Genomic DNA, 72,089 nt, shown 5'->3' with positions numbered 1-72,089 from the left:
AAACATCAGAGGGATGAACAGGTGCATCTTGGTTCAAAATATATTTTGCATTTAATCTATGTATTTTTAAAAAATATTTTTACTTTTTAAACCCTTACCTTCTGTCCTAGATTTAATACTGTGTTTTGGTTCTGAGGCAGAAAAGTGGTAAGGACTAGGTAATGGAGATTAAGTTACTTGCCCTGGGTCATGCAGCTTGGAAGGGGCTAAGGCCATATTAGAATCCAGGATTTTCTCCTCTTTAGGCCTGGCCCTCTCCTCTATCCATAGAGCCACCAAACTGCCCCAATCTATGTTTTTTTTAAATAGTCAATTTATTTTAAGTTCATAAATCTGTGTATAACCATTGTATGTATGTGAGAGTATGTATACATTTACATACACACATAAATAAACAAACAAATAAATACATACATATACACATATATATGTAAAAAGAGAGAGGGGGCAGTGACAGAGAAAGAGAGTTACATTTGACTACATAATTGAATCTAAATAATTCCATTGATAAATTAAAAAGTCATATATGTACCTATCCAAGAATTAAACCTTCCATTTAAAATTCAATAACAAGATTAGAAAACATTTCTTATGGCTCCCTTTTGCATCTCTGATTAAACAAAGATACTCCTTAATTTTATATTTGAAGGCCTTTGGCAATCTGGTGCCAACTTAGCTTTCTAACGTGATGTTATATTACTTATACACTACCTGACACCACACCAAGACTGGACTATTATCTTTCGCCTAGAAAGGATATCTTCTATCATAGTTCCTCACTGCACAGGCTGTGCTCTATTTCTAGAAGCAGTTTTTCCTCTTTAACTTCCTTGTCATGTGAGCAACAAGATTACTGATTTTCTCCCAACAGGGTGACCTCCCAAATCTTAACAAAACAAAAATCGTGGACTAAAGATAAAGCAATGGTTTTGTGTCTTTAGCTGTCTCTGTGGTATAGGATACCCAAATCCAAAAGAAGTTTAAAAAATCCAAACTCAGCAACAATCTTGTTTTATGAAACTCTAAATGTACCTTTGGCCTATGGGAACTTACCTTTTAAGAATGCCCAGATTGACCCTTGTCCCAGATTGAAAAAAAGCCATCAAGCACTCATTAAGCTCCCTGAATAGAAGTGATAGTGATACTGGAGCCTTAAGTACCATTTTTGGTTTCTTGGTTTCTTCACAGTATTTGGGCTTCTCCCAACTACCAAAGCCTCAGGCTACATTTTTTCCCAAGCTCCTACTGTAACTAGTCAGTTGTTTCTCTGGTTACATTCCCTAAAGTGGAGATTCTCATTTGTGGTGCATTTTCCCAGAAACAATTAGGACAATGGAGAAGTGATTAAAGACTTGTTCATATGTAACTGCTTTGGTGATTCTATATTTTTCCAGGTTAACACCAGAAATGTGTCGCCCTCACTTTCCTCTTCTATGCTCTCTCAGTACCCCTTTCCTTTCCTCCCACACTAGTGGCTGAACTAGCAGCCCCAAGAATACAACAATAGAGGCATACATCTATTATTTAAAAAAGAAATGAGAGAGAATTTATGTCCTGAAGAGAAAAAAAATGATTAAAAGAATAAAAAAACTTGATTCTACAATGGTAAGACTCACCAAAGAAATAAAAGAGAACAATATATTTGGAATGCAAATGTACAAAACTTAAACAAAAGAAGCAGTTAAATGCTCCACATAATTAGAAACTTATTGCAGGAGAGCCCCCACCATGAGGCAATGTCCTCTGACATCTGAAGTTATAGGTATTGTTCTGGAGGTGAAGCACAATGCAAAAGTACATGGGTGGGAGGAAGAATCCTAGAATGGACACCTTGAAAGCTTTGTTTTCATGAAGAACATAAAGAAAAGAAAGGGAGCAGGTAATTATAAGGATCATGAATTAGAGCCTGAATATCTAGAGTAAATAGAAAGGGAAGATGCATAATGAAGAGGAAGAGAGAAATCATTGGAAATGTGCACAAAAAATAAAATTTTAAACTGTCAAACAGGATTAGTTGAAGGGAATGAAAGAAAGGGGGAATATCAAATTTTAAAAAGCAGTCAGATTTGAAGGGAAGAGAGACAGTAGGTATGGGCCACCTTAAAAAAAGATTATGTAACTAAAAGACAATGATAGTCATACCCCAGTATATATACGTAGTCAAAGAACATGAACAAACAATTTTTAAAAGAACTTCAGAGTATTCATAACCACATAAAATACTCCAAATCATTAATGATAAGAGAAATGCAAATCAAAACAATACAGAAGTTTCATCTCACATCCAACAAATTAGCAAAAAAAAATGACAAAAATGTCTACAGTAAATATTGAAGGGGTTGTAGAAAGATGGGCACAATAATACATTGTGATGGATCTGTGAAATCGCACAAACCATTTTGGAAAGCATCTAGGAATTATACAAACAAAATGACAAGAAAATGCATTTAAATCAGTAAATTCACTATTGAGATTACATTCCAAGGAAGTAGTGATTTAAAAAACCACACATTAACCTCAGCACTTTTTGTGAGAGCTAAGAATTGGAAACAATGTAGATGCCTATCAACTGGAGAAGGACTATACAAATTTTGGCACATGAATACAATGGTAAAATACCATGAATAAATACTAATACCATGCTAAAAAAATTATGTGAAATGAATATAGAGAATTATAGAAAGATCCATTTGAACTGATGCATTATTAAATAAACAGAACCAAAAATACAACATATGCAGTAACTGCACTAAAGTAAATGGAAATAACAATTACACAACAAAAAAACCAGTAGTAAATGTAATAAAATTATAAATATTAAATGAGATGTAAATGAAGAGATAACAGAAAATACTTCCAATCTGACATTTCATAGAAGTGGGAGTTCTACAGGTGTTGCACATTGGAAATATTTTTGGACTTTTTCAATGTAATGACCAATTGTGTTGACTTATTTTCCTCTTCAAAAACTATCATTTTTCATATCGGATTGCCCTCTGGGAGTGACTTAGAAATGGATACTTGGGATATTATAGTGGTGTAAGAAACAGAAAATATGAATGATAAACATTTTAAAAAACAATTTATCTTGCTTATTCCTTTAGCTTCTTTCAAGGCACCTCCTATACTAGGTCTTTTCCTAATTTGTGTTCTATAAAAGCAAAGAACATCAGAAAAAAATGAATTTGTGTTGTGTGTTAATGCACAGGAAGGATGTTTCAGTAAGTTGTATACAAATAATTACTAAACTTAATGAAAATTTTGTTAGATTATGTTAGAATCTAATTTTGAGAAGTAAATATTAAAACTATCATCATATTCTCTGTACTATCATCACTATGTGTTATACACTTGCATGTCATTCTTTGTGTCTTTATTCTAACCATTTTCTAGATAGATTTGTTGGTACAACAACTACCTTGAACTTATCTTTGAACCTTGAAATAGTTATATGAGTAATTGGTTCCATTTCTAATTAATTTCATCAGCATATTTTCCCATGAATAATATGCTCTATAAATCCACTTATGTTATTCAAACATTTAAAAGGATTCCACCATTTTGAATTTCTCTTATTCTACTCATAATGTAATTACTGTGATTATAGGAATAGGGATTGGCCCTATTCTTTCGCTGAGTTAAGAAGCTCCTGAAAAAGAACTTCCTCTATCAATGCATGTCAGTAGCTTTTCTACAACTTCTAATGTCAGTGAAAAGACCTAAAGCACTGAAAAGGTTAATCAACTTATTCAGTTTCACCAGCTATTATTCATTAGAAGCAGAATTTGAAACCAAGTTCTCTTGGCTACAAGGAATATTTTCAAGGTACTAGGCCTCCTGCTTCACAGTGTGACTATCATTAATACCAGTTAGTATTCTTATCACTTAGTGGTATAAATAATTAAATTTCTGATCTTATTTGGAAATGTCTTATCATATACATATATATATATATATGCAGCTGTTTTGCTATTTTGATCTGTCTTATCTCTATGAAAATGACTCAGAGATAATTTACAATCCTTCTTCACTTTAGTAGGTTACATGATATTCTTTTGCTTTACAACAACTAGCATTATACATTCCCTATAATATATATTAAATAAATTGTTGTTGAATTTAAATTAACCACCAGGAAAAAATGAGAGCCCCTACTTTCAGATACTTCAGAATCTGAAGGACATTAAATATATATGGAAATAAATACAAGATGAGATAATATCATTCATATAAATGCTTACACACACCAAAAAAAATACTAAATGTGATGAGGTGAGAAACAATAATTTCCAGCTGGGGGAATTTATGAACTATCAGGGAAGCATCATTTTGGAGCTAGAAATGACATTCTAGATCTTCTAGCCTAATTCTCTCATTTTTAAAATAAGGAAATTGAGACCAGTAAAGATTGTGACCCTTTCTCAGGGTCACTTATGTAGTTAATTAAGTGGTCAAAATAACATTTGGAACCCAGCCCTCTGATTACAATTCCATCATATGGCATTTTTGCTTTACTTTGAAGCACTACTAGGATTTGTATAGGTAAAGTTATATGAGTAAGGCACTCTAAACAGAATAAAGAAATCAACATAGGAGCAAAGAGAAATACAAAATATTTGGAGAACAATCAGTAATCCTGATATGTTTAGAGTACTAGGTTCTAGGGAAGTGATTGGAGAAAAGAACAGAAAAAAGTTTGAGGATATATAATGTAGTACTACCTATTTTCCAAGGAGTTCATACTTCATTCAGTAGACAATGAATAGAGGGAAAAATTCCATTATTAATCCTTCCTATTTATCATTCTAATTTGAAATGAAACCAGTTTCACTAAGAGGGCATGTTCCTATATTTCCAGTCAATGACTATTCATTATTCTAACACCTCATTTTCATACCTAATCAAACTCTTCATTTTTGTAAGTATTTCTGAGGTAATTTTCTTGACTCTTCTGTCTTCAAGTAAATAAATTTATTATAAGTTCTATGTATGTGACTCTTAAGGAACATACACACACACACACACACACACACACACACACACACACACACACACACACACACCCTCCTCCCCAAGAAGTCCTTTTAAGCTTGGTACGGCAAAAGATTTCAAGAGATTTTTATGCCATTTTCTTTTGCTCCTTCCTAAGTGGAGGAAAGGTAGAAAAATCATCACAATTTTTTTATAATAACATGGTGAAAAATAAAAATTTCTTCTTCAAGTTAAATCTTATCTATTCCTCAAACACAACTATTCAATTAAGGTATGTATCCTGTGCAATCAACTTTTTATGTCTTCAGTATTCATGATTATAAAAATAAAGCAAGTATAATATCTTACATATTTTTCTTTTTTTAACATGTGTAATCTACTCAAAATACCTGGAGAAAAAAAAATAAGAAACGTGCTATTAATCTTTAAATCTATTCCTGAAAGATTAAAAAAACATAATTAAGGTTGTTAGCATTCCTGAAATTGACTTAGCAGAACAGATTCAACAAGATCAACCACTTTGTCAATTATTAAACAATTGATTATTTTAAATATATTTATTGATGCAGAACATTGCTATAATTAACCATCATGTGCATGCGTTCTCTGTACCTTAGTGTGGGTACATGGATATTTATGTCTGTGTGTGTGTGTTATATTTTGACCATATATTATTTATTTACTAGCACTGAAGAAGGACTCAACAACAGATCTCTGAATGTTACAATACATTCCTTGGAAGGTCATGTTCCTTTTCTTGAATTCAATTTCTTCATTTGTAAAACAAGTAAGTCAAATTAATATTATCGAAGGTCCCTTAGGGCATAGTATAGGATATTGAATATCAAGTTACGTAAAAGTTCCTAAAATTAGCAAAAAACAAACCCTACAATTTATGGAACTGAGAAAAGAGAATTATTATTTTTTGCTATAGTTTTTTCCCCTAACATCCTGGCAGATATTTGAACCCAGTAATTCTTTTCCCTTTCAGGATGCAGGAATCACATTGTCACTGGTACTCCTCACAATTAGAGAAACTACATAACAGAATTCACTGTCTAGAGAATAGTGTTGAATATTTTTTTTAAGCTGACTAAAATACTTATACTATTCCTTTGAGTGATGAAAAAAATTAGAGCCAGTAAATATCAAGCTCCCTAGGGAATAACTGCTTCTCCTAGTGCTTAGGTATGTGGGAGGGGGGTGTACAAAAGGGGGTATATATATGTGTATTTGTCCTATAGATAATAAAGAAAGTGATTCTTTTGGAAATAAATATTAATGAATTTTAGACTAGGCCTTGTTTGTTTGATTTCATTACCATAATGAAGAGCAATAAGCAGCATGTGCTTTTGTGTTAAATTTGATAAGGTCACCTATGAGATTAGTTAAGAGGATTCATTTCAGGCACTATAAAATGGAGCATTGCACTTCAAATTCATATCATTGTCTGAAGGGAAAGGTTTGTTTCTTTAATATTATACAAGTGTGATTATTAAAAAAAAGCAATTTCCTTCTAGTGGCTCTAATGGATGCCTCCTCCCCCATTTTAATTGTGTTTGCTACACCTGAACAATATTGTGGATCAGTCATCATTCCTGTAAAAAGGGGAAAGACAAAAGTAGACCAAGGAGGTCATAGAATGGGAGAATTTCAAAGACCAATGAAATAACTTATTGTTCTTTAGTCTTCTGACCATTCATGACCCCATTTAGAGTTCTCTTGGCAAAGATAATGGAGTGGTTTGACTTTTGCTCCTCCAGATCATTTTAAAGTTGTAGAATTGAGGCAAAACAGAATTAAGTGACTTGCCCAGAGTCATACAATTAGGAAGTTTCCCAGGCTACATTTGAACTCAGGAAGATTTCGTTACTCTAGACACTGTGTGACTTAGTTTCCCTGATATGATTATGTTATAAAGTCATCATAATATACCTGTTTTGATATTAATGATCATCTATTCTAATATTTTTTCCAGCTAGATTTTCCGTAGGGTGGCAAAAAAGGAAATGTAAATATCTAAGTGAATAGACAATCCATTTACTTTTTTTTTTTTTTTTTTTTTGGTGAGTAGACCAGAATTAGTGAATTTAACTACTATGAGAAACCAACAAGGATTAACATGAATTTATCATATTTGCCAAAAAAAATCATTTACATTTATTCTAAAATCAATTACTGGGTTAAATGCATTGTGCAAAGATGGTAAAGTAGGGTGTGAAGCTTATTCACCCTCCTAATACACCCCACAAACAATAAAAAAAAAACCTCCACAGAATCAATGTTAAAAGTGGCATAAACAGACCGAAGTCAGAAGTGAAGATGAACAGTCAGGAACAATTAGGAAGGAAGGTTTCTCAACTTCCTTGTCTCAGTCCCACTGCTATAGCCCCTAGATGTAGGACCAGCAAACTCACCTTGCTTGCTGAGTCTCAGAACTTGTGTCCTAGACAATACCACTGGAATCAGCAGGTGAAGGGCCATGGGAGCAGCTGTGTTGGCTGTAGCTTTGGCTCCACAGACCCCTACTGGCCCACAGATGAGGAATTGAAATCATGGATTCTGCAGGCATTGGGCCCTCAAGTCTTAAAACTAACAAATGAGGGACTTTGGAGGCCCTGAGTAACAGAAACTGGAAGGACACCTGCTCTGTTGTAGGATGCAGCAGTATGGGAGGACAGTGGGTGGGTGGGGAACATGCACTGGTGAATGTGATTGCTGATGTACTGGGGCCACATCAACTGTGGTCACCCTCAGGAATCCCTGGTTGCTTCCACAGGGGAAGATAAACCTTTTCCTTGCAGTTGCAATGGCAGACCTATCTGGGGGTTCTGTTTGGAACACTTGACATCAGTCATGAAATGAGGCTTAATCTAGGGAGCCACTATTACATCAGACCTTGGACTATAAAAACTGGAATAACTAAGTAGAGTTCAGGTAAAAAATGAGAAGATTTGAGAAAGAGGAAAAAAAGGAAATGGGTCAATGTGCATAGAAAGAAAAGAATATTCTTTGACAATTTATTTTTCAGCTACATGTACCTTCCCCCAATGAAATATTAATTACTTGGCTAGAAATATTAAGGACCTAAGACTGTGGGAAATAAGGGTTCAAGGAGTAATGCATTGTCAGTTTTTCAAGTCAAAGAAAGCCCTTATCTGATGATAATGAAGAAAATCTATGACCAGATCAACTTTTTCATTAGATAGATAGATAGACAGACAGATAGATAGACAGATAGATAGATAGTTAGATGTAGAAAAAGTATTAGACTTTAAAAGGTCATGTCTAACCATATCACTCCCCTACTCAACAAAATTCAATATGTAAAATTGTCCTTTTATTGTTCAAAGCCCTTCATTATATCATCTACCTCTCTCCCCTTGCAGTCTGCTTATACTTTATACCTGGCACATAATAGGCATGTAATAAATGCTTATTGACTGACCAAAAATAGTCACTTGGCACAATTCAAGATTTAGCAAACCTCAATTCAATCCAACAAATATTTAATGTGTGCCTACTATTTGTTAAGTAAGCACTGTGTTCAAACTGTATACATTTGTGGGGAAAGTCTGATAATAGATTTTAATCTATGAAAAGTATATTTGACTTTTTGAAGAAAGCAAAGTGATTGGATCTACTTAAAATGGTTTCAGCCATGTTAGGTCATTAGAACAAACATAACATAAACCAAATGATCTTATTGTTTGTTGTTATTTTCAGTCATGTTCAATTCTTTATGAATCTTTATGAGAATACTGATTGGTTTGCCATTTCCTTCTCCAAATAATTTTATAGATTAGGAATTGAGAAAAACAGGGTTAAGTAACTAGCCCAAAGTCACACAGTTAGTAAATCTAAATCTGAGGCTTGCTTTGAACTCAAGACTTCTTTGATTCCAGGCCAGCCACTCTATCCATTCTACCATTTAGCTTCACTGTTGTTATTGTGATGATGGAAAAACTAAAGTTATAAAATAGTATTAGTTAATTTCCCAATTAAATTGTGAATTTTTTATGAATTAATGGAAATAGGTATAATGATACTTTATCTCTGCATGGTGCTTTTCAAATTATAGATTAATCAATAAACTACCACTTAAGTACATAAGTATAAAATATTTTCACATGAATTTTATTATAATTAATACTCATAAATTATTTGGGAGCACTCTTGGAATACAAGATAAAGAATTGGCCTCAAGTTAAAGTTGATGTAGGTTTAAGTGCCCCCTTTAATAAATTGGGGCTGTGTGAATCTAAACAAATCACTTTACCTTTCTTGTATCTCAAGGAACTCTCTAACATCTAATTTGTCAAACGTTTGTTGATCTCATCACATTTCTAGCCTTCAATAAAAATATGAACTCTTTTGGGGCAAATAGTACAAATATATTATCCCTACATTTTATAAAGAGAAAATTCTTCTCCAGAGAAAGTAAGTCCTTCCCTAAGAAAGAAGCTAATAAGAGACAAGGCTAGAACTTTCATTTATAACTATAAATTATTTAATAAAATATAATATTTAAAAATATTATTCTATCTCTAATTCCAAATTGCACTATTCCACTATATCCTCTATATGACAGAATGTTATGTATTATGACATTATTTTGCAATTTGGTACTATGTAGGCTGATGAAAATTCTCGTCCTATCAGGCCAGGAAGACCTTTATATATATATATATATATATATATATGCTTGTAACCCCCCCCCAAATTATGTATGAGAACTAGGTACAAGGCAGGGAGGAGTGTATGAAAAAATTAAGAATGAGAAATGAAGATCTTAATGTCATCCCCTTCTTCAGAATGTATTCGTGCCAAGATTATATTCTTTCAGAGCTTATGTTTAAAATGTTCCTAGAGTTAAAGCTTTGAAAATATGTTTAGCTCAAAGAATCTGTATGACCTTTCTAAAAAAATTTCCTCTGAAAACCCAGTAGGAAAAAGAAGTGAATTATGTTTCTATACTCAGAAATAAAAATGTTCCACAGGACTAGCAAACCTGATTCTAAATGCCCATCAAGTTCATATTTATTGAAGTTTATTTTTAATGTACAAGGAGAATCAAGAATCCCAAATTTCTTCCTGATTGAACAAGTGTCTTTATTTCAGTAGGTCAAATATCCTTAAAGGTAAAAATTGCCTCATGAATTCAGCCTGTGATACAATACCATTTTGGTTTTAGATGGTATTTTCTAAGATACCTAAATGATGCAAAATTTTAGTTAATCATATCTTGATTACATTCTCTTTTATTTTGTGCTCAAGTCATGTTTTTCCAGTGCTCAAATATAAGGAAGCGAAAAAAAGTTATCAATTTTAATTTACAATATATTTTTGTAGATAATAAAGAATCATAAGTAGTAGGCAGATTGTTTTCCCTTTCTCCTCCCTCCAGATATGACTATGTTAGAAACTCTGCTACACAGCCAAGCATGAAGATTTTTTAAAGTACTTTGAGGGACAAATAGCACTTAAGATGAGAAGAAAATGGTTGTGAATCACAAATATTTTAAGATCTATTGCTGTCATGCCAGATCACCTCTATAAACAGCTTTCTCCTTGTTTTCTCCAGAAGTGTTTTCTGTATAAATTGCATATTGTCAGATTTAGATAATATTTCATGCTCTAAAAGCCTTTGACAGATCTTGCAGCTGCGATAAATAACAATCAGAAGATGTCGCTAAAAATATCTACTACAATTGACAGTGTTTAGCTAATAAAATACAACTTGCATAGCCATCCTCTCTATTTACTAGTTTGGGAGTTAAACAACCTGAATACTGTTTTTTTCCCCCTAGAGCATCCATTCTTGTTACAGGTCTTTTCCAAAATGGTTACTTTTTCTCCATAGGTGCTGGGCATAGTGGGCAACTTTGTGCCTTGTTACAGTTTCAGCAGTCTTAGCTTTCAGAGCTGGAAGATATATCATAAAACAAATCTTCCTCCTACATACCCCCCCATAGACACACACCTCACCTCTGCTTTATTCTCACTTTGCTGCCTTGGAGAGCAAATCTTAAATGCAAATTGTCCAGAGGGGCTTCACAGACTCTGTCCCAGCATGAAGTGGATCCCTGGAAACCACCTATTAGGATTTGAAGGAAGTCGTCCACATAGAGAACCAAAGCAAATTAATACCAGCTTAGTCTATTTAGAATAGCTAAGGGGAATTGAAAAAAAAATCAGATGGGAAGAAAAAAAAGGCATTTGGAAATTTAAGAAGTAAAGATAGCAAACAATGGATACAGGCACTATAAGTTCTGAACCCCAAATCAGGGCACATGCTCTGATAAAGGGTATTCTTTTTGCAGTCTCATTAAAAGTGCACTCTCTTTTCTCAGACTTAGGACTGTCCCAGAAAATCCAGGAACTTCATGCTTTTATCAATTTTTTATTTAGCTTGTCCACAACAAGCCACCTATTTATCTTCTCACCTGTCAGTATGTTTCTCCAGACCTAGCAATTTCCTTTCATCATATTGCCTATACTTTCAAGAATGATATACAATTCATCCTGTGTCCTTCATCAATGGAAAGGGCTCACAATATGCCTATGGCCACACAGGCTTCTATTCTTCAGAGCTGCTTGGCTTTTCTCATTCAAACACAATGAGCAGTGTGGCTTATGTCACAGACACAAATTATTATGGTAAGCATGACTAATATCATGCTGGAATAGCCAACTAATACTAATTAATGCACTCTGAGAAGAGCCCTATTAAAACATCTCTGGCGGGGGGTTGGGGAAATCAGGTTGTTTATAACATATTAGTTGAAATGAAAGAGGCAGTTGACATTTGTTTTGTTTTTCTGCTAATGGAGGAAAGCAATGGCATGCATCTCTGTTTAATAAGAATAAGAAAGCTGCATTTAGACACAGATATGTCTACAGTTTAAGAAATGTTTAACATTGCACAATTATTTCTTTATAACTTTGTTATCCGTTATCGAGACAGGAGGATCTAAAAAAGCTGCCTAAATTTTCCATTCTACTCCCCTGTTCAACCTTACCACAATCAATGCCCAAGATAAACACCGTTTCTCCTCAGACTCATGGAAAGCACCAACTTGCTGCAGGCATTTAACTAGGAATTCTTTGACTGAGAGCCAAAAAGAATTTGGGGGTAGGAAACAGAGGAATGTGTCAGCAACCTAGAAGACAATCTGAACCAAGATGCATTCATATCAGGAGTGAATATGACATATTCCTCAGGGAAGACTGACTATGCTCCTGCACCAATTCTGGAAGAAAGTCAACCAAAGAAAAGAGACACCATGGCAACAAAACTCTGCCAATCCAGGACTGTTGTAGGGGGACCAGTTCCTGTTGTACAATGCAGGCTGATGAAGTATTTTCAGAAGCAATGCATGGACGTGGTGATCACCAAACAGTAGCAGAAAGGAAGCATTTCCCCTATTTTATCCCCTTCATATGTAGACAACCTTGGATTAAACCTCTGTTGTTGGTCTTTTATTACACCTCTGGCACTCCCACTCCCACTCCTGTGACACACTTAGTGGTTACATTTTCTGTGGTTTATAAATTGAAAATCAAAGAAAGGAGGGTCACTTAATCTAAGTGCAGTCCATATATACAAGGATAATTAGGACTCTTTTAAGCCCTTCAAGGACCTCAGGGGTGACCTCAAGTGCTATCTGTTCAGTGTAAGTGATTAATTTTTATATAAACTGCTCATTGATCAAGTTGTTTGGTCTAAAAATTTTCATTTCAAATAGATATCAAGCAACTTTTCTTTCCTAAGGAAGGATTAATCTTTTCTCAAGGAATTCAGATTCTCTGAAAAATAAAAAGAATGCAAGACTAGACAAATTATATGAACATTTCCTAGAGGCAAACAGAAATAGCCAGAACTAATAATACTAGTAAAAAAAGACTATGTCCCTTGATGCTGACCTACTAGGTGATGTTGACCTATTAGTTCTCTTAATCTATACAAAGATTTTTTCAAAGTCCTTTTAGATGAATAACAGGTTCGTTTTTTCTTCTGCTTCAATGGTCCTAGAGTTAGAAAAGGTCAATTATGTAACCTTTGGGAATATTTCCTATTCTCTAAGCAACAGTTCTTCCTGGCATCAGGCATATAACTATTTTATTATTTCATTCAGGACCTACCCTCTTACATTTATTTGAGAAACTTGAATATAGTGATCATTACGTTTTCCTCTCCTAAGGAACTTTCTTGTGTAGTAAACATTCAGCTCCCTCCCCCCAAAAATGGATTGTCTTATGACTTAATGTCACTTACAAAACTTTGAATCAATGCAGGATTAGATAATGGTATTAGTAGGGTAGGTAACTTCCTCCCCTTGAATGTGCTCGTTTTGTTGCTGTAGTCCAATCATCTTCTAACAATTAAATATATGTGTGTATATTTTTCATTTGTTATGAATTATCCTTTTTCATTTTTAATACTGCATTCATGAACTTCCTATTGTAGTTTTTTCTTTTGCTTTCTATAAAAAATACTTCAGCTCTTCTAGAGATCAACAAGATTTTGTAAGTTCTCTTTTGAGATCTTTAAGCACTGCAATTTTTTTAAAGAAATGCAAAGGGAAAGAAAAGGGGGAAGGATGGAGGTGGGAAAGAGCCAGACTCATACTGTGATGAGAATATTCCAGCCTTGTTCTCAAAAAGTCTATTCTTATGTCTTTATCTGAAGTCAATGAAGCATTCATCTTTCCATTTTCCAGACCCCAGAATCTCATGTCTCCATATAGGTGGCTATTAACTCCTAAAGCACTTTAGGAAAAAGAAGGAACAAGAATATCATTAGGTTTGTTCATTCTCTGAATTTATAACTTGTCAACTCCTCTAAGCCATTCTCCACTAAACACAAGAAAAAAAGTAAATAGGATAGAATTCACTTAAAGATTTTTGCTGAATAATTCATATCTTAAAATGTTTTACTCATAATAGATGTATCAGCAGACAATACTGTTGGCTAGAATAGGCCCTTCAAGCAACACTGGCCAAAAGTCCTTGAAACTAGGCAGCAATTATGACAATATACTCCTATCTCCTGTCTCCAACTACATCTAGAAACATTCACAGTGTAGGGAACCATCTAACTCCCTAACTCTCACTTTGGTTCAATTGAATTCATCCCCTGGTGTCAGAATTATGGTTATGTAAAAACTCATAGTTATAGTGGTATAAACAGATATCTTCTTGCATAACTACTTTCCTTACTACCACCATCACCAGGTATTTCTATAAAATACAGAGTCTTACCTAATAGTTCTGAAAGTTAAAAATACAATAAAATACTTCCTGATCAAGCACCATTAAAGTAAGTTCAGATAAATTCTGAAGACAGTTTCAGGTAGGGGAATGAGACGTCTCATGGAAAGACCCTGGGATATTGGGAGCCAAAGACTTGAAAATACATTGAGAGTTGATGTTGTGAAGATATCTCATGAAGGAAAGAGGGAAGCAGAGTAGATTCTGATAGCACTGGGTAGGTTACTATTTTTGGCTAATTATTCTTGTCATCTGTTGTTAAGTTCAGTTGTTTAAAAATGTTGATATTGTGTATTACAGATGTCAAGCTCAGGCCAACTCCCATGGGAATCCCAAATCAGATAAAATATAATTAGGAAATATTTAATAAAGTCAATTTTTAAAAATCAATGAAACATAGAAGGATAATATTAGTTTGCAGTTTCCCACAAACCTGTTGCCTTCAGGTATGCATTTCCATTTGAATTTGATATCTGATCCATGTTGCCTGTGATCTATAAATTACAGCACCATGGATCCAAACCTAGTTCTTGTGCTACTAAAGTAAATTGAATTAAACTATATGCCCATATGTTAGCTAATACTATATTAAGCCCATCTAGTTTTAGACAATAACATGTTCATTATATGTGTGTGTTGCACATTATCCTAAAATGCAGGAAAACATAACTTGGTTTTTTCAGTACCAGGAGGTAAATAAATATAAATAAATATAAGAAAGCATATAGTTCCTTGGGTTAAATAGAGAATTCTCATGAGCTGAGAACCAAACACTCTTTTCCAACTCTTTCTCCTTAGGGAGTAGTCAGGAGATTTAATTGTTGAACAAGAAAAAGCTTTTTGTTACTTGTCCTGATAAGAGGTGAAAAATTATCATGACAACAGATCACAATGTTAAAAACTTAATTAGTAAATAATTAGCTCAGCAGTGCACAGATGTATAACCCAACCACTATCCTATTTCGGGGAAAGGTTCATAGTAGCTGTTCTTTACTATCTTAGATTTGCATTTTGATCAAGCAAAGTTCCCAAATGGAAGAATGGAGCATAGGATTATATATAACACATTAGAGGCTATCTAGTCCAGACTTCCCATTTTTCAGTTAAGAAAACTGAGACACAGGAACATAAAGTCAGCCAAGGTTACATGTAGCATCCAACATAATTAGAACTTAAACCCATATTATCACATATATTTGGTCAAAATGATTAATTCCTTTGAGAAAAGCATCATTGTATAGGCACTAGGAAACTAAGAAGCAAAGAGAAGCTGAACCCTACCATGAAGCATGGGAAAGAGCCAAAGGAAAAAAGAGAATATAGTTCTTACCCTAAGGACCTATGATAGTTAAGACTATGTTTAAATAGAGAATGACGAGTGAAAAAACAAAAAAGTAGATGGATCAGATAACAATTAAAGCCTGATGGATATAACAAACTTGGAGATATGAATCAGGGAACGATGTCAAGAAAGGATTTTTAACTAATCTCAAGTAATATGAGAAGGAGAACATCCATCCTTTTAAATAGTAGAACTTATATATAACTGAAGTATATTAAGAAAAATAATGGAAATCATCTCTTGATGTATGTAGCCTTACACAAATTGCAAAGGCAAAACAGACTTTTTAGAATGGACATGATAAAAAATAGTGGATAAACAGAAGGAAATAAAAATGGAGGGAAATGCATAGATAGTAATCAAAATTTGAGAACATGAATGGGGCAAATTCACACATAAAGTGGAAGCAGATTGAATGGATTGGAAAATAGAAGTCAACAATTTGTTTTGTTTTATAAGAAAGTCACTTGAAATAGAAAGATCAAAAAAACATAGTTAAAATAAGGGTCTAGATCAGAATCTATTGTGCTTCAGCTGAAATAAAAAAGGTCATGGTAGCAAAAACGATCTCTAAAACACAAAGATATAGAGTTAACTCAGTAGTATATTTTGCTAAGAGGTATCCATCACAGGAAGTGAATTAATAGGAATAATAAACATATATACATGAAATGGCATAGTATCCAAAATTTTCAAATTAAAATTAACTAAAATGGGGGAAATTATTGTAACAAGTATCTCTTACAAAGGCTGCATTTCTCAAACATAGAGAACTGAGTCAAATTAATAATAATACAAAGCATTCTCCAGTTGACAAATGGTCAAAAGGATATGAACAACTAATTCTCAAATAGGGAAATTGAACCTATTTTTAGTAATATGATAAATACCCAAATAGCAATTATTTAGAGAAATGGAAATTCTAATAAATTGGAGGTACCACCAAACACCTATCAAACAGGCTTATATTTATCAGGATAGTCATTAAATCTTGGTAAGAAATTCTTCTATTTGATTACAGAAGCCTGAAGTATAATTAAATATGCTCCATAAGTGCTTCTGGTAAAAGATTTTTAACAATGAATTTCTTTCCTTTTTTTTAAACCCTTACCTTCCATCTTGGAATCAATACTGTGTATTGGTTCTAAGGCAAAAGAGCAGTAAGAGCTAGGCAATGGGGGTTAAGTGACTTACCCAGGGTCATATAGCTAGGAAGTACCTGAGGTCACATTTGAACCCAGGACCTCCCATCTCTTGGCCTGGCTATCAATCCACTGAGCCATCCAGCTGCTCCCTAATGCATTTCTAATTATTACAACCATCAGTCAAAAACATTCATTAAATGCTAATAATGTGCCAGAAACTTCACTATGTGTTAAGGTTACAATAACAAGCATGAAATAATCACTCCCATTAGGAAGTTTACATTCTATTAAGAGAGACAATGTACATTTACAAATATAGAGAGGACAAAGACAATGTAAATATAGAAAGTATTTTAGGGAGAAATGGCATTTACAGTTAATCTTGAAGGAATAAGGGATCCTTATATATAGTTGTGAGAAAGGAATTTATTTGTGTGCATGGTGGACAGTTACTGCAAAGGCGTGGAGGCAAGAGATGGAATATTGTATGTGAGCCACAGAAAATAAATTGGTTTGACTAGACTGTAGAGTGCAGGAAGGCAAGATAATCCTGGAAAGATAAGTTGAGTTCACATTACTTAAAAGATTAAAAACAAATAATGTTTTTTTAAATATCCCAGGTATGATCTAGACTAGTGATTCCGAAAGTGGGCACCACCACTCCCTGGTGGGTGCTGCAGTGATCCAAGGAGGCAGTGATGGCCACAATTGCATTTATCTTTCCTTAATTGTTATTAACATTTTTTTAAATTTTCAAGAGTGCTAAGTAATATTTTTTCTGGAAAGGGGGCGGTAGGCCAAAAAAGTTTGGGAACCACTGATCTAGACTTCAGATTTCTATTTTAAAGGCACTGTGTTTGAAAGAAAAGGATTTGAGATGGAATTCAGATTATTCAGCTAATTGCTACCTATGTGATCATGGGCAAATCAGTTCAGGTATCTAGGCTTTAATTTTCTCATTTGTAAAATGACTAGTTGGACTACAAAATCACTAAGGTGGGCCACCTAACTTTAAATCAATGTGTTCTTTAATTGAGAATTTTTTTAATGTTGTATGTCTTTCTAATCAATGTATTTTAAAAGTTTTCTGAAATGAAAAGTCATTTTTAATAACTGAAGAAATTTTTTTCACATACTGACTGGTTATATATTTATTTTTAATTTGTTAACATTGATTTTCACAAGGAGAATTTACCAAACTAATATGGTTCATTCATTATATTAGGAAATAGATAATTAAATGACTGGACTTAAAAGCATCATAATTACATTGTCTATATGTAATGCTTTTTTTTGTTTTTTATTGATCCCCCAATGATGAACTGCCTCAATTTTCATTGGAAAGGTAGTAAAACTCTTAAAATACTAATGAAGCAATTTGACATGTCTAAAGCAAGTGATAGTATTTGATTCATCTAAATCATGGCCTTTTGGCATATAAAAGCAGTGATCTATGTACAGTTGACTCTACCTATAATTTAATATTCTGCTTTATGTATTAGTTCTACAATTCATAGCCTTCCCCACACAGCTGCCAAAGTGTGTTTCATGGCTATATTCCCACACACATTAATTTCCTGGTGGCTAACCAGAGAGTCAGAAAGAACATGAAGCTACTTCCAACTAGGGAAAAGAACTGGGCTTCTCTGAATGAAGAAATCAACTCCTCCCTGTTTTGAAACCACTTAAAATTTGGTGTATTTTTAAAATCTCATTTTAATTGTTATATTTTGTTTTTAATATCACTGTCATTTCAGAATACATCCTCATGCCTATCCTTAGGAAGCTATCCTTCATATGAAGATTTTTAAAAGAACAGGGAAAAGTGGTAAGCAAACACCCCAAATACATTAGCTATAGTTCTAGTACTGGTAGGGCCAATAGCAGTTGCTTCACATTGAAAGTTTTAGAGTTTTCAAAGTGCCTTACAAATATTATCTCATTTTATGATCTCATCAGCCTTGGGAGATAAGTGCTATTATTCTTATAATTTCATTCACCAAGTGAAAAAACTGAGACAGATATAGGTTAAGGGATTTGACCCAAGTTACATGTAGGGCTGAATTGGATTCAGGTCTTCTTGACTCAATGTTTAAAGATCAATTTACTGTATTATCATTTGCCTCATTTTGAAGGAATTGAATATTATTCAAACATGTTCTCTATTTTCTTAGTTTAATTTGAAAGAGATTGATGGAATGGTTGTTTTAATGGTTGCACCTTCAACAGTGCAGGATATGTCTGTTCTTCTATAACTCCTCCAACAGTCACTATTTTCATCCTTTCTCTACATTAGCAGTTTTCTGGGTATGTAAAGAAACTCCAGTTATTTTCATTTTCTTTGCTTATTAGCAATTAGCAACAATTTTCATGTATTCCTTGATAGTGTGCAATATGTTTGAGAAATTCAGATACATAACATATATTTTTGATAACAAGCACAGACATACCTGATGCAAAGATCCCCCTGCCAATTTGACAGCTTCCTTGGTGGTGCTTGTTGCATTGATTTTGCTCATGTAAAAGCTTTTCATTTTTATGTAACATAGCTGATTTATTTTATCTTTAGCAATCTCCTTAGTTCCTCACTTGTTAAGAATTTTCCCTTTGCCATAACTATGAAAAATGTCTAATCACCTCTCTTTTTTTTTTAACGGTGTAACATTTAACATTCTCACTGCATATCCATTCTGAATTATCGATGTTGGAATATGTTTTAGGTCTCAAGTTTTAGGAATGTCAAAGTTATTTTAATGACCCTAATATTTTCAGAGAAATGAAGATCTATAGTTTTAGTACCAGGATTTTTATGGTGCTTTTGCATAACTTTGAAATAAAGACCACTAAAATCTTAAAGAGTTGAGTACCATTCATTCAGAGGTCAATACAAGTGAATTGGTGCCAACATATTATAAATAAAAAATTCTTAGGAAGATATAGAATAAATGATGTAATCAAAGAAATGTGAGCAGAAGAAAATGAACTTATGTTTTGAAGCCAAGGGAAAAGCAATGAATAGCCCAAATGGTATACTGGCATCCTCTAGTAGAGAGGAGATGAGGAAAGAAATCAATAAGCAGAATAGTCCCCTTATGGCAAATTTATAGGAAGGCCCCAAGAACAAAAGTTTCACAGGATAAGCTGATATGGATGGGTTGCAATCTGCATCAGTGGAGAGGATATACCTATCATTGCGATTACAAATGCACTAAAGTACATTCTGGAAAAGAACATTTGATCCTTTTATTTTTAGAATAGGTTTTTATTTCTACACTGCCTAGATTCCTCCCTCTATTCCTCTCCTATGTCTAACAAGAGGGCAATTCTTTTATAATGAAAGATTTTAAAGAAAAAAATTCAGAAAAATCTATCAACATATTTAGAAAAATATCTGAGTTTTTATGAAATATTCCATATATTCTTGTGTCTGCAAAGGAATACGGAAAGATTTTTTTCTCATATATCTTCATGTAGGGAGCTAAGCTGAACTGAAAAATTTACTTTTAACCTTCTGGTTTCAAATAAAAGTATTTGTGATCAAGACCAAATAGGGAAAGTGGCTTTTATCCTAAAGCCTCAAAGAGCATCATATTCTTAAACAAAAAATCATTATAATTCTAGCACTGTTGGAGATATATGCATAGTGTGGTGACTACTCCATCATAGCTTTCTTCTTACTGTCCAAACTAAAAATATTTTTGAATCACAGGATAGTACCTTTCAGATCTATCTACCTATTTATCTTGTTCTATGGCATTGTCTTATATAGATTATTTCATGAGAAGTAAGAATTTCATTATCTTCAGACACACACATGGATATGCATACATTCACATATACATAAAGGCATACATGTAGTCTGCCTCATGTCACTCTGGCTTAGATTAAGCCACTGCCTCTCTATATCTTTTCATTTATTTATTTGTTTGTTTGTTCATTTGTTTATTTATTTTTAAGCCCTTACCTTCCACCTTGGAATCAATACTGTGTATTGGTTCCAAGACAGAGGAGTGGTTAAGGGCTATGCAATGGGAGTTAAGTGACTTGCCCAGGGTTACACAGCCAGGAAGTGTCTGAGGTCAGATTTGAATCCAGGACCTCCTGTCTCTGGGTCTGACTCTCAATCCACTGAGGTACCTACCTGCACCCCTTTCTATATCTTAAATGTCAAATTTCTCAAAAATATTTGACAGATTTTTACCTCAGTCGGTGCTTATTCTCTGATTCACATATGTGCATTTTGTTTATGCAAAAACTTCCATTTCATGCAATCATAATCATCTATTTTTTGTTATTTCATCCCTATCATGTTTGTATAAGATATAATACCCTATGCAGAAATTTAAAATGTATATGTTCTGCTTCTTTTCTAATTTTTATGACCTGATTTTCAATATTCAGGTCAAATATCAATTTTAAGTTTATTTTTGGTATATTGTGCATGTTGTTTTTCTGAGCACAATTTCTTTTTTTGTTTGTTTGTTTGTTTTTTTAATTTTTTAAACCCTTAACTTCTGTGTATTGACTTATAGGTGGAAGATTGGTAAGGGTAGGCAATGGGGGTCAAGTGACTTGCCCAGGGTCACACAGCTGGGAAGTGTCTGAGGCTGGATTTGAACCTAGGACCTCCTGTCTCTAGGCCTGGCTCTCAATCCACTGAGCTACCTAGCTGCCCCCATGAGCACAATTTCTGATAAACTGCTTTCCATTTTTTTCTCCAGCAGTTGTTATTTTTAAAGTAATTCTTTGTAAAGTAATGCTTTGTAGTTTAGCAAATACTGAATTAATGAATTCAAATATCTTTAATTTTTCAATGTCTTGTCTTTTCCACTGATCTATTTTTAAAACAGTATCAATGGTTTTGATCATTCCTGCTTTAAAATATAGTTTCAGGTACCAAAGAGACATTTGATCCTTTAAAAAAGCAATTTGTCCCCTTCAAGATGCTTGCATAAGCACTGTTTAAGCAAGAATTTAACAAGTGAACAAGTGAATATTTGTAAGAATCAGGTTAGTTGCTCTTTTAATATCAAAGTCTCAGCTTTGTTACAAGGAGTGAGAAAAGTTGCAACAGAAAAGATTGCTTTGCTATTCTTGCAGTAAACTGAAAATTTCACCTAGTGAGGGAAGTTCAACCTACAAACAGGGGCATGAAAAAGACTAGATATTGTATGAAAGGCTCACACCATGAAATAATCAAACATTTGTTACAAATCCGCAATAGTTCTGTAGAGCTCTTTTTTAAAGGTTGTACAGTAGAGTCCTCAAAGAAATATGAATGACAACTACAAGTCAGACCTCAGAGAGATTTTTTTTCAAGTACCATTGTAACTGCCATCCCCAGATCTGACTGGAAGCAGTCACAGATACATGGAGGCAGATGATTGGCATGGATAACTGACAGCTTCAAGCCAGCTATTCCATCATGTCAGAGCCCAGGCAGGAGGCAAGAGGCAGGCAACAAAATCAACAACCTCTTCAACTTGTACAGTACTTTATCATTCTGAGACATCTCTCAAAGTACTTTACAAAGAATGTTCAATGATTCAATAATACATCCAGTGAAACCAAGCTAACGACTAAGAAACAGAATAAAAAAGATGGGAGGATGGGGAACCTCCTTTCTGGATTTGATTGAAAAGAACAGTATCTTTGGACAAGTGGATTTACATAAGAGACATTAGGCAGACAAGACAAGCTTCACCTATTGTGGGATGTTTATGCAGCAATTGTTTGTTTTGGACATCCATTAAGGACCTTGGGAGATACTTGGTGTTAGAGGTGTTCCGATCAGAAATTGTCTAGAAGGAAAATTTCCAGGACATTTTCTAGGTCAAGAAGGAGTAGTCTGTTAATTCAATGAAGATACTGAAAAATGTATGAACCTTCTAAATTGTACTTTCACTTAAAATACAGTCTATGTCCTCTTCCTTAGAACAGCCAACATGTAATCAATAAATTAGAATGACCTTGGATTTCTATAGAACAGATAAATAATATTCTCATTTCTATAGTATACCTAGATAACTAAGCATTTTGTGGTATAGTCTTCATAGTAGCCTTTTTGAAATAGAGAGTAGAAATATTTAATTCAATTCAAAAACTCATAAAATGTTACCTATGAATATAATGCAACTGAAAGGTTGGGAAAGCTGTAAAGTAGACAAGATAGGGTCTCTAGACAAGATCCCTATCTTATAGAGCTGGAAGAGAACTTATTGATTATGCAATCCATCTCCCTCATTTAGATGAGGAAACTGAGGCCTAAAGAATTTAGTATATAAGTACTAAATATAAAAAAAATCTTTTGAACTCAGGTCTCTGATTCAATGTTCAAGCACACTATAATTAGCATTGTGCCAATTTTATAACTAAGGAAATTAAAGCTGAGAGTAAGTATATACTGAAGTAACATAAATAATAAACAAGATCTAAGAATTGTCATATTTTATTGTTAAACAAAAATAATAAGCATAATAGTAACTTTTATTATTATATGTATTATTATTACAACTCACTTTTATACATTCTAAAATTTGCAAAATCCTTTACATATATTATTTTATTATGACAATAGCATGGAAGAGATGCTCTTTCTATTTCTACTGTAAAGAAAACTAAAGTTCATAGAGGTTGTAACTTGATTAGGGTCACAAACTTTGTGAATATGATAGGAGACTTTCAAGCCTAAACTTTCTGTTGTGTCCTCTATGCATAAAATCATGTAGCAGCTAATATTCTCCTTGGTATACCACACTTACTCTTTAAATGCATCTTCCTCAAAGAAATATATACAATCTTCTTAAAAACAGACCTGTAGGAAGAGGGACTGGGAATTCTATTAAATATGGTTAGCATTGAATTGATGAGATTTCATGTGCTGCCAAGTGGGAAAAATAAATGACTGGGTTTTAAAAAAAATGAGACCATAGTTTCCCTCTGAGATCACTTCTTTCTCTATGCAATACGTAAAAGTTTTTTGTTTGTTTGTTTGTTTGTTTGCTTATAGGTTCTGTTTGGCAAGTCCCAAGTTCTATTTTTAGGAAATAATTGCAGGATCCTTTCTCTGAAGGGTGCTAGCTTAGATGAGTATGTTATCTGATACTCAGATTGATGGTATTGTATATTCAATGTTAATTTTCTCCTAACAATAGTAGTATACCATGTATTTCAGTAAGCAGGATAGGAGAAGATACCATTGAATAAAAAATATTATTAGGGTATCTGATGCACAAAGATAGAAAGACCTAGTTTCAGATCCTGCTTCAGACAATTAATAGGTATGTGACCCTAGGCAAGTTCCATAATTTCACTGATTCTCGATTTCCTAATCTGTAAATTAGTGGAGTTTAATTTATTGGTCTCTAACACCATGTCTAGCTCTAAATCTATGAATTTATGATATAGCCTGAAGCTCTGATAAACAACACCAAACCTAAGGTGTAAAATGCATGATTAATGGTGAGTTTTTCTCTTCTCCTTTATGACTCATTTGCATTGAGCATCGGCATCCCATTTACCTCCGAAGACAAAGAAGAGTTAAGTCAGGCCTAAAGAAATCAAATAATTGAGATAAAAATATATTGGTCATACTCACACTATTAGAGAAAGCTGAGCTCTATTGTTATAGCCATATTAACCTGTTTTATAGAGAATCTCACATTATCACTATGGGACCATTCAAATCATTTTATCAAGATTATAAAAAGTATTCCAGAGGGAAGTATTCAGAATTTAATGTACACTTTTAGCAGAAAAATTATGGAAATAGATGTGGAACGTGAGATCTTCGTTTCCTTAGTTCTTTTAGTAAAGCTGGCTAAGGCCTTACAGTTTTGCTTTTGACTCTAATAAAAAAGAAGATAGTAACAGAACATAACACCCTGTTTGTTGGTTGGTTTTTTTTTTTTTTTGTATCATACTTGCAGCAGACAAGTTAAATGCTGTGATCTCCCTATTTTTTCTAAAGACGTTTGTGCTTTTTCTGGGATGAATGCAATCTTCAGGGTGAGAAAGGAATTTGTTTCTGTCTTTTGGTGATAACTGAAAAAGACCTCTTTTCACAGTGTATACTGTATTGCATTACCCCTTTTCATCCTAGTTCTGCTTTAGGTAGAGAAGTTCATTCCCACCATTCTTTTTTACCTGTCCAACAGTTACTCTGGGGACCTGCCGTGAAAAAGCCTAACCAAAGCAATTTACAACTATAAACTTTTTGGATTCTGCTTCTAAATACTGTCTCTCTGTCTCTTTCTCTCTCATATTCTTATATCTCTGTCTCTTCTTGTTTCTCTATTTCTTTCTCTGATCTCTATCTCTGTGTCTATCTTCTGTCTCTCTTTGTCTCTGTATGTCTTTGTCTGTCTGTTTCTGTATAACTGTCTATTTCTTTTCCTTCAGGTTTATTGAGTTCACCCTAAAAATTTGCCTTGGACTTGACAAAATAGCCAAACATGGTTTATAAATTTTTGTGTCTGGTATAAAAGTTTTCCCAAGGACTCCTTCTCATTCTAGAGCTTTCTCTAAAATTTGGAAAATGCCTCATCCTGAGTCATCTACTATTTTATCACCAAAATCATCTGATTCTGCCTAATTTTATTTTTTAAAGTTTTTTAGGTCTTTAGCACACTTATTCCTCAAGTACACACACATGCACATTAATGTATGTATATATGTACATGTGTAGATATACATATGTTTATTTGTATATGTATATACAAATATATGTAGTAAGATAGACAAATGGACAGACAGATAGTATGCAGACACAAAGTAGACAGTTAGATAAATAGATAGATAATGGATGCATTGATGGATGGATGGATGGATAGAAGAATAGATAGATAGATAGATAGATAGATAGATAGATAGATAGATAGATAGGACAATTTATTCTGTTAAGTGCCATGGGGGACACTTCCTTTTCTGTTGCTTAGCGTCTATTCAGAGCAACTTGACTCTGAAAATCCAGTCATTGTTAGTGTCTGAGGCCTTATGCCTCACTGACTTTGATCAGCTTCAAGGGAATTCTGCCTCCTTCTCAGAACCACTACAGGGATCTTTGACTTTGAGCCTAGGATTTCAGTTTTTACTATTTTCTAAGCCTTATCTAATCCCTGAACCCCTGCCTTGAGATAACATGACTTTAAATCTATCTAGTTCCCTGACCCAGCATGGCTCCCACATGGGTCTACATCTTCAACTGCAATTTTTGAGCCAGATGCAAGGCTACTACCATAGCTAAGCAGCATAATACCCAAGGGTGGGACATATAAGCTACAATAATAAAAACATACAAATTTTGGACAGCCAGATAGAATTAAATAAAGCCTCAATCTCTGAGATATTCTTAACTTCTTAATCTCTCTCTCAGAGGAAATGCAATGTTGCAAATAGGGAGTGAGGAAGTGGGCTATGGATTCAAGAAAATCTGGGTTCAAGTCTTTCCTTTGACATATTCTGGCCATGTGGCCCTGGGAAAGTCATTTAACCTTTCAGTATCCCAAGCAACTTTTTCACACTATAAATCATGAATCAGATGCTGATCTGAATTAATAGAAGGAGCTTACTCCCTGTGTATTGCCTACACCAACAATATCTTAGATCATAGTTTTACCCCCTTTCCTCCACAAAATGCTCCCCTCAGTCCATACTTTCCTCCTCAAATTCTTAGACCCCATCCACCTTCACTCAGCCCCTTGCACCTTGGTACACAGTGATCTCATAATCAGTATGCTTTTACTTGATCTCTCTTCACCTTTTGACTATTCTTAGAACTCAGAAAATATCTCTATTATCCATTAAAATTTTAGGGAGGTAAAGGGAGGAAGGTAGGAGGAAGGATGGACGAGAGAAAGGAGAGAGGAGGGTAGAGGAAGGGAAAGGAAGGTAGAGGTCCCTGGCCCCAGCAGGGAGAAATTGACCAGAGCCCTTCAGGGCTCAAATAAAAGATGAGAGAGCAACTTCGGGTTTAGAATAGCTAGGTTTTATTTAAATTATAAAGGGGAAAGCCTAGGGAAAAGTAGGAGGTACATAGAAGGGGAAAAGGTGCCAAGAGAGGGAGTTCAAAGCTCCAAAATGACAAGAGCCCATTTAATGACAATAGGAAACAATCCCGCTATCATTAGGATTCACATGAGTTGCATTTTTGTGAATGCAGAGGTGGGGAATATAATGATGCTATTGCACTCCACTTCAACTACTAAACAGACTTTTACCTCTTGTTATAAACTACTCAAAGGTAGGCAAGTGATCAGTCAAAGGTAGTGGTACTACTAGATATCTAAAAATCACTTCTGTAGACCCCTTAAAATCAATTGAGATTTTTAGCTCATTAAATTCTCCAAAGGTTGTATATAGGTTGTAACCAGTTTGATGGAGTCCATCCATCATCATCTATGTGACAGTTAACAAAGGCAGAAGTGAACAAAAGGCTATTAAGGCAACATGTGACCTGGATTGATCTGGTGACAAACCCAGTATCCATAAGGTTTTGCAACAGAAAAGGGTTTGTCCAAGTTGTTTATGGACATTCATAATGGTATTTTCTCCAATCCTGTCATAGGGGAAGGGTACAAATAAAGACAATGTAACAGAACATATAGCTGATAGTGAATACACAGTGGCTTAAAATGACATAGTGTAACAAAATATTATAGATTAGATCAATATGTGAACTTAAAAGACAAAATTGAATTTTAAAGCAAACAATCAGCAAATGCAATGTATGTGACAGGATGTGAGCAATGAATTCAAGAGTCCTTTCCTCCAATTCCCATAGCTGCATTACAGAGACTTCTGCACTATTTGGAGGGGAAAAAACTGAAACAGTTAATATCAATAAGGCAAATGGAGTCTTAAAAGGCTTGAAATTCACCTCCAGACTCATTTAGGTTCCTTCCCCTCCCCAGTATCATCATCCATCTAGATTCCTTTGGTCATACTTCTGGGGTTCCTCATACCTGCACTGAGCATAGTGTGGACAAACCCCATATTGGATGTGTTGCAGAGACAGGGCAGGCCAAAATGGCAAGGGGGTGTAGGGAGACAAATCTCCCCTCTGAATCTCGAGATTATTCAAGCTATCAACTGCAAGGTATCCTATCAATATAAGAACCTCCCAGGAATGGCAGCAAGAAAAGATATCCTAAAACTTTGAGCTGTGCAGGCTTGCTAATGCTCTCTGGGAACAGGAGCTTTTTGAGATAGACAGGAAAATAGGATATGTTTGTAATTCTATTTCTTGTTCATAGGTGGCACTACCCTAGTACATACTGGCTATGAGTAAAATTAAGAGGTTTGGAAGAGTAACCTTCCTTCTCCTCCCCACTAGGTGTAAAAATTCCAGAGAGCCACTTGCTTGCACTGCCAAATCAGCAAGAGTCTGTTGCTCCCCTTGACTGCTTTTCCCAGCTTTGTGGGTAGGTCATTAAGAGGGTGGAAGCTTGCCCCCAGGTGAAAGCCCTGAGGTAGCTAATTGTTGCCTAAGAGAAACATCCAGGCTTCCAAGGCATCAGCAAGCACTCAGGTATTAGCAATGTAATGGAAAGGGGAGATTTATACTTTACAGCTGAGTAGGAATGCCATTTAGTGTGTTCAAGAGACTCAGTGGCTGGGTATCAGTCTCAGCTCCTCTCATGGACAGGCCTCCACCACCGAAAAAAGTCCCATGAAAGGGGAGGGCAAAAAGCCGGATCAGGAGAGAAACACAGTTTTAAGCTACTCACTATCTTTACCCAAATGCTTTCCCAAACAGAAGATTAAGGATTCTAGTCTCCATAGTGATTGGACAAAATGTAAGATTTAAATCAATATCAGTAACTCCAAGTATTAATTTTTTAAGTTTTATTAATAATCACTTGAAGTAGACTGAATAAAAAAAGAAATAGAAGTATAAAAACTAATTATCTAACAAAAAAAGACCATGTTAGTTTATTCTCTTGCCTGTCTCAAAGCCAGCTTCCACAGCCACAATCAAGGGAAGAGAGAGAGGGCAGAGCTACACAAAACTTTTATCTTCCCTATCTTAGTACATTACATAGATATATAACTGGGATGCTGGAAAAGAGAGTACCAGGGGAGCAAAATTTTATACACACAATGTCATCTCTTCTTACCATTCAACTGAAACTTTTTTTTCCAAAGTTAACAGTGATCTTATAATGCCTAGCCAGGGGCTTGTAAGGGGGAAAAAGGTATCTTATGAGTTCAATATATTAAAAGGTGGTAACCAGAGGATTGAACTATTATCAATCCTCAATTAAGAATAATCTCAAATCAAATTGACTTTTATGTAAATTTATTTACATGAGAGAAGAGAGAGAGGAAGAAATTAAGAATCTATTTCACAGATTAGTCTAGGTATATCTTAACCCTCAGCTGAGGGTTAAAGGGCCAGAGGCCTGGAGGTGAATGGGGCAAACTTCATTCATCGAGTCTATGAAGGAAGTTTCTTAATAGAAGTCCAGGACGATTCAGTCTTTAAACTCACCACATGGAACAATCTTGGTTACAAACCAGCGAAGCTCCCTCAGGTCTCCTTCACTACACCAGTCGCAGACTCCCCTCCTCCCTCTTTGGAAGGGGTCCCATATATATCACTTCCAGTGCCTTCCCTTAGCCTGTATGTCCAATCACAATAGATGCTTTCTTATAGAAAGCATGGGGGGTGGTGAATTGATTCTGATTGGTTACACACTCTAGCACAGGTGGGTTAGGACCTCCTAGAATTGGAAGGTGCTGTCACCTTTGTGTAGACTTAATTTAATTATCACAGGTTGCAGCTAGACTCTAGAACACTAGATCTGGAGTCTGATAACCTGAGTTCAAATCCATACTCAGACACTTGCTAGCTGTATGATCTTGAACAAGTCACTTAACCTTTGTATGTATCAGTCTCCTTATCTGTCAAATGGAGAAATTAATAGCACCTTCCTCCCAGACTGTTGTGACGGTCAAATGAGAGAGTAATTAAAAATTGGTTAGCACAATGCCTACAACATTTTAAGTATTATATAAATGATAGATCATTATCATTATTATAATCTAATGATTTTCCTGTGCCTAGAAATGAAGTAGTAATGGCTTGCACTAAAGTAGTGATGGGCAATCTTTTAAGCTTGGTGTGTCAAAATTCATCAAAAAAACCAAGCATAACTCGGGTGATGTGTCACTTTGAGAAAAAACCATAATTTCTCAATATTTATAGTTTAAGTAACAAAAATGCATAATTGTAATATACAACTGTATTTAATAAACCAAAATAGGTAAATTAGTATAGGTAGAATTGTCATCCATAGTGCACAGAATTTCTAAACTACACTACAGCAAATGTTTCATCCTTAGCATGAGGCCTCATACTTCTCTGTATGTGGCTACATGCAGCCGTGTGTCATTGAAAATGGCTACGTGTACCAGAGCTGACATACATGTCATAGATTTTCCATCACCACACTAGAGTATCATTGTCAGACAAGAGAAAAGTGCTTATATGAGTGTTATAAAAGTAGAGTCAACAGAATTTGGACACTAACTGTATATGGGGGTGAGATTAAGAAATCTAAGATGACTGAAAGGATTCAAGGGTGACCAAAAAGATGGTGATGCCCTTGAGAGTAATAAGGACATCTGGGATAAGGGGAAGGTTTGGAGGAAAAGCTAAGATTTCAGGTTTCAACATGGTGAGTTTGGAATATCTACAGGACATGGAATTCAAGGTGTTCAAGAGGAATATGGATATTCCCAACTAGAGTTCAAAAGAGAGAGCAGAATACATAGAGCTGATAATAATCTAACCAAAATGATAATTAAATCCATGGGGCCTGATTAGATCATTAAGAGAAATGATATGGAAGGAGAAGAGGAAAGAAACCTATATGAACAAATCTGAGGATGAATACAGTTGCAGATCACTACATTGAGTGCCGGGGGAGAGAGGAAGACATTGATTTGAAATCCTGCTCTATCTATATTCTTTCTGTATGACCTTGGGCAAATCATAACTTCTCCCTGTGTTGAACACAGCTAGGCATGAACTAAGCTGGCCTGATCCCAGAGCCATGAACTGCCTAATGACAACAAACTGGCCCAAAACCAATTACAAACTCATTCTATTGTTCCTTTGGACAATCCTTGTAACTGCACATAAGGACTGCTGCTCTGGCCAGATGTGACCAGTCCCCAAAGCTCCCCAGACATATCTATGAAAAACAACCTATGTAGCAATTAATAGTCACCCTTGTGCCTTGTAAAGCTGTAAGAGTGTTCCAACCACCTCTCAGCTGCTCCATTCTAAGGATCCACATACAGTCAGGCTGATGCTAGTACAAGGGTAGCAATTTTGACAATGCTGTCTTTAATTAACTTTTCACAGATAATTTTTACTGTTACACTCATTTTATATGTACCTCATCATATGCAGTCTTTAACAAATTGATTTGATCATATTTGATGACACAGGTTCATTTCACTCATTATAAATAGGTTTATGTTTAGGGCATGTATACAGAGAAAAAAGTGAAATATAGATTTTTCAATTATCTTATTAATTTGATCAATACATGTAATCTAGTGGACACCAAGTCCATCTAAGTTATTCATTCCGAATTTTAACATGGACAAAATAATTGGGCAATTTCTATATGTTTGGTTAATAACTCCATAGCCAAATGAATTCATTGTGTGAAAATCAGAGCAAAAACTTTAACTCAACTAGAACCCACAAGGATTTCAAGAACAATTAAATATTTTTATAAGACTGACAAAATAATCATTCTTATCATGCCCCCCTCATACAAATATACACTCATATGCATATGTATGAATGTATACACTTAAAAGTATGTGTGTGTATGTCTATGTTCCTGGTCAACATATGGTTGTTTTTCTCCTTTCCCAAAGAAAATTTCTTACATTGTAACTGTGTAGGAAAACCAGAGAGGTACTTCTACAAGTAGTTGGGAAGAATACACATTCAAATTCCTAATTTCTAATGAAATTAATTTTCCTAATTATGTAAAAAAGAACACTCAAATATAGTATCTTTCAAAATGAGGGCATATGTGTGCCTGTGTAAGTTTTCTTCTTCTCTGCACCATTTAGCTCATTTACCCTTTCATGAAATAACTATGATTCTTAGTCAATAGCTCATCAGTACCTTCTTTAATAACCACACCCAGTCACCTGCAACTGGTTCAGCTGAATGGTTTCTCTACAACTGGAAACCAGAATTTTACCAGGTAATAAATTCGTTAACCAGAGGACACAATGAATTCATCTTTTTAAAAAAGGATTGTTTTTATGATATGTTTTCCCTCTGGTGGAATATAGAATGTACCTGGCATATGTGCCTGAGGAAAAAAATGATATAACTGTTTTCCTCAATAATTTTTTTAATGCAATGAGCTTTTTCCCTGAATCACTGAAGAAGTTGAGAAGGAAATGCTTCCTGGATTTAAAAAAAAAGAAAAGAAATATTTTAATTTTTTTAAAAAGGCAGTTCTAAGCCTCATAGGATTTTTTTGCCTTTTGAAAAATTGCTGCAATATTAAAAACCATAGTAATCAGAGTTTCATAAGGAGGATATACTGGAATTTTTAAAAAATATAATAATGTTCAAAACAGATTTAAAATGCTAATGTCAATCTATTGGAGTGAAGTCCAAAACTGAAAGAAATGATGGTAGTAACATCTGAGAGTAAGACATAAGAAAGATGACAATTTTACAGGTTTTCCCCTTATTGAGTAAAATGATAACAAAAAAGGGGAATCTCATTTATAATTAAAGATATTTAAATTAAGTATGTATATATTCATTTATGCTATCTCACATTGCATACACATAATGGAAACAAATCAGTGTAATATTTTATATAGCTAATATTTATTCTTTTTATTAATGACACTTCATTGTTGTCATTAACATTGATTAAAATAATAACTGTCAGATAGCTCAAGTGGTCTGTTATTTTTGAGAACAAAAACAAAGGAAACAAAGCTTCTATTTGGAGGTTTTCAACAAAATTTCCTCTGTGGAAATGGTTTCCACACACTGTCACGTAGATAAAGCCTTGCCTTTTCCTTCATTGTGCCTCCTCATGCTGTGTCCTGATAATGTTTTCCTGCTGTATTGATTACCCATCTCCTTTAAACTTTCTGTACCATGATGCCTATCCTTGAATTGTAGCAATGTAAAGAAAATAGGATCCTCAATTCAAGTTCACCTTGAGGTGAGATACCACCAAAACAACTGGGAATCTTTTGTCATGAGCTATATTAAAAAGTTAAGAGTGCTTTAAAACTTCCTTTTTCTAACTCACTTTTGTAAACTGACTCTAACAACTACCATTTAAACAGTGCCTTAGGGTTTACAAAAGACCTTTCCTACAAGTAATCCTTTGAGGTAAGTAGAGCTGGTATAATTATATTCATTTTCAGGATGAGAAAACTGAGACTTAGAAAGATTCAGAGACAACTGTGGTCACAAAGTTGGTAAATGGTAGTCTGAAGTTGAACCCTAGTGTCTTGACTTTAAATCCAATGCAACTTCTAATATACTACTAAAATAGGACCAATTAAGAAGTCCTCATTTCCATCTCAGTTCTTGTATAGGTATTCAATCCAAATTATATATAGGTCTATTTGCTTCTTTGGAGGATATATTCTCAGGAATATGCACATTAAACCTTCCTTTCTCCCTCCTCTCTAATCCCATTAGTTTCTGTTGGTATTAATTTGAAATTTCAAGATGTTATTTGTTTATTTCTTCCCCTCCACTAGAAATAAAAAGGCTGGAACATCAAACTGGGGAATTCCATTTTTTAAATATAAGTAGGAATAGGAGACATGATTTATAAAAATTGATTTTTTCTAAATTTTTCATAGTTTTATTTCTTGTCACATCTTTAAGGATTTATGAAATTTAAATTAATAATAAACTTGAAGAATACAGTAGTTCCCTAGTATGATATCTTTCTACCTTAAAGGAAATTGGTACATTTACCATTAGAAAGGCATATATGTTGACTTGGTTATCCGGTAGTAATTTTTTATAGAATAGTACATTGCTCATGGTAAATGATTAGTTACATATTTGTTAACTCTTGTGGTCCCCAAACCTCTATAACACCTCTTGTATACATCCCCTTCAACTGGCTGAGTCTCTCATTGCTTCTCACATAGCTATTTTAATAGCATCCTAATTATTCTCTCTTCCTCTTTTTTCTCTCATTTCTAATCCATTCTTGACACAGCTTTTAAAATAACCTTTCCATGATTAGGTCTGATCTTGTCTCCTCCATACTCAAAAGCTGTTAGTGATTGTCATTTGTCTATTGAATGAAATAAAGTTTATTTAAAATGCAACTTGAGCCCTTCACCATCTGATGTTAATCTACTTTTTTAACATGTATTTCATATTATTTCGCCTTATTATACTAATTTTTTCCAGCTAAATAGGCCAACTAGATTTTAAATAAATACAACCTGCCATTTCTGATCTCTATTCTCTTTGTTCATGTAATCACCTATGTTTGAAATGGACACATCCTTCTTCTATCAAAAATTCATTTGGTTACTGTTAGAGTTTATCAGATTTCCCCAGTTAAAAGTGTTCTCACCTTCCTCATAGTTCTCCCCCCACCCCGGGAATTGTTGGACCCTTTCTTCCACCATACCCTATCTTGTATTATCTTTATATAACATAATATTGTATCATATTCCTTGGCCTTGTAAATACTCCACAATTCTTAGAGCAGTGCCTAAACAAGAATATGTTTCAATACCCTTCACATTCACATCCACTCAAAATCATTAATTAAAAACACTCAATGGTGTTTTCATCTTTAATAGACCAAAGGATACAATTAATTCAAAGCAAAGATAGTAAATGATGTAGTATACAAAATAGCAATAAAACATCTCCCCATCAACATAAGGTGTCATCTCTCTCAAAAAATACCATTGGGCAGCTGGGTAGCTCAGTGGAGTGAGAGCCAGGCCTAGAGACAGGAGGTCCTAGGTTCAAACCCGGCCTCAGCCATTTCCCAGCTGTGTGACCCTGGGCAAGTCACTTGACCCCCATTGCCCACCCTTACCACTCTTCCACCTATGAGACAATATACCTAAGTACAAGGGTTAAAAAAATACCATCATTGTCAATTCTGGGCACACATAGCAAAAATATACAATTCAAAAACAAAAATAATAAAAAAAAAACTCATACCTTACACTCTGTAGCACCACTGATGTCTCTGGGTTCAATGGCATCATCTTGCTGCTTGTGAGTAGCATTGTTTGGAATTTGGTTTTTGATTTCATTGTCTTGTCCAGGCATTGCTCCCACGTGGTCTTGTATTGTTGTTATTCATTGTTTCACTGTTCCCACGGTGGTATATAAAGTTTTTCATAACCTAGCCCCATTCCTACCTTTCAAGTTTCTTTGGCAAAGGGATTACTTTATCTTTTTATGTTTGCACCTAGTGCAGACATGGTACATAATAGGTCCTTAATAAATTATTGTAGATTTATTGTTCATTCCTAAGTGATCTTATATTTGAATATGCCAGACAACACATAAAAGGGAGCTAAAAGATGAAGTGGGAGAATATATTGGAACTACTCTTGTTAGAGCAAGAATCACAAGGACTTTGAGGAGTTATGGGATAAAAAAGTTTATAGTAAACCTAACTGGCATGGCTATTTCTTCAAATATAGATTCAAGAAAAAAAAATGTAACCAGAAGAGGAGATTGATCAGGTAGAGGCATATACATGTCATCTCCCACATTAGAATGTAAGTTCATTGAGGAAAAAGACACTTTTTGCCTTTCAGTTTATACTTGCACTTAGCTCAGGATGCCTAGAACCTGGTAAATCTTAATCAATACTTAATGATTTATGTATTGCTGCAAGAAGTCATTCTACTGTGCAATTTTTTATTTTCTGTTTATAATGTGGGGTCTTTAAGTGAGGAAATATCTTTTCCTTATAGAACAGGAAATCTCTTTCTGGTTAAAGGTCATGCACTTTTCTCTTATTTTCAGATTTAAAAAAAATTCTCTACACTTCATTAGAATTCAGATGCCCTGGACATCCTCAACCTTTGGATTAGGATAAATCCTTCCTCATTTTATCTGTGTATTTGTGTTTTGGGGGGGGATTTAAAGTGTGAGGGAAGAGAATTCTGGTCTTCTTTTCCTCAGTGAATGGACAGTTTTGTTCCACTAAAAGAGGATTTTATAATTGATCAAAGAGGAGACAACCATTGGATTTTACTGAATAAAATGATGTTATGGTCAGACCTGCATTTTAGGAAACCAATTTTGAAAGCTAAGTAGAGGATGGTTTGGAGTTGGGAGAGACTTGATACTTGGGAGATCAACAAAGAGATTATTTTCATAGCCTAGGCATGAGGTCATGAGGAGCTATATCAGGGTTGTTGAAGTTTAAATGATAGAACTTTAACTGATAGGTTGTGAAAATTGAAATAAGGTGATACTTTAAATTGAAAGCATAGGGACAAGGAAGATAGTGGTAACCTTGACACTAATAAGATATTTAGCAAAAGGGAAGAGTTTGAGGAAAAACACAGGAAATTCAGTTTGGGATATGTTGAATTTAATATGTCTACGATCTTTTGCTGAAAATGTTATTATTTAATTTTGTGTTACATCACCATTTTGTGATAAAACATTTTGATATTTGTTTTTCATAACTTGTTTTATATTCTTTAGCAAAGCATATTGAGTTATAGACTGGTGAGAAATGTATAATCATAAACAACTAATGAATTTATGGAACCTCCAAATAAGACAGAAAAATGGAAACATTTGGTAAACAACCTTATCTTTAAATTATGTCATCAGGCAACATTAAGTTAATTGATAAATAATTTAGACTACCCAAATCAAAATTTGGGTAAAAAAAGCTACCAGATTCCCTCAGTGTTCAGCTTGATCTTAGGTTACAAATAAGTTGGATTCCTCTTTTCCCTGCCAACTGAGTCTTGAATATCCACCCACATTTTCTTGAGAGCAGTACTGATTGACTAACTGAAAATTGCTAAATCACCAGGTTAGGAGAAAGGGATATGGTCTCTGGTTGAGCAGAGAGTACCGGTAAGCCCAAGGAAATTATGTTGGTTGTTTGTTCATAATTAATATGTAAGCATTAGATTAGTAAAATTTGATTGCTACCACTTTAATTTGTAATTATTCAGTCATTCAGTCATGCCCAATACTTGGTGACCCCATGAACCATAAATTGTGTGCAAGGCACTTCTGTCTTAAAGTCTGTCCTTGTTCGTGTTCATTTTTTATATGGCACTATATATCTATCTCATTCTCATCCACTTTTGCTTTCAATCTTTCCCAACACCAGGGTCTTTTCTGATGAGTCCTGCCTTTTCATTATGTGACCAAAGTACTTAAGCTTCACCTTCAGCATTTGATTTTCCAGTGAATAGTGTGAAACAATTTCTTTAAGTGTTGACTGATTTGATTTCTTTGCTATCCAAGGAAATCTCAAGTCTTCTCCAGCATCACAATTTGAAAGCATTAATTCTGCAGCTCTAAATTTTCCTCATAGTCCAATTCTTGCATTGACACTAGAGAAATTATAGCTTTGATTATATAAAACTTTGAAGGCAAGATGATGCCTCTCCTTTTTGTTATGCTGCCTACATTTACCTTAACTTTCTTTCCAAGGAGAGAGAATCCTTTAATTTCATAGGTTTAGTAGTCATCTACAGTGATCTTTGAGATCACTATAAATGATAAAATTATATTTAGGATTATAAAATTTGACATAATTTCTTCTCCTTCTATGTGCCCAGAAGTGATGGGATCAGTTATCAAGACATATATAATTTATTTTTTATTATGCTTCAAGCCAGTTTTTATCCTCTTTGCTTAACCTCATCAATAGCCTTATTAATTCTTCATTTTTTGCCATCAATGTTATCATCTGAATATGTAAGATAGTTGATATTACTACTGGTGACTTTAATTTTGACTTTCATCTATACTGCTGGAAATATAGTTTTATAACTAATTTTTGAAAATTCTTTTTTGTTATAATATCTTGGCCTACCCGTGAGAAATTAATATTTTTCCAGTTGTTTAGATCTAACTTTATGTGAAAAGTGGTTTGTACTTGTGGTCATAAAATTCCTGTGTTTGCCTTAATAAGTATATTCCCAGATACTTTATATTGTCTACATTATTTTAAGGGGAATTTATCTTTCTATCTCTTGCTGCTCAGCTTTGTTGGTAATATATAGAAATTCTGATAACTTATGTGGGCTTATTTTATATCCTGAACTTTACTAAAGTTCTTATTTCAACCGGTTTCTGTTGATTGTCTAAATTCTCAAAATTATCATCATATCATCTGAAAGAAAGATAATTTAATTTCCTCATTACTTACTTTATTTCCTTCAATTTATTTTTATTCTCTTATTCCAAAGGCTGGCATTGGTAGTACAATATTAAATCAAAGTGGTGATAATGGGCATCCTTGCTTCTCTCCTGATCTTATTGAGAAGGCTTTTGGCTTATCTTCACTGCAGATGATACTTGCTGATGGCTCTAGATAGATACTATTTCTCACTTTAAGGAACAGCCCACTTATTCCGATATCTTTTAGTTTTTTTTAATAGAATGGGCGCTATATTTTTTCAAAGACTTTTTCTGCAACTATTGAGATAATCATGTCATTTTTATTAATTTTGTTACTGATGTGGTCAATTATGCTTATAATTTTCCTAATATTAAAGTAGCCTTACTTTATTGGCATGAAGTTCACCTGGTCATAATGAATGATCCTTGTGATGTATTATCTTAATACCCTTATTAATATTTTTTTCAGTTTTTACATCTATATCCATTAATGGAATTGACCTATAATTTTCTTTCTCTGTTTTTGCTCTTCCTGGCTTAGATACCAGCATCATATTTTTGTCATGAAAAGAATTTGGTAAAATCCCTTCTTTGCCTATTTTGCCATATAGTTTATATAATATTTGAATTAATTGTTCTTTAAATGTTTGATAGAATTTACTTATAATTCCATCTGGAACTGGGAACTTTTTCTTAAGTTCATTAGTAACTTGTTCAAATTCTTTTTCCTAGTTGGGATTATTTAAATATTCTATTTCCTTTTTTGTTAATCTGGATAATTTATATATTTACAATTATTCATCCATTTCAACTAGATTGTCATATTTATTGGCATATAATTGAGTAAAATTGCTCCAATGATTGCTTTTATTTCTTTTCCATTGGTAATGAATTTACCCTTTTCATTTTTGATACAGGTAATTTGATTTTCTTTTTTCCTCTTTTTAATCAATCAAATTAAACTATGCTCCTTTTATTTTATTTATTATTTTCATAAAACCAACTCCTAATCTTATTTATTAGTTCAGTGGTTTTATTATTTTCAATTTTATTCATTTCTCTTTGATTTTTAGGATTTACAATTAAGTTTTTAATTGGAGATTTTTAATTTTCTTTTTCTTTTGTTTTTTAAGCTACATAACCAATTCGTTGATCTGCATTTTCTCTATTTTAATGATATAAGCTTTTTATAGATATAAATTTCCTCCTAGATACTTCTTTTTCTGCATCCCATAAAATTTTTATATGTTGACTCCTTATTGTTATTCTCTTTAATGAAATTATTGCTTCTATAATTTGCTCTTTGACCCACACCTATTTTAGAATTAGAATATTTGGTTTCCTGTTATTTTTATTTACCTTCCCCTGGACCATTATTGATTATAATTTTTATTATATTATTTTTAATTTTTTCTTAAAGCACACATATATGCATGTGCATTCTATATGTATTTGTATTTATATAGGTATAAACACATATTTATTTGTGTTATAATTGAGAAAGTGAAAGGAATATTTGCTATCATAATTGGTTGGATTTTCTCAGCCTTCATTTTTCCAGGTATTTCTGATTCAAAACCATATCTTTTGGGATTATAAACTAAGCTTGAGACATGATGTCCAACCAACTGAACCCTGCCCTAACTGTATCAACAGCTTTGGATAGAGGATAGTCCTAGAAACCCTTCCTGATAAGATGATCATTATCTCATCAGGATTGGATCCTGAGATTTCCAGATAAGATGACTGTTTTCATCCTATCTCCTTAAGGCTCCAGAATTTGCTCCAAAGAGTTACTGTTAAAAATATCCTGTTACACCTGCCCTTCAAGTAATAATTTTGTTTGTTTGTTTTTTTCTTGCTCATCTTTCAAATAATAAAAGCTGGCTAATTTCTATACCTAAGATGCTCTTGTCCTTAGGAGAGGGGTTCGTGCATGCATGTTCATTCTACTGAGAAGAATATATTAAAATACTCTTTGCTTCTTTCTCAGTTTCTAGTGTCTTTCTCTCAATTAAATTCTAATCCGGGTGTCAGAAACATGGAACGATAGATGATTGACATAATCATATATAACATAACGCACAAAAGCACTTGTAATACATTCCTCATACTCAATAGGATGAAAACTACTTTAGAGTAGTGTGTATATACATATATACACAATATGTATATGAGTATATATATATATATATATATATATATTTGTGTTTATATTTATGTGTGTGCACATTTGTAAAGCACTTTCTACAAGTACTCTATTAACAATAAAAACAAAAATAATACAGTTCTTTTCCTTAAGGATTTTATATACTAAGGGGAAAAATACAATTACATAGAGAAGAAAATTTAAAGTGATTATTGGGGAGAGATGTTAACTGATATGGTGAACTGAGAAGTAGCTCATGAAGATGGTGCCTCTTCACCTGAAAATAAAGCATGGAAGACACATAATAAATACAAGTCAAATTAAATTTAATTTATGTTAAGGCAATCACATTCTTTTTTGAAATTCCCTCAAATATCATTGGCATAAATTTGTAAGACATATTGCTAAAATTATGGAGCAGGCAATCCCTGGAAAAAACATTATTTTCTTTTTTATATAAGTAGCTATTTCACATGGAGCTTGTCAAAACAGTAGGCATCAGATTCAATTCAAACATTCTTAATATTCGTGGTATGCATTAAAACCATTTATTATTCAGATACATACATTTGTTGATATTTGTGGTATAGCATCTAAACACAGGATGGAGCTTGTACTAAATATATTTGTAATTAATATCTGATATTAACATTTGTATGTGTGTTTAATGATACCTCAAGAAGACTTCTCAGTGACATTCATCTTTTAGTGAATATCATTATTAATCAGAATTCATGGAAAATTGGAAAGCTTCCAGTGTCCTAAGGAAACATACTTTATTAACATGACACAAAGACTTATTCCTTTTAATTTTCTAATAATGTCATTTTGACACAAATATTATATTTTCTCCAGTCCTTAGTCTTCCTGTAGAGATGTATCCTAATAAGACTAATTCAAGACAGCTGCTGTAACAGAGCACTAGAAAAAGTGAAAAGTTCATTAAAGTTGAGAAGGGGAGAAATTGGCCTTGACAAAGGACAGAAAAAGGAATCTATTCGTGATTGTTTGTTGAGTGGCCCTGAAAAAATGCAACATGGGTGAAGAATGAATAATATAATTTGCCAAAGTAGCTACGCTTGAGGATTTGTAAATGATTTTTTTTCAAAAAGAAGCAATTACTTTTCTATTAGATTGAGCCAAGGAAGTATACTGCATTTGAATATGCTTCAATTCTTTTAAATATGCGAGTTAAATAACATGATTAATCGAGAAAAAATTTATTAAAATTTTGTTGTTTGAGATTTGTGGAAATAAGAACCTTTTTGAAATCCATTATTAAAAGAAAAGATGAAGGCAAAAATCAGTGGATCACAAATTATGTGCAAACACAGGCTAAGGAAATGTAACTGATAAGCCCCATACTCCATATCAAGATAATGATATATATGCCATGACTTTAATATGTGTATATATATATATATGTATATATATATATAGTCAGTGCAGAGTTAATTAAATTGGTTCACAGGTAGCTGTTGATATTCATAAACTCAGAGAAATTACCAGTTGGGACAATGGAAGAATTTAATTTTATCAGAATTTATTAAATACCCACTATGGGCCAAAGATTGTTATAGGTATGAGATGACAAAATGCTTCAGACTTGTAGCAGCATCCTGCTTTTGAACTCTCCTTCTAAAGGAGATATATTAGGAGACATTCTGTCATGTCTTCTCACATCTCATAATAACTAATAAATAGTGTAGAACAAGATTAAAATGTCTTCTTTGTCCATTTTGTGGTTTTAGGCCTTTGTCATTAGCCCTCTCCAAACTAGGAGACAGATTCACAGCCTTTTTTCCCCGTAACTTAAGCCATATTTCTAAATTTTTGAGTATGAAATTATTTTTAAAGAAACTCCTGAAGCTCATTGTCCAGGAAAAAATAGTCCTCCTCCATTAGAAGGCTAGAATCTGAAATTTTATACTGACAAGGAAGTCCTTTACTGTAATTAGGACACAGATATAGGAATGGCATTATCCATAGACCTCTTTATGAGGGCTATAATACTTCTGTCTTATGCATTTACTTCTTCAGAAACTCAGTAACTCAGTACTACCTGACTTGCTGCTATCTTTTAAGTGAAAAGACTAAGGAGTGGTTGCTCATTGAGTCCCTGGGGTTGAAGAAAGTACTGCACAGATGAAGATGCCATTCATAATAAGAAACAGTTTATTGTTTATGTTTTAAAATGTTTTATCCGATTCCTACCAATATTATCATTTCTATATTTTTGATATTATGCATTTTAACTTGTCACTTCCCATTTAAAAGTTCTTCCTAGCTCTTGGTTTTAATCTATGTATTTGCATGAGAATGATAGCAGAGCAAAATATCCTAGCTTTAGACACATAAGGAGTCTTGAAAATTGTCTCTCCTCCTTATTTTACAGATGAGACGAAACCAAGGATCAGAGAGGTTAAGTGACTTGCTTGGATTCATACATCTGGAAAGGATCTGAATTATAAATTGAAACTAGATTTTACAGATTTCAAATCCAGTATTCTATCCAGAAGCCACACTTGCTTTTTTCTATCCTGCATATACACCTGATATTGAGACTCACCCAAAGATGGAAATCAAATGTGCTGCTACTACAAACTTAACTTATGAAAGCAGGGAAATTTACAGAAAAGGGTAGAATCATGTAGTCATGCTCATTGACAATTCTTGTACATTTTCTCATCCAACACAAATTTGGTGCTTCCTGATTTTGAAATTTTTGGAATAATGTTAATTTGTCTTTAGAACATACATGAAACCAAGTATGTCTCACTTTACATGACAGATATTTTTCTTAAGCCTAAGTGTAAATTATTTTTGTAAACCTAATTATATTTTCCCATTTACTATATTGTACTTTGAAGAATGTTTTATTTTATTCTTGATGAATCTTCTGTTGGCTGGATCACCAAACTCATGTATTTGGAGCATTTATTAAGCCAATTATGGATCCTGAGCAATGCTAGATCTTGAAGGTTTCGAAAGAAAGACAAAATGTGACACTGTTTCCTAAATGTTTAGATATAGAGTACATCCAAATTTGTATAAAACATTCAAAGAATCATTTTATGACTATATATTTAGACAACATGTGAATACATATATAAATGCACATGTAGTAATAGAATTCTTACATGTGCATTCAATTACACTCTAAATCAGTGGTCCCCAAGCTTTTTTGGCTTAACTCCCCCTTTCCAGAAAAAATATTACTTAAACCCCTGGAAATTTATTTTTTTAAATTTTAATAGCAATTAATAGGAAAAATAAATGCACCTGTGGCCATCACCGCTTCCCGGATTACTGTAGCAGCCACTGGGGGCAGTAGAGCCCACTTTGGGAATCACTGCTCTAAATAAATATGTATATACAAACTCATAGATGAATCTATGTATGTATTGTCTGAGTATATTAATGCATATATGTGTACTTTTTGTGGCTAGAATCTCTCAGTTCATTGACATGAGTGCCTTTTCCCAACCAATAAAGATCTCATTAGTAGATTCTCTTTTAGAGTAACAAAGAGACCAACATGGTGGCAAGTCTCTTCTAGTTTAGTTAGATTTTATCTCTGGATAACAGGCAAATAATCTTGTATGGGCTTGTATTTGAAGTTCCCAACTTGGTTAAATGTACCAGAGTTTGAACTTTGTCCTGAGATCTCAGTTACCTCTAATGTACAAAGGAACTATAGAATAAGACTTTGGCATATGCTATATATACATATCATATACATGAATAGTGGTTGCAATAATGAAATAACATAATTTGGAAATAATTTAATCTAAAAAAATCTTCAGAAAAGAAAGACTTGAGTTAGATCTTAATATTCAGAATTGTGGTGATTTGTTTTCTTTTCCTAAGAACTCCTACATTAGCAATGTTTTTTATTTGTTGAGGAGGGCAGAGAGGAATGGAGTTGGGCCTACCCTTTCATCACTATAGAGAACTCCCAATTGTAGAAATCCAGTGGTTTAATTAGACAACTTTTCAGTGACTTATAGGCCCATCGAATTGTCAGCCACTAGGAGGTTCAATAAATTGCCTCTTGATCACAGAGTAGTTGTCAGAAGAAGTATTTGGAGTTCTTCCTTTTATTCACTAAACCAAGATGCCTTCAAGTGATTTTATTTCCTTTATACTTAAATATAGTGATGAAATCATTATCTCATATTATGTATGTGGTGATAGAGTGGGTAAAATATCTTTATATCAAAGTTGGCTTTTAAAATACACACACACAGGGGGCAGCTGGGTAGCTCAGTGGATTGAGAGCCAGGCCTAGAGACGGGAGGTCCTAGGTTCAAATATGGCCTCAGACACTACCCAGCTGTGTGACCCTGGGCAAGTCACTTGACCCCCATTGCCTACCCTTACCACTCTTCTGCCTTGGAGCCAATACAAAGTATTTACTCCAAGACTGAAGGTAAGGGTTTTAGAAAAAAATAAATAAAATAAAATAAAATGCACACACACACACACACACACACACACACACACACACACACACATATATATATATATATATATTTTTTTTTTTTTAAAGTAACCCAGTGGTAGTGTTTTGCTAAATGTTTAATGACTAGGTCACTGAATTTTTAAAAATGTTTGCTTTACAAAACTTTAAGTTTAACTTGCCTTATTAATGTTTATTCCATTACTTCCTTAATTCTAGACAATTAACAAAATAAATCATTCCTTGATTTGCAGCTTTTACTTATTTCTAAAATGTGAAGTGGTCAGAGAAGTTGTACAGTTAGTAGAAAACATGACCTTGAGTCAGGAAGACATAAGTTGAAATCCAATCTCTGACACTTATTAGCTGTCTAACCCTGAGCAAGTCACTTCACTTTGTTTACCTCAGTGTCATCATTTTTTAAATGAGCTAGAGTAGGAAATGCCAAACCACAGTATCTTTGCCAAGAAAACCTCCAAAGGATCACCAAAAGTCGGACATGACTAACCTGACTAAACAACTGCAAAGTGTGAAGTAAAATTTAATAATTAACAAGAGGCGTAAGCTCTGGCACACTCCAGAAATAACCCCAATCTGTTGTATTTCGCATAATATATCTCATACAAGGACCAGACACCTGATTTCTACAGATGAGCACAAATCAGATTTTTAGTATCTACTCACATAAATTGTCACTCCCTGAAACTTGCTTTGTTCATATCACTCACTTGCGAAAAACAAAAACCTTCACTAGTAAGCTTTTATTACAGATTGATTTTACATTTTGCCTACTGGTTCCATAGGCCCTTGTCTAGGTGGGCTCAGTGACTGTTGGGCCTAACTGCCAATCCTGTTGACTCCTGGGAAGTAAACCCTGGTCTCCCTATCCTGTTTGGTCCTGTCCATCTGACATTCCTGTCTCTCTCACCCCAGTGTGAACCCACAAACAATAATAGTTAACATCCCTGGCAACCCTCCATTACAATCTCCCCGTGTCTTATAGAAAAAGATGAGACATCTATTTCAATCATCATATATTAAATGAAGCAATCCTCAAAACAGAAGTTATAGCAAAATGGACAGCCCAGGCTTTGGACTCAGACTTTGCTCTTGTGATTGTGATTGTTGTTGAATTGTTTCTGTCATGTCAGGTTCTTCAGGACACGATTTGATATTTTCTTAGCAAAGAAGCTAGAGGGGTTTGTCATTTCCTTCTCTAGCTCATTTAATAGATGAGGAAACTGAGGCAATCGGAGTTAAATGACTTGCCTAGGATCATACAGCTAGTGTCTGAGGCCAGAAATGAACCAAGAAAGATGGAGTCAGAGGACTTGACATCAAATCTTGATTCCCTGATGATTCCTATCTGTATTTCCTTGGACACATTTATAGTCCTTTATGCTCAGTTAATTCATTTCTAGGAGTGTACTACCTAACTCCTCAGGTCCCTTCTCTCTCTAATATATTAAGATCATTTTCTTTCCTTTTATTACATTTTATCCACCCATTTTATCTTTGCTATTGAGTCTCTACACCTCTCTGTGGGCCCAATAAATACCACCTCTTCCAAAATTCCTTCTCATATATTCAGACAGTTATTAACATTCTCTCAGTCTTTCTGGAGCACTTTTTTTCTTCAAGGTACTTATTTTCAAGTACTTACCTGTTCTTTAACCCCCTTCACTAACTTGCATCTGTAATACATTTGGTACTTTTTTCTACTTCTATACTGTGAGCTCTATGAGGGCAGAGACTCTATTTGATCTAAAATTTCATCTCCTCTGTTCTACTACAGACAAAGTTTCATAATTTTTTCTTTGTTTGCTATGATTGTTATCTGTCATTATTCATCAATGAGATTAGACCATCCACTTCAATTAAACAAAATGTTTCTATAGCTAGAACATGCTTTCCAATTTCCTGTTGCCATCTTTATTTTTCATTACTTTTTTTCCTATGTGGAATATACTATGTCACTCCTCTGCTTACTGAAATCTGAGACATTGTTGGAGGCACAGCTCAAATTCAACCTTCTCCAGGAAGCCTATCCTGACCAAACAAGCTAGAAGTAAGTTTTCCTTCTTCTAAATTCCCATGACACTTTACTCAGAGTATTTACCACATACTGATGATCACAGTGTATAAGTCATGAATATGTAACAATTGTGAAGGTAGGATATTTCTTACTCATCTTCATATCTTAGTTTCTAGAAGAGAATCGTGCATATGGTAGCTACTCAGGACATATTGATTCAATGAATAAATAAGTATTTAAATCATTCCCCTTAAGCCTTCCAATTTAAATTTATTTTTCTTTGCCTCGAGACTCCAGATTGCTACTGTATGTTTTGCTTCTTCTAAGGCAATTTCATTATTTTATGAAGATATAAAAATTTATTTAAGATTTGCAAAGATGTTTGACACTTTCATGGAGGATGTTGTGCACAGATATCCAATGAAAAAGGTATTCCTTGTGGATTACGAGGTCCTCCAAATGCTGTATTTGTGTTTGACTTTGTACTGATTACATCAACCACCACAAAACTATAAGGCCTCCTAAATGAGATCTACCCTCATTCAAAGAACAGGATTGGAGTTGGATTTAGAGGTCATCTAAGTCAATCCTCAAATTATAGCTTTTGGACATGATAAAACTGAGGCAGGCAATAAGTTATAGGAGTAGAATTCAATTCATACCCTATGGCTGTGTTCAGAACTAGTTCTTTTGTACTATGCAGCTCCCATTCCTAATACATCACACACGAATAAGATTTTTTTTTCTTTTCATGCAGTTTTACTAGATTATTACATGTGGTTAGATGGGCTAATCATTGAGGTCGTATATCAGTATACAATTATTGAACAGATATTACAAAAAAAATCACTGAGCTGAGCCAAGAATTCAATAGGAGGTAGATGATGGAGGACTGGAAAATGTTTAGGAAATCACAAAGGGCTTACAACAATTTCGTGTTGCTTATTTTTAGAAAAACCTTCATTCCATTATTTTTCTACTCATTTCACATAGCTACAAATCATGGAAGAAGATGATGCCTTATTGTGGAAAGTACATTGAATCTAAAATGTTTTTAATACTCAAAGTATCTTCACAAAATTATCTCTAAGAGGATTTCTTCAGTCTTATGTAAGAATGATCTGCTTCTTTACTGAATTTTCTGAATTGTTTTTATTGTTCCAGTTTGATGGGTGGGAAATAAAGTGTAGTTGTAAGTAGATTTACGGTAGTAAGTAGAATCTCATTGTGTACTTTCATTTTTAGAAGTGTTATATACAAGTGAGGCAAATCTTTAATCTGTGGTTAAAAGGAGGGATAAAAGGAGGTAATTATATGGAGGAGGAATGGAGAGAATGGCTGAATGTAGGGAAGGAAAGAATGAGGTGGTATATTGGAAGGTAAGGGAATTGGTGGGGTATTCAGGAGAGGCAGCTTAAAACAGGCTAGAGGCTGAGGCTAGAGACAGAGGACACTGGGAGAGCAGGCAGAACCCTTCAAGGCAGGAAAGGTATTCCTATGGACATAAAGGAGTTGGGCCAGTCAGAAGTGTTTAAATCTGCCTTGAGGGCTTTCTCTTGTTAGTTTCCAAAGTCCCTTGTGGGAAGAGTCAAAAGGGCTCCTCCATGCCAGTGAAACTGATGGCAGGATGTCTCGGGTAAGGACTTCCTGCCAAGATGGATGCCCACGGTTCCCTCAAAAATTAAAGAGAGGTAGTTCACATTTCCTGGTTAAGATGGCAGCTGAGTAAAAAGCAGCTGTCTAACCACTCCTAAGCAAAGCATATAGGACTCCTCAAGAAGACATAAAAACAAATCCAGAGGAAGGAAGGGACTCCACAACAGGGCGCAGCATTGAAGGTACGTGGAATTGGGGCATTTCCATGCTATAAGGGGTTGAAATAGCTCTCACTAAAATGCAAGTTGAGCAACCCCCTCCCCCACCCCACCCCACCTACAGTGCCAAAGTCAGCACACAAGAGCTAGAGCAAGCTTAGGGCACCCATTAAGTCCTTGGCAGCTACCTGGGGTCACCAGGGCCTGTTCCTGAGAGCAGCAATACTTAAGACCCCAAGAGGCTAAAGAACGCGTCTGGACATTGAACACAGAACCTGAGCGCAGGTGCAAGCGCAGGCTCTTGAGTCCATGGATCCTGAGCTCAGGAGTGGACTCGGATCCTGAGCACAGGAGTGGAACTTGAGTGAGGACCCAGTGCAGAGGGGTGCATGACTGTGGAAACAATGCCCTGAAAACTATTAAAGGAACCTCAGACAGAGGAACAAACAAGGGGGCCACCAGGAGGCTTGACCCTGAGAACAACGAGATCTGAGACTTCAGGAGCCTAGAGAGAGCAAACAGACTTTGGGTGTGAGGAAAAAGCTGAGAGGGCACAGGGCTAACAATGGCAAGCCCTTCTCAAGAACTCCAAAAGAGAAAGATCATTAAGAAGAAATCTGTAACACTGGACAACTTTTACACTGAGAAAGTCCAGACAGCAGAGCAAACAGCAGAGGAGAACAAACAAGTAATCATATCCAAACCTTCCCAAAATAATGAAAACTGGTCACAAGCTATTGAAGAGTTCAAATCTTAGATGATGAGAAAGATGGAACAGATCTGGCAAGAAAATAACAGTTTAAAAGGCAGAATTTCAAAATTGGAAAGTGAGGCAAGTCAACTGAAGACCAGAAATGACCAGATTGAAAAGGAAAACCAAAAGATTATAACTGAAAACCAGTTCCTAAAGGTTAGAATTCAGCAATTAGAAGCTAATGATCTCTCAAGACAGCAAGAACAAATAAAACAAAGTCAAAAGACTGATAAAATAGAAGGAAACATGAAATATCTCAATGAGAAATTGACAGATCAAGAAAACAGGGCTAGAAGAGACAATTTGAGAATCATTGGTCTTCCTGAAAAAGCAGAAATTAATAGAAATTTGTACTCCATACTAAAGGAAATTATTCAGCAAAATTGCCCTGAAGTTCTACAACAAGAGGCCAATATAGACATTGAAAGGATCCATAGATCACCCTCTACACTAGACCCAGAAAAGACAATGCCCAGGAATATAATAGCCAAATTCGAGAGCTTTCAAGTAAAAGAAAAAAATCTTACAAGAAGGCAGAAAGAGACAATTCAAATATCAAGGAGCACCAATCAGGATCACACAGGATCTGGCAACCTCCACGCTAAAAGACCGCAAAGCTTGGAATATGATATTCAGAAAGGCAAGAGAACCTAGCCTTCAACCACGGATCAACTACCCATCAAAACTGACTATATACTTCCAGGGGAAAGCATGGGCATTCAACAAAATTGAAGATTTTCAAGTATTTGCACAGAAAAGAACAGGACTAAATGGAAAGTTTGATATCTAACCACAAAAATCAAGAGAAACATGAAAAGGTGAATAAGAAACAGAGGGGAAAGAAAGAAAACTCATAATTTTTAAATTTGCCTCTTTAAGGGCTTCAATAAGATCTAATTATCTGTATTCCTTTGTGGAGAAATGCTATGTATAATTCTCTGTAGTAATGCTATGTATGATTCTCTATTCACTATTATAGTGTTCACTATTATAGTATGAGAAGAATAATTCATAGGGAGAGGTTGGAATACAAAATGGTCTGAGATGATATGGGGGGTGGGAAAGAGGGGGGAAATAATAGGGAACACCAAGAAAAATCTGAGCAAATAAGAAAAATAGGATATTCTAGTGGTTTGCTTTAAACCAGTATCCCTTATCCCCTCCCTTGATTAACTTCCCTTTCTACCCCTTCCCTTATTATTCCTCTCTTTTTATTTTTAAAGGCCTAATGAATTTCCTCCCCCTTCTTCTCTCCTCCCTTTTTTGACCTCCCCACTCCCCTGCTCCCCTTGGTTTATCCTTTCTGACTTTCTCAGTAGGGTTAGATAGAGTTAAGTTAAGTGAAGTGAACACAGAATAGTATACTTGTCATATCTCTGGGAAAGGAAAGATTTTAAAACCAAGCAAGAGTTAGAGAAAATTACAAAATGTAAATTAAATGGTTTTGATTATATTAAACTAAAAGGTGTTTGTACAAACAAAAACAATGTAGTCAAAATCAGAAGGGAAACAACAAATTGGGAAAAATCTTTATAAGAAAAAACTCTGACAGGGGTCTAATTACTCAAATATACAAGGAGTTAAATCAATTGTATAATAAATCAAGTCATTCCCCAATTGATAAATGGGCAAGAGACATGAATAGGCAATTTTCAGGTAAAGAAATCAAAAGCATCAATAAGAACATGAGAAAGTGTTCTAAATATCTAATAATTAGAAAATGCAAATCAAAACAACTCTGAGGTATCACCTCACACCTAGCAGATTGGCTAAAATGAAAGAAGGGGAGAGTAATGAATGCTGGAGAGGATGTGGCAAAATTAGGACATTAATGCATTGCTGGTGGAGCTGTGAACTGATCCAAGCATTCTGGCTGGCAATTTGGAACTATGCTCAAAGGGCTATAAAAAATGCCTGGCCTTTGATCCAGCCACACCATTGTTGGGTTTGTACCCCAAAGAGATCATAAATAAAGAGACTTGTACGAAAATATTTATAGCTGCGCTTTTTGTGGTGGCAAAGAACTGAAAAATGAGGGCATGCCCTTCAATTGGCGAATGGCTGAACAAATTGTGGTATATGCTGGTGATGGAATACTATTGTGCTCAAAGGAATAATAAACTGGAGGAATTCCAGGTGAACTGGAAAGACCTCCAGGAACTGATGCAGAGTGAAAGGAGCAGAGTCAGAAGAACATTGTACACAGAGACTGATATACTATGGTAAAATCGAATGCAATGGACTTCTGAACTAGCAGCAATGCAATGACCCAGGACAGCTCTGAGGGATTTATGGTAAAGAACACTACCCACATTCAGAGGAAGAACTACAGTAGAGGAAAATATAAGAAAAACAATTGCTTGAACGCATGGGTTGAAGTGGACATGATTGGGGATGTAGACTTAAAAGTATCACACCAATGCAACTAATAACAATTTGGAAATAGGTCTTGATCAAGGACACATGTTAAAACCAGTGGAACTGTGCATCGGCCATGGGAGGGGGGACTGTGGGGGTGAAGGGGAAAGTAGGAGCATGAATCATGTAACCATGTTAAAATGAATATTAATAAATGTTTAAAAAATAAAAAAAGAAAGAAAGATAAAATAATTCCTTCCCTCTTCAACCCTTGCTTTAATTTTCGACACAATGATTCACCAGAGTGTTTTGAGTAAGTAATGAAGAAAGTTTATTAATATTAGGGTTAATCAGAAAGGAGAGAGGGCTTTAGGCTTTTTGTATTAGCTGATAGGGAGAAATTGAAGCTGGGGAAAGGGTCAGGAGAGGGTTAGACTGAGGGAGAGCCTGATCTCCCAGTCTGAAGATTTGGCTGCCTTAAAGTAAAGTATATACTAGATCAATAAAATAAGGGATAGGTTGATTTAAAGATGTCCTACTTGCCTACAGAAAACTAAACCCACAAAGTCTAATCATCAAAACCAAAATCACCCTTCCTCCCAGAGCCCAAAGGGAAAGTCAGGAAACATAATAGGGGTATAATATGGAGAAGGTCAGGGAGAGGTCCAGAGAAATCAGCTAGGTTCACTTTGCCAGAGACAAAAAGCACAGGCCAAAACAAAGCCAAAAGCCAATAGCACAGCCTCAGTTGGACCTTCCGCTCTCTTCAAGCCTCAGGTTACAACTGACTCTCTCTGAAGATTCCAAGGTTTAACTGCTAGGGCAGTTTACAGTTGACTCCTTGCAAGAGCAAAAGCCTTTGTTGCATCCTTACATTACAGAAGGTACAACCATTCATTCAAGTAACTATATGTAGTTTGCAGAAATCCCCTTTTATTAGCCTTCTCTTCTCCAAATAATTAAGAATTTAATTTTTTAGCGAATAGTTTATTCTTTCGATTGTTTTGGTTCCTTGGAGGTATTTAATAAGTCTTAATTTTGATACAAATATTACTTTTCATTTCATCTTTTTTAGTTCACTGTTTTCTGAAATATGTTATATATGTGAGTATACACAAACATGATATAAACCTATCTATACCTAAATATCTATATTGTTTATGTATTTGAAATCAACTATCCTATGTACCATATTTCTTAGGATAATAGGATCATATAGCCAGAGCTAGAAGGTACCTCCAAAGAAATCTAGTCCAACCCTTTCTTTTTATAGGTGAAGAAAATTGTAAGTAGTAAGCAAACATTTATTGAGCATAGTGCCTGGCAATGGACCAAGTGCTGATGATATAAACACCAGAAGAAATAAAGTGAAAGTGATAGCTCCTGCCTTCAGATGGGCTACATTCTAACAGTCAGTTGCAATATATAAAAAGAAGGCAAAAAGGAGGTGATGAGAAATCAAGAAAGTTGCTATGTTGGAAGCAGATAGGTGACATAGTGGATAGAGCACTTGGCCTGGAGTTGGAAGGACCTGGGTTCAAATCTGATCTTAGGCACTTCCTGTCTATGTGATCCTGGGCAAGTCACTTAACCCCAATTGCCTAGTCCTTAACACTTTTGCTTTAGTTTTAGTGAAAAAATTGTGAGTCTAGAAAAGCCATTGATAAGGCTGTTTCAGCACATCTCTAGCTAAAGGCAATTAAACTTATGGCAAGAGGTTGGGTTTTTTTGCTTATTTGTTTGTTTTTTAAGGTGCTGTCCTGGGATGTTGTAGAGAATGCATAGGAAAATCAGAAGGACAGACTGGAGAAGAATGAAGACATGGTTAAATTGGATATCCCCTTTAAAATGAAGGTTCTGGAAGGAGCCAAATTATCAGAAGGAGAATCTACTGGGCAAATGGGTATTTTCAGTCTCTAAAATCAATTTCTGGGGCATTGTAGATAAAGTCAAGGATGCTCAGGAGTGCAGTTTATGGAAGTTTATGAAGGAATGAAAATAAAGGCAACTCAAGGAAATTAAATGAATTGCCCAGGTAGGATTTTGACCCAGGTTTTTTGATTCCAGAATAATCATTCTTTCCTCTGTACCATGATTTGCTCACTGAATAAAACTGTAACTCCTCTCTTCAACTGAGATATAGAACTTCCTTTTTCATCTTAATTTGCATAATGTTAATAAGTACATCTAAATGGAATTTGTTATTTGATGCAAAGTGTTGAACCATGTGTATTTGCTACCATGTGGCTAGCCAGTTTTCCTTATGTATTTATGAATGCTTCTGTTACAACATATTTTCTATTGATTAAACAATTATGTTTATGTATATTTGATTCTATTTATACTGTCTCTGTTCTGTCCTATTGAATTATTTTTAGATTTTAATAGTTTTATATAATTGTGATAATTATTACATATATATTTAAAGTCTCGAGTATTATACTTTTTTGTACTACAGTTGAAAGTATTAGAGATGACACTTAAATATAACTTCATATTATAATATACTAAAACAAACTATAACATGGAGTAGTAGAAAGTGCAACAATTTTGTAGTTAAAGCAAGTGGGTTAAAATCCCACTGCTGTGACTTTCTTTCCATGTGAATTTCAGCAATTCACTTATATTTTCTCAACCTCATATTTGTCTTCTCTAAAATTAGGCATTTGGAATAGATAGCAAGGCATCTTGTAACTTTCAATTTATGATTAAAATTTTGATACTTTCAAATGAATCAAATTTATTTATTCTTTATGTGGCATGATGGATAGATCATTGGACTTAGACTCATGAAGATTTGAGTTCAAATTAAGACTGAGGTACCAATTAGTAGTGTGACCCTGAAAAACTCATTTGTCTCTTCTATATAAGTCTTTTCTGTAAAATGGGATAATAATATTACTTATCCCCCCAGGTTTGTTGTGAGGATCAAAAGAGATGATATTTATAAAAATCTTAAAACTCTGTAAATATATTAGTAATCTTCATCCTCCTTGTCATCATCATCATTATTATCATCATTCTAATTTTAACAAAAAGATTACTCAACACTGTCATGAAGGAAATGGTATAGTGGGAACTTCTTCATGTTCTGGTGCAAGAAGGAAAAAAAGGCTCAAATAAACTCAAAATATCAATATTGCCTTAGCCATAAATGCCTTAGTGCAACTGACACTATACACAAATGTAGGTGTATAAAATGAGTAACCTAAAATTGACTGAATCTGTCATTACAATATCATAACAAAAAAAAAGAATCATCTATTGTAGACAAGAATTTTATATTGCTTCTTACCAGCAAAACCCTTAATTATATAACATAAAGCATATTATTGACAAATACAGTTGAAACACTAAAAGGAAGATCTCTAAGCATAGAGAAACTAAATCAAATTGAGAAACTACTAAAATATCAAGAGGAAAAAAATGAAGATTACCAAATAACTGGAAATCTTTACTTAATGTATACTTCAGAATTTTTTCTGGCAACAAAATGGATTCCAAAATGACAATATTGTCTCAAATAATTTTGAAAAGGAAATAGATGAACTGATAGAATTTTGAAAAATCCTCTTTAGTTTTGAGTTTTACAAACCAATTAACAGAGTATAGAAACCAATCATTTTTAAAGCTCAGAAAACGTGCAGATGACAATTTGCACTATACCCTCAAAAAGTATGTGTAAGACTTTCAAGTAAATAATATCATTATAAAGAAGTTATATTGTACATAGTGATATAAACTTTCATTGTTCCACTAAAAAAATAAAGAAAGTATAATTTTATGGAAAATTTTTACAAAGTAAGAAAATCATTTTGCTTTAATAAGTGCTAAATACTTAATCTGTATCAAGGAAGAAAAATGACTGAAGTCACTGAGCTGGAATCCAAGGATGGATACAAATGGATGAAGGTAATATTTATAGATACTGTAAATATCTTCTACATAGGACTCATTAAACATAAGGCTATCATTGAAAAAGCTGTAGCAGTTGAGTACTCCAGAGACTGAGGAGAAATCCTGAAGTCAAATCTTAAAGGGAAGTATACTCTGATAGCTATTAAAACTTGCACAATACCAGTTGTAATATATGCTTTTGTAATGCAAAATCAATAGCAATGGATCTATAAAGTATCTAAACAAAAAGCCCATATAATTTTAATGAAACAGTTTTAATCAACTCAGGGTAGTTTCAGAAAGGATGAGGATTAATTGATGCCCTACACAACTGACAATAATGGCTAGAAATATTTTAGGAACAAATAGACAGCGCCACAAAAAGTAACATTAACATAGAAAACTGAAATATACCTTTGAAACGGGATCAAGTAATTTATTTAGCAGAAGAGTTTAAGAAATGGTTAAGATCTTAGACCAAAATCATAATGATCATTGTTCATGTGAAGTCATCAACATGTTGTGTGTGTGTGTATACACACATACACAAACACAAATACACAAAACAAAATACATGTTGAGCAAATGAATTTAACAAAGTTGTTTAACATAAGAATTTGCAGTAATTTGGGATTTGTTTGATACTAGAAATTATGGGAAAGTTATATTAAGCAGCACAGATGCACTGATGATGCAAACTACACAACAAAGTAGTGGAAATCATGTCATTACAGGTGGAAACATTTAAAAGTTGCCTACAAAGACCCAAGTCAGTAGCTAGAATTATAAATTGGAAGCTAACCAGACAATATAAACTAAAAGATCACTAATCTCCATGTCATGAATACAAACTCACAAATGTCCCTGAGAATTCGACTAACTCTATAATCAAACATTATTACAAACAACTCTTGAACCCACAATAGCCTTTTTTTAACTTTCTTTTTTTTAATTAATTAATTTATTTAGAACATTTTTCCATGGCTACATGATTCATGTTCTTTTGCTCCCCTTTCCTTCCCCCCCCCCCGAGAGCTGGCACACAATTCCACTGAGTTATACAAGTATCATTGTTCAAAATCTATTTCCAAATTTTTATATTTGCAATAGAGTGATCTTTTAAAGCCAAAACCTCAGTCATATCTCCATTGAAACACACGATCAATCCTATGTTTTTCTTCTGCATTTCTGCTCCCACAGTTCTTCCTCTGGATGTGAATAGTATTCTTTCCCATATGTTCCTCTGGATTGTCCTGGATCCTTGTACTACTACTAGTAGAACGATTCATTACATTCAGTTGTGCCACAGTGTATCAGTCTCTGTGAACAATGTTCTCCTGCTTCTGCTCCTTTTACTCTGCATCAATTCCTGGAGGTCTTTCCCATTTACAAAGAAATCCTCCAGTTCCTCATTCCTTACAACACACTAATATTCCATCACCATCAGATACCACAATTTGTTTAGCCATATCCCAATTGATGGACACTCCATCATTTTCCAATTCTTTGCCACCACAAAGAGCACAGCTATAAATATTTTTGTACAAGTATTTTTCCTTATTATCTCTTTGGGGTACAGAACCAGCAATGGTATGACTAGATAAAAGGGCAGGCAGTCTTATTAAGCCCTTTGGGCATAGTTCCAAATTGCCTTCAAGAATGGTCAGATCAATTCACAACTCTACCAGCAATGCATTAATGTCCTGATTTTGCCACATCCCCTCCAATATTGATCATTTTCCTTTGCTGTCACATTGGCCAATCTGCTAGGTCTGAGTTAGTACCTCAGAGTTGTTTTTATTCGCATTTCTATAATCAAGAGGGATTTAGAACACTTTTTCTGTGCTTATTAATTTTTTTCATTTCTTCATGTGAAAACTGTTTATTCATAACCTTTGACCATTTGTCAGTTGGGGAATGGCTTGATTTTTTTGTGAATTTAACTTAATTCCTTATATATTTGGGAAATTAAACCTTTGTCAGAGAGTTTTGTTATGAAATTTTATCCAGTTTGTTGCTTTCATTCTAATTTTGGTTGCATTGGTTCTGTTTGTTTAAAACCTTTTTGATTTGATATAATCAAAATAATTCATTTTACATTTTGTAATATTCCCTATATCTTACTTGGTCTTAAATTCCTTCCTTTCCCACAGATGTGACAGGTATACTATTCTACGTTCAGCTAATTTATTTATGATTTCATTCTTTTTGTTTAAGTCATTTACTCATTTTGAGTATATGTTGGCATAGAGGGTGAGATGTTCATCTAACCCTCATTTTCCCATACTGTTTTCCAATTTTCCCAGAAGTTTTTGTCAAATAGTGAGTTTTTATTGCAAAAGCCGGGGTCTTTGGGTTTATCAGACACTAGCTTGCCTTATTTATTACACTGTTCCACCCTTCTGTCTCTTTGCTAGTACCATCTTGTTTTGATGACCACTGCTTCACAGTACAGTTTAAGATCTGTTACTGCTAGACCCCCATCCTTCACATTTTTTTCTCATTATTTCCCTTGAGATTCTTGGTCTTTTTTTCTTCTAGAAGAATTTTGTTATAATTTTTTCTAATTCTATAAAAAGTTTTTTGGTAGTTTGATAAGTATGACACTGAATAAGTAAATTAATTCGTGTAGGATTGTCATTTTTATTGTATTAGTTCATCCTACCCATGAGCAATTAATATTTTTCCAATTGTTTAGATCCAGTTTTAATTGTGTGAAAATTGTTTTGCAGTTGTGTTCATATAATTTCTGTGTTTGTCTTGGCAGATAGATTTCTAAATATTTTATATTGTCTAGAGTGATTTTAAATGGAGATTCTCTTTCTAACTCCTGCTGCTGAATTGATGTTAGAATTATATAGAAATGCCAATGATCTATGTGGATTTATTTTATACTCTGCAACTTGTCTAAAGTTGTTAGCTTTTTCTACTAGTCTTTTAGTTGAATTTCTGGGGTTCTTTAAGTATAACATCATATCATCTACAAAGAGTAATATTTTAGTTTCCTCATTACCTACTTTAATCTCTTCAATTTATTTTTCTTCTCTAATTGCTACTGCTAGTGTTTCTAGTATAATATTAAATAATAGTCATTGTAATGAACATCCTTGCTTCATTCCTGATCTTAGTGGGAAGGCTTCTAACTTATCCCAATTGCAGATACTTACTGATTGTTTTACATATATACTGTATTATTATTTTGAAAAATGGCTCTTCTATTCCTATGCTTTCTAGTATTTTCAATTGGAATGGATGTGAAATGCTTTTTCTGCATCTATTGAGATAATCATGTGATTTCTGTTGGTTTGATTGTTGATATTGTCAATTATGTGAATGGTTTTCCTAATATTAAACCATCCTTGCATTCCTGGTATAAATCCCACCTGTTCTTAGTGAATAATCCTCATGATAACTTGCTGTAGTCTTTTGCTAGTTTTTTAATTTAAGATTTTTGCATCTATGTTTATTAAGGAGACAAGTCTGTAGTTTTCTTTCTCTGTTTTTGGTCTACCTGGCTTTGGAATCAGTACCATATTACCTACCGACAATAGTCTTGAATAAACATTGCTCCTTTAAAATGAAAGAATTTTTAAAACTGATATGGCCAAACAAAATATTTGTGACCTCTGAGCTACATGAAGTGGAACGCTCTCAAAAGGGATATGCTATTTCCATGTTCTTGTATGTTCCAAAAGTTGTTTGAAAAGTGCTTTCAATGAGTGTACAATGATGAGCTTATATCTTAAGATTCTAATTCAAATACAAAAGATATTACTGTTTTATGCAGTGTAATCACCTGTAGAGCATTAACTAATAAGAAAACCAGAAAAGCACAGTGTCCTTGGATTGTTTCAATCTGAGTACCATCTTGAAAGAGGGAAAAAATTATTTAAGAGTGATAATAGTGTTATTTATTGATAGTAAAATAGGTCACATAAGTGACACAATGGATGGATTGCTAGGCCTGACATCAGGAAAACTCATCTTTCTGAGTTCAAAGTTGCCTAAAACACTTTCTAGCTGGGTTAACTGGACTAATAACTTAACCCTGTTTGCCTGAGTTGCTTCATCTGTAAAATGATCTTGAGAAGGGACTAGTAAACCACTTCAATATCTTTGGCCAAAAAAAAACCTGTATGGGATCATGAAGAGTCAGAGATGACTGAAAAGGATTAAACTTGAAAAAATAAAATCATGTGTGTGTATATATATATATCTATATATATATATGTATACGTATATATATATACACTACCATATAAAACTTTTTAAATGAGGAATTTGTTAATTATTTTATGATACTTCGTTAAATGTATTTCAATAGTTTTCTTTGTTGGTCTATTTACATTATGAATTTTTTTTTAAAAATTGTCTCTGGGAGGGCCCATATTCTTTACCACAATGCCCAAAGGTATCTATGACAAAACAACCCGGTATACACATAAATGCATCTACGTGTGTATATGTGTGTTTATGTGTGCACACATGTATTTACATGTACCATGTATATAAATAGATAACATGGAATTGAATACACACAATATAGAAACATAAACATATTTGCTAGGGATGCATATATATGTATGCATGCAATGTAGAAAATTCATATTTTTGTGTTGCTTTATGTGTTATAAATATATATATGTATACATGCACACTCAAATACATATATATATATATATACTAATATATATTCACACGTGTGTGTATTCTGCTTTTCACAAGAGCTTATTTTATTGTATCTACTCCATGGAAATTTTGAAATAAAGGGATCTGACAGGCAATGAATGAAGGTACCCTGGAATGGGTTAGCTTCCTAGAATCATAAGAAAATTAATAGAGTTTATTGCTTTGTGTTAGATGAATAACAATATAGTAGCAAAGCAACTAACAGTTTAAATGGAAAGGAAAATATTCTGCTCATCATAGAGAAGTCCTAAAGATGACATTTAAACCTCTAGAACTTTCAGAAACCTTACCAAATAAACCACTGACATTCCAAGTAATCTCAATTTTGCAAGGTGGGAAATTATATAATAATTATCTATCATTTTAAAAATTCTGTCATAGATTAGAAATTCAGGACTGATGCAGTTTGGCAGACACAAATGTAGTAATATAAATTCTATTCTCTTAAATTAACATTGTTTTGTGTGTGCACATGTGTGTATGTGCACATGTGCATGTTATTGTATGTCCATTATAATCTAGGCCCTGGAAACTTAAAAAGAGAACCTGCCCTAAAGGACTTTATAATGTAGTTTGAAAAAATATATAGGAAACATTTTTTATGGTTAAATAGAAAATAATTCAGAAGGGGAAGTCACTGACATTAAAAGGGGTTGAATAAGATTTCCTGTAGAAAACAGAATTTTTGTTTGTATTTAAAGGATGTCAGGGAGTTTATTAGTTGAAGTTGGGGAAAGGAGTCTCTTCCAGGAGTGGAAAACAGCCAGAGAATATGCCTGGAGATGAGAAATAGAGTACTTTGTTCCTGGAACAGCCAGGAATACCACTGTTATTTGATTGTGTAGAAGAGTAAGGAGTAAGAAAGATGGGGGAGAGCTTGTTTGTCAAAGGCTTTGAATGCTAAATAGAGAATTTTAAATTTTATCCTGAAGTCAATAGAAAGCACCTGGAGTTATTGAGTAGAGGATGGCATGATCAGAGCTATATTTAGTCTATAAATGGAGAATGGATTAATTTTGAAAGACCGGAGGCAGGCAGACCCACCAGCAGGCTACATTAGTATTATATTTGTTTTGTAAAAGGAGTTTGATATAACTCTTTCTGTATCTGTTATTTCAAATAATTTATTTAAATTTAGAATTAGTTAATACCAAATGTTTGGTAGATTTCAATTTAAAATTCATCTATTACCGATGCTTTTTTCTTAGGAAGTTGAATTATTATTTGTTCAATTTGTTTTTCTAAAATAGGTATATTTCAATATTCTAGTTTTTGCTCTAATGGACTATGCAGCCTTTTTTTATAAGTATTTTTCCATTTTTATTAATTGTTAATTTTTTCATATAATTGATCAAAATAATCCCTAATATCCAAGTTAATATTTTGAATCTTCTTTGAGATCCCTGCTATCCTAGCCCATGAGGATAGATGAAAACTCTTCATTTTCAGGGCATAGTTTCTATTTTGGAGAGAACTGAGGAATTTTAGCATCAGAGATGTTTACTATTCTATACTGTGGATCATGCAATAGGGAAGTTTCTCTGATTAGCTATTAAATCTGCCCATAACTTAGCCTATTCCTACCTTTCCATTATTCTTACATTTGCTCTCTTCCATATACTCTATCACCATTGTCACTGGCTCTCTTGCTATTTCCCCATGCAAGATTCTCAACCTTTCTGCCTGACCACCATTTAAGTAAAATTGTGTGAAAGTTGAATAGTCATTATTGAACCAGCCTAAACTTGCAATTTCTTTCCCCCAATTACTTATTAGCATATAAGCCCCCTAAGAACAGGAATTGATTCATTTATTGAATTTCTACAACCAGCAAATAGTACAAAACTTATCAGATAGCACTTAATAAATGATTGTTGATTGACTGAATAATTCCCTCAAAGATTATCTATTTTGAATTTTAGCAGTCCTCTCATCTATAACCCATATACATCTAACCAAGTTGGCCATCTACTCTCTTTTAAAAATTTTTTTAGAAAGAGCCCTTTTTGGCTATTCGGTCAAGTTACATCCACTGGTTTGATGTTCCAGTGGGCAACTACTTTCTTAGAATGTAAAGAAATTGTGCATTCCTAATGCTATAATTTATTAGCCCCTATGAGTGTGTTTCCCTTTAACAATCAATCAATAGGTATAACTGGTTCATCAGAAAGGCATTTGTTCAGAAGGCACGAAAGGAATATTGGTTATAAGTAATTCCCCAATAAATTTGGAGTACACTTTCTCAAAAATAAACACAATGTCTTGATTTACAAAATGATAGTGAAACATGTTTTTTAAAGACAACTCACTCTTATGAAATTTCCTTTAGGTCTTTTTCTCTTCTAATTGTCTTCTCATAACTCCTTTCTAGTATGCATTTTGAAGTGTACCTAAGCCTTGGGTGACTTCAGGTTACCTTCCTTCCCTTCCTTTCCATACCTTTCCCGCCTTTTTCCCTATATCACTGGATATGGAATTTGTGCAGTGGTTTGTACTTGGGCTTGCTTCTCCTAAAGCACAGAGACTCTTTTGGTTGGATTATGCTGCTGGATTCTCTGGGTCTACATCTTGCAATATTCTTACTCTGTTGCTATCTGAGATCATACTCTCAGATGATATTATTCATTTTCTGTATCTATTGTTTAGAGTATGTTTAGACTGTGCTGTTAGAAGGCTCCTCTTTAAAAGTGCATGGCCAGTGGCTGAGGTGACTAGTAAATACACCACTCTCCTCAACCTATAGGAATTTTCTCCCCAAACAACACCTGACTTGCTACCTCTCCTACTTTCGAAACTTGATATATTCAGCTAGAACTTTATATGATCTACATCTTTCATATTTCCACTTCTTAGTTCATTCCATGGAGGTAAACATTCACAATTTATTCTTCAAATATTAAATATATAGTTGCACATGTTTTCTTGGTTCTACTCATTTCACTCTTCATTATCTCATGTAGTTCTTTCCAAGTATCGTTTTAAAATTAATCTGCTAGGCGTATGCGATGGAGCGGGGTGAGAAGATCTTGGACGAAGAGGTCAACTAGGAGAGCCTCAGCCGAAGCAGCGGTGGCTGCACAGCAGAGCTGCAGCTCCTCCGTGAGAGGCTCCAGGAGCTGGAGCGGCAGCTGCGGGAAAGCCGCGGGACAGCCGTGGAGGCACCCACCAAGTACTGCCAGCAGCTGTGCCAGTTGAAGAGGAGAGGAACCGGAGCCAGAGGTTAGTGAAGAGAATCATCTGAAAGCCCATTCATTTTCTGAAGGATTCATTGTGATCCACAACCCAAAGGAGAGGCTTCATCCATTAAGTTGCTAGTCATAGCACATTAATAAGATCATAGTATATACTCCAGAATCAACTTTCTACAGCACCAACAGAAAAGACTGTTCCCACCTTTAGGGTTATCTGGAAATGGTTAAGCTTTTAGAGGGCTTTGTAGTTTTGGCAGAGGAATGACAATGACTGCAAAAGGGCAATAGCTGTTTTGTGATATTGGGAAAGGAACAAGGAGGTTAATAAGAATTGTAAAAACTCAGTTTAAAATCATTTTTCCTATTTACATGCTCTAAACCTGGGCAGAATTATAATGGCGAGAGTACTTTGAAGTTCCAAGTCCTCTCTGGTTTAGTAGCCCTTGAGATCAAGCTGATGCTTACTAGCATATAAATTCAGTTACTTTAAATGAGAGAGGATTATATTAATTGTTAAACTCTACTTAGAAACAACTGCTTTTGTGATGTAGGAGAAATGGCACCTATTCCATAAAAAAAATTTTTTTTACAAATGCCGCATTTATTTTGTCTTTCAATAAAGTATTAATTTACAAATTAAAAAAATAAAATAAAATAAATCTGCTCAATCCAGGAGAACATTGTACACAGAGACCGTGTACACTGTGCTACAATCGAACATAACAGACTTCTTGACTAGCAGCAATGCAAGGATCCAGAGCAAGGCTTAAGGACTTAAGAGAAAGAAAACTAGCCACATTCAGAGGAAGAACTGTGGGAGGAGAAACACAGAAAAAAAAAACAACTGCTTCAACACATGGGCTGATGGAGATGTTATTGGGGATGTAGACATTAAATGATAACTCTAGTCCAACTATCAACAATATGGAATTAGGTCTTGATCAAGGATACATGTAAAACCCAGTGGAATTGGCTAAGGGGAGTTAGGGGGGACTGGGGAAGAGTGAAAGAACATGAAATATGTAACTATTGAAAAGTATTCAAAATAAAAATTAAAAATTAAATTAAATTAAATTAATTTGCTCATGATTTCATATGATGCATTAGTATTCTATCACAACCATGTACCATAATTTGTTTAGTCATTTCCTAATTGATGGACATCCATTCAATTTCTAGTTCTTTGCCTACACAAAGAAACCTGTTATAAATATTTTGGACATATATTTTATTTTTATTTTTCCATGGTCTCCTTAGAAAATAGACCCAACAATGGTTCAAAGGATATACATAATATTATACCTCTCTAGGCAAAACTCCAAATTGCTGTCCAAAATAGTTGGATCAGTTCACAGTTCCTCCGACAATGTATTAATGCCCCCACTTTTCCACATACCCTCCAACATTTGTCATTTTGCCCTGTTCTCATTTTAGCCAATCTGATGGGTATAAGATGATATCTCAGAATTGTTTTTGTTTGTATTCCCCTAAACAGTAATGATTTAGAGCATTTTTATGTACCTATATATGGCTTTGATTTCTATATCCAAAAAATTATCTATTCATATCTTTTGACCATTTATCAACTGGGTAATAGCTATTATCCTCATAAATTTGACAAAGTTCTCTATATATTTGTGAAGAGTGAATCAAACTCTCTTTGTCTATCAATCAGTGACTTTTAAGTTTATCAATCAAAAACTTAAGTACCCCTACTTAATACCTTACCAGTAACTAAGTATGAGAGTTAAAGTCACTCTCTAGAGTGGGTGACAACTCCAGTGACCACTTACCCTATCCTGGGCAGTTCTAGGTAAATTGAAAGACTGCTATTGGTTCCCATAAAGTGGGAAGGGACAGGAAGTGATGTGGAAAAAGGACTATAAAAATTCCAGAACTTCCTGTCCAAGGGACTTATCCTTGAGGCTTCTTCTTTGGACTTCTTTTTTGGAGTCTCTGCTTCTTGGATCTTCTCCTTTGGACTTCTTCTTTGGAGGATGGCTCCTTGAGGCTTTTGGACTTGACTTTGACTAATAACTTTGGGCCTTTTGAGTGGAGTTTTCAGCTTTGGGACTTTGACTTTTGGCTTTGGAGCTTCTTGGAGTCAGGTACTTTCTTTTTGGGTTCATTGCTGCCTCAGTGAGATTAGGTCATGAGGTTTTTCTGCTTTGGGACCTTGACTGAATCCTGCCTGGCTTGCTGGTGAGTGACTAAGGTTCCCATGTAGAGACTGGAATTCTTTTGGGAAGTGAGCTTCATTTCATTGGATCAGCATTTAGGGTAGGCTAAGCAGTCTCCTTAATTCTTTCCCTTACACATTTCCCTGTTTTTACTGATATTCCAAATAAACAAAATTGTTAAAGCTCCTAATAGTTTTCCTGACTGAAGGGATAATAATTAGCAACCATTTTTTATAACTCTTATTTAGTCAAAATCCTAGTTTAACCATTATATATTTTTGATATAAGACCACTATCCAAGAGACTGGCTATCAAAAAAATCTCCCAGTTATCTGCCTTATCTCTAATATTAGCAACACTTGTTTCATTTGAATAAAAGCTTTTCAATTTAATGAATACAAAATTATCAATTTTACATCTCATGATATTCTCCATCTCATTTACACATAAATTCCTCTCAAATCCATAAATCAGATAGGTAATATGTTCTCTGTTCTTATTTGCTTATGATATAGCCTTTTATGTATGGATGATTTATCCATGTTGATCTTTTCATGAATGGTTAAAGATATTGATATAAACCTAGTTTTGGCCAAACTACTTTCTAGTTGTAGGGATTGGCTATTTAAAGTCACCAGAGTGGTGTATAATTTGTCAGTTTAGCTAACCTGCTGTTCCTTTCTGTCTGAACAAGAGAGGTATTCTGACAGCATTATCATTTGGGCACTAATCTCATTTAGACACATCAACACCTTGTCATTTGTGTCTTTTTTCTGTGACTATACCAAATTAAATAGGAAAGGGAATATGTGTATTTGTCTATAGATGTATGTGTGTATAACTTCACTGATGAAGTCAGACAACTTGTTGGAAGTGCTTCTTGCCTCCATGAACATCGTGTTTACCAAGTCCAGAGACTAAAAAGCAAGAGCCCATCTTCAGCATCCAGACTCCAACAGGTTATAGAAGACAGAGACTCTCAACTCTGGAGTAAAGCAAGAGCATTGATTATGTTTGCTGAGATGATCCCTTACAGGGCATTAAGAGACATAAATGCAAGACTGGGGCAAAAGAAGATCTTTATGAATTAAGAGATTATTGACAGGTTGTTACTAGAAATCATCCTTGACATTCTGTATTTTATGATTGATGGATGACATTGGAGATCTTGAAGGACACATCAGCTTGAAATAATTCATCAGTGACATCTGCTTTGTGCATTATTTAAGATCCTTAGGTTTATTAGGATATGGGAGCATAGCAGAGCATAGTAGGATATCAGCTTCTTCCCAACCATATCTCTCATTTTTTTTTCCTCCACTGCACAAAGCCCTGAGTTTACATGGTTGCCAATGGAAAATGAAAATGAAGTTATTAACAAAATCACATGAAAACTTGAAGTTGGGAAAGTTAAAAGTGAAAATGTTCAGAATTGATTGTACCAATGAAATTCCATTGTTCTTTACTGTGGATTTTAACACACTAACCTATGATTTCATGAGTATAGTCAAATTTCCCAAGAGGAAAATCGCTTCACTGACACAGATCAACCACTCATCTGTAATTTATAGTCCAAAAATTTCCTGGAGGCACTAAGAGGTCAAGACTAGCTTTTACCATACTGAGTTTGCATATGAGAGCAGACAAATGAGGGCCTACCTGATTCTAAAGCACTTCCCTATGGGTTCTTTCAAGCTGCTTCTCAGCACGGTTTCAAAAAGGAATAAAGGGGAAAGAGAAGTAGAAAATAGTATTGAGTAATTTCATTTTTTTCTAGATACCAAAGAAAGAATTTCACATTTTTCATTTATGGGAATCTATGAGCCCTCTTCTAAAGTTGCATTCATAAGCTAGGCTGTCATGTGAAACCTATGGAGAAGTAAATGCTTCTTTCAACCTCCTAGTTTCTGGGCAACATCTAGCCCACACTTTCCCCTTGCTTACTTCAGAGTAGGTAGAGATATAAAAAATCATATCCTAAATCTGAGGCCATGTAGTAAATAACTCCATGATCTCTGGTGTACTCTTCTAGTGCCCATATTCTAAACCAAATATTGCCAATCACTTTAGCCAAAAGGTGTTTTTTTTCCTCCTGCTCTGTTTCTTTTGTCTCTGTTATCAAGACTGAATATGGGAGCAAGCATATACTTTCTGTGGGTGCATTTCTCCTAATGATTAAACAATTAGTATAAGGTGCTTTAGCAGGACTATGCTGGTGGGAGACACATTTGTCAATATCTTTCAAACCAGAGGAAAAACAATTTTTTCTGGGTTAGTAGGAAGGAATAATGAGAACAGAAGGATAGATACAAGATAGTATCAAAAAAGGAACTATAAGGTAAGAATGTAAAAGAAGCCAGGGGGTGGGGAGGATGGGTAAATCCAGTTCACACTAGTGAAGATTTTTCCCAGAATCTCCTTCACTCCTGTTTCTCCCTAATCTTTTTTGAGTTCAGTCACCTTTATAAAATCTATCCACTCCTCATTTTCATGCTCCCCTATTTTCTCCATTTAGCCCTTAATTTATAGACATTAAATGACCTTTTGGAGCAGAAAAAGTTTCACTGATACAAACAGACTTTCACAGCAAGTAGAAAAACTCCAAAATTCTTCCCTGAAGGGCTTTTGTTGTTTACAGGAGGGTCTAGAAGTTTAGCCAGAAAACATCCTCTTCAGAAAAGACAATCATCTTCTAGAACTTGAGTTGGGGAAAAGAAAATGATCTAGAATAGTTCTCTCTACTCTTCTAGCCTCCATTTCCCTGGGGAAGAGCAAAGAGAGAACTGTAATAATATGGCAGGAGGGGAGAGCTAGAAAAGAGTGTCACCTACATAGACTCTCTGTCCCTTCTATCATAACATTGGTTACTTCGCTCCCTATTATTATTACAGTTTTGTCAGTTGGCTCTCTTTATTCTTATAATTTTGGCAGAGCCAGCTTAGGTAAAGAACCTAAATAATTCTAGGGAAGGAAAAAAAAGCCTCTGTTTGAACCAGAAGGCAGCCATTTTTCTCCTATCTGGCTCACCAAAATCTGTAATAATAATAATAGCCAGCTGTAACCAATGTTATGATAGAAGGGGAGACAGAGAGAGAGAGTCTATGAGGTGAGACTCTCTTCTAGCTCTCCCCTCCCGCCAATTATACACTGGCTAGACTTTGACAGGGCATCACCCCTAAAATGGGTGACCTGGATGATCGTGCCAACCCACAGGAGTTCCTATAAGATGAGGTTTGGGGGACCCCAGTCCGATTTTGAATGAGGGTGGGGTTTATTCAAGCCTCCCCTGAGATCAGTCAACTTCACAGAGGGTGGTCTGATTCAAGATATAGGCAGTCAGACCAAGCTGTGATTCCCCTCCCCCCTAGTCTCTCAGGCACTCTGGAATGTTATCTGACTGTTGAATGGCTTTTATTAATCACAATTCAGGGATCAGGAAAAGGGGTGAAGGGCAGAGGGATTTTGGGGTGCCTTCTTCTCTATTTCTATGGGACCCGTCACTTGGGTGGGAACCTCTGGGGTTCCTGCTCCCAAGCATCTCCCCTCACTCCTTCTCCTTATGTTTCTATTTCTATCCTTCTCTATAATTGCAAGTTAGACCAGAAAGGATCTCTCAGCAAGGTTGGATAATGGGGAATGGAGCCTAAGAGATCACTCCCAAAATGGAGTCCAACACTTAGCCAACTCTGTTATTGAAGTCTTGCTGGGTGAGAAGTGATGGGATGCCTTTGATCAGGGAATCCTGGTTTCAATGTCCAAAGAAAGATCCTCAGGAAGCCCTCAGGACTGGATCCAAGCTGGGATGTCCTCCCAAAGCCCTCTCCTCTCCTTCCTCCTTCTGAGAATTTCCTAGAATTCTCTCTGGTCTCAACTGTCACCAACTTTCCCCAACTCCTTCTCTGGCTCCTTTTGTCCCATCCCCCTTGAACATATTCCATCTTTACAGAACTAAATTAAAAATGTGAAAGCAAAGGAAGGAAAGTGATAGAAAAGAGAAAGGAGAGAAGAGAGAAGTACATCTGTTGAGGAGTGAAATAAATTGGAATTGCTGCTATGAATTGGAATACATTCCCTAGCTGGCAAATGAGTATAATAAACAGAAAGCTTGCCTCCAACCCTAGAAAACCTGTGGTAAAATACTACTTCTGACACATATAAAATTAAATAAATAGTGTTTATTAAATACCTACTCTGTACCATTTATTGGACTAGGGATACAAAGAAAGAAGGAAAGCAAAACAAAACTAAACTAATCCTTATCCTTAAAAAGCTGGGATTAGCTGTATGACCCTGAGCAAGTAACAAACCCTCCAAGCTCTAGAAGTTCTCTTAGCCTATAATTTGCAGAGAAGTGGCTAACTTGCTTTGATAATGGAAGGTTCATTAAAAAAAAAAAAAAGAGAAGTGTGTGTGTGTGTGTGTGTGTGTGTGTGTGTGTGTGTGTGTGTGTGTGTGTGTGTACTGAACTTACTGGTTGTTGAAGAATTAAGGAAACCTTAATCATTTTTTTCCAGAAATATCTCACTTATTCTTTAAAACATAGTTATTAGTAATATAAGGTGGGTACATACATTATCCTATAAGATAGATATTGAAATGGAGATGGGGAGACGTGGAAGTGACATGACCACAAATAAGATTAGGCCAAAGAATATGTGTTTTTCTAAAAGTATTCATGGACAACCCTGTTATCCTTGAAAAGTTTAAGCCACAGAATTACAATAATATTGATCTGGGCAGAGTTCCACAACCAGTTCTTGTGAACACCAAACCAAAAAAATGGTAGAAAGAAGATTTCTACTATATCCACTCTCTTTTTGTTGTTTGAATTGTTAATATTCTATCCTCATTTGCTTTGCATCTCTCTAATTATCTGGTCTTAAGGATCATTTTTAGGAATATTTTGCTGTTATACTCAATTATCACAAACCTTGATAAAGTTATTGAGTTCCTTTGTGAAGTAATGTTCTTAAAATGAAAAATAATAATGAAAATAATTAATTACATACTTCTATGGAAAAAGGGTGATGGGCATGGCTCACAGCTTTGGCTTTTAATATGGCTAATAATAAAGAGTATTTATATAGTGCCTGTCTCCAAGGAGTCTGACTTGTTGAATCATTTTAATAGTAAGCAAATTAAACCTCAAAGCATTTGAATGAGAAAATTAGGAAGCAGATATTACAGCTACATGGTGAAGTCAATTTTTAAATGTCTTGACATAAAGGACTGTCTTTTTTCCTTTATATTTCTAGTGCTTGGCACAATGTCTTTCGTGGATTAGATAAAGATCTCAAAATAGATTTATTAGTGATAATTAAATCAGAGGAGTGTCCCAGGCCTTATAACCAGTGAGTGACAGGATAGTAATTTTCCATTTCTCAATTTTCTATTGCCTTATACCAGAGATTAGGCTATAATGTTTAAAATAAGTTTTGAAAAATCTACATATTTTTTTTTTGTTTTTGACATTTTCCTTTTATTTCTCTTTTTTAGTTAGTAAATTATTCCAGATCTGGTAGCTACTTTGGGTATAGAGATGGACAATGAGGCAATCCATGCTCTCCTCCTGAGTCATTTCAGAGCCATTGATCAGACACAGAGCCAAGTTTCAAAGAGTATGAATGGGGAGTATATAAAGCATGGAGTAGCTTTTGTACTCTTTATATGCTCAAGAAGCTTTAATACTGTTAAAAAATTCAGTAGTTTCCTATTGTCCCTCATACCAAATGTAAGCTTGTTTACTTGGAGTTTAAAACCCTTCACCAACTGATCCTCATTGTCATTTGGAGATAGAATCAGGAGAGGAATGGGAGGGGAATTCAAGAATTTCTTTCAATATTATTCTACTTTAATGTAAATATCTCTCTACTGATATCATCATCATCATTTCCATGAAAATAATAATAGTATTTAAATTGGACTTAAAGTTTGCAAAGTGCTTTACAACATTTGATCCTCAAAGCAACTTTGTTAAGTGGATGCTATTATTATTCCCATTTCCTAGATGACAAGGGTGAAAGAAACACAGGCAGGATATGTGACTCTTCCAGTCATGTAACTGGAAAGTGTCTAAGGTAGAATTTAACCTCAAGCTTTGTTGACTAGATGTTAAAATGAAATTTCACAGGACTACAATAGAGATAATATGTGCCTTTTCAACTCCACCAAAGTGCCTCTTATTATGTGAATGAGAGTTAATTATAATTTCTTTAAATACCTGCTGTTAAGAAAAGAACTTATCATCTACTGACTTGTTGAATGCTTACCTTGGCATCTTATTCTATATTTAGTGACTGTGGCCTATTCCTCTTTGTACATGTATATTTATGTTTCTAATTATATGAAAGCGTTTTAATGAAGAAGACTTCTAGAAGTATTTTACCTAAAACACATACATTTTGTCATACCCAT

This window comes from Gracilinanus agilis, chromosome 1 (genome assembly GCF_016433145.1).
Source record: "Gracilinanus agilis isolate LMUSP501 chromosome 1, AgileGrace, whole genome shotgun sequence".
In the NCBI taxonomy this organism is placed as follows: Eukaryota; Metazoa; Chordata; class Mammalia; order Didelphimorphia; family Didelphidae; genus Gracilinanus; species Gracilinanus agilis.
Note: the sequence above shows the minus strand (reverse complement) of the source record.